This window comes from Somniosus microcephalus, chromosome 3, assembly GCF_052327205.1.
Source record: "Somniosus microcephalus isolate GS21.2 chromosome 3, FLI_Smic_1.0, whole genome shotgun sequence".
Classification (NCBI taxonomy): Eukaryota; Metazoa; Chordata; class Chondrichthyes; order Squaliformes; family Somniosidae; genus Somniosus; species Somniosus microcephalus.
This window is the reverse complement of record NC_140989.1, coordinates 27256978-27329066: the sequence shown is the minus strand read 5'-3', so window position 1 is coordinate 27329066 and position 72089 is coordinate 27256978. Positions and strand designations below refer to the sequence as shown.

The window sequence follows — 72089 nt, the reverse complement described above, 5'->3', positions numbered from 1 at the left end:
CACTCAACATGCCTTCGTAGCGAGAGGGTTTGAGTACAGGAACAAGGATGTCTTGCTGCAGTTGTACAGGGCCTTGGTGAGACCACATCTTGAGTATTGTGTGCAGTTTTGGTCACCTTATCTGAGGAAGGATGTTCTTGCCATGGAAGGAGTTCAGCGAAGATTCACCAGGCTGATACCTGGGATGGCAGGAATGACGTATGAGGAGAGATTGGGTCGATTGGGCTTATACTCACTGGAGTTTAGAAGAATGAGAGGGGATCTCATTGAAACTTATAAAATTCTAACAGGACTGGACAGACTAGATGCAGGAAGGATGTTCCCGATGGCCGGGGAGTCCAGAACCAGGGATCACAGTCTAAGGATAAGGGGTAAGCCATTTAGGACAGAAATGAGGAGGAATTTCTTCACCCAGAGAGTGGTGAACCTGTGGAATTCTCTACCAAAGGCTGTAGAGGCCAATTCATTAAATATATTCAAGGAGTTAGATATATTTCTTAAGGCTAAAGGGATCAAGGGATATGGGGAGAAGGCAGGGACAGAGTACTGAATTTTGATGATCAGCCATGGTCTCATTGAATGGCGGAGCAGGCTCGAGGGGCCGAATGGCCTACTCCTGCTCCTATCTTCTATGTTTCTATGCCCAACCAATGTAGAGCAGCAATCAGCAAAGCCAAGAAAATGTTGAACTATACAGCGACCAGAGCAGAGCAGAAGTCAGAGCAGGTAGAAAGGTGGATCTGGAATATCACTTTGCAGGAGTAGGACTGGGGAAACAAGTTCAAAATAGGAAAAAAAAAAGAATTTAGGACTGGTATCAGGTTGTTCTTCGCACAAAGAGTGACCGACACATGGAACGGGCTTCCAGATAAAGAAGTAGAGGAACTGACTGAAGGCCTGGTTGAACAGGTAGGTTCTGAGGAGGCTGTTAAAGATGGGAGAGATGAAGCAAGGCAGAGGGGTTTAGCAAATGAGTTCCAGAGTGCAGACATGATACTGAAAGCTCTGCCACGGATAGTGGAGTGCAGATGTAGAAAAATCTAGACCGAGAAGACTAGCGGGTGAGACCTACAATTTAGGGCTGGAGGAGATGGTAGCGGTATGGTGGGGTGTGAAGTCAAGGAGGGATCTGTTAATGAGGATGCACTGGGGAAGCCATTGGAGATTGGTGACTACACAGGAACAGGAGTAGGCCATTCAGCCCCTCGAGCCTGTTCCGCCATTCAATTAGATTATGGCTGATCTGTATCGTAACTTCATCTAACCACCTTGGTTTCATAACCCTTAATACCCTTGCCTAACTAAAACCTATCACTCTCCGTTTTGAAATTTTCAATTGACCGATGATAAATGTTAGTCCTCTACACAGGAAAAGTACATAAATGCTAATTGTTACAGTTTTTCACAGTCCTTAAGCAGCAAATGCACTTTTTTTTCCAACTGAGAATATACTTAGCTTCCTTAATCTCTTTCTATACCTCAGTGATTTAAAACCTGGATCGTCCCTTTCACTCCCTCGCTCTTTCTATGCATACTGACCTTAGCTGGAAACAGTACTCCTCGTGTGGTTTCACTAATGTTTCACACAGGTGAAGTATCCCATCCCTGAGTTTGTAATATACGGAGCTACCTACACAACCCCAATGTGGTCACTGGCATTTGAGTAATGGGAGTGTAAGCGAAACTGTCATACTATGTCCCCCTTACTGACTTGAACTGTGCAATTATTGGCTTTGTCCCACCAATCTTTTGTTGTGTCTGGGAAGAGCATTTTGAGCTGGATAACACCAAGATGAAGTACTGATTGTTGTCGGTCTCTCACTGGCAATGATAGCAGTAGTGGGAATAATTTGAGGTGATGAATTAAGAACTTCACACAAAAAGCCTCAGTGTGATTGGCCCCATTACAGGAAACTCACTTAACCGGCACCTAAATAACCGGAAATCTCTGTTAACCGGCAAAATTCAGGAATAGGTTCAGGTAAGTTTTACTTCATATTAGTGGCAGTTCCTGGATCTGTGGCTGTGTAACTGGGGTTCGTGCACTTGTTGCTAAGCAACAGGGACGCTTGGTCTGTGCCTGGGGTTCCTGCACATGTTGCTAAGCAACAGGGAAGCCTGGATTTGTTGCTGTGTACGGAGCTCTCGTACCTTTTGAACTATACCTCTCTGTAATCCGGACTTTTTGATAAACTGACACCACGCCGGTCCCGGATAATAAAGAGTTTCCTGTACTTATTAGCACCAATGTACCAACCAAGCCCGACAGTGGCAGTGTACCAACATCTCATGTGCCTTTAACAACTGTTGTCTTACACTGCGACGATGCTTGAATGTTTCAGCAATTATGACACGTGGGACAGAAAAAAAAAATCTATTAAAATTTAAACGGTTGGGGTGGCGCATTGCATTAGTTCAAGAGATGCAACCAAATGAGGAGTCAGCCAAGGTCCCCGGGGATGGTGGGCTGGACTTGATGTTCAAAACAGCAGCCCTGTTTCAGAAAAAGTTACATCGCTGCAGATAAAAACCTTTGACCCCGAGGAAGATTTTTAAATTGTCCCAGCGAACATGAGCAAAAACAATTATGTAAATTCTATCATATATATGCACCCAGTGTAGACTGCCCTTCAGCGTTTCTTTTTTCAAAAAACAAGATGCCTTCCATGGTACAGGAAACTCTCTGCTATCCGGCACCGACGGGACCGGGATGGTGCCGGTTGATTAAAAATTCCGGATGACGGAGAGGGTTATCTACCGAGGCTATTTTTAACAAACAAAGAGTCAGACTCCTGTTGTTGAGGTGTTCGGACTTCCGACAGCGCCAAGAAGCCGAGTAGTGGCAGTTTGGAGAACTACCCCCACTGAGTAACTCGGCCACCGCGGGAGACTCGGACTCGGCAACATTTCCGGTTATTGAGGTGTTTTCGAAGTATGAATTTTGCCAGTTAATAGAGAATTCCGGATATTTAGGTGACAGTAACTACCTATTTTAACTATGTCCAGGATTACATTTTATTGTCCAAAAATCAAACTCTTGTGACCTACACTGAGAGTCCACACGCGAGATTGGTCTGCTGGATATATGGCATCTTCTCCATCTTATGGACAAGGGATACTATTGCAGGTCATACAGCTACTATTGTGACTCCAACAGCCATACACTACAGCTACTATTGTGACTCCAACAGCCATATACTACAGCTACTATTGCGACTCCAACAGCCATATACTACAGCTACTATTGCGACTCCAACAGCCACACACTACAGCTACTATTGTGACTCCAACAGCCACACACTACAGCTACTATTGCGACTCCAACAGCCATACACTACAGCTACTATTGTGACTCCAACAGCCATACACTACAGCTACTATTGCGACTCCAACAGCCACACACTACAGCTACTATTGCGACTCCAACAGCCATACACTACAGCTACTATTGTGACTCCAACAGCCATACACTACAGCTACTATTGCGACTCCAACAGCCACACACTACAGCTACTATTGTGACTCCAACAGCCACACACTACAGCTACTATTGCGACTCCAACAGCCACACACTACAGCTACTATTGCGACTCCAACAGCCACACACTACAGCTACTATTGCGACTCCAACAGCCACACACTACAGCTACTATTGCGACTCCAACAGCCACACACTACAGCTACTATTGCGACTCCAACAGCCACACACTACAGCTACTATTGTGACTCCAACAGCCACACACTACAGCTACTATTGCGACTCCAACAGCCACACACTACAGCTAGCCTTGATCAGGATCCTCAGTACAGGTGCTGTTTGGAGGGGGAGTTGTCCTTTTCTCCCCTCCTTCTTTGCTGAAGGAGTTGCCATCCTTGATGAGCTACAATTCTGCGAGCGCAAGTCACCCAAGTGGCCATTCGTGTGAATACTTATTCAGGGAGTGTTGACAGGCTGCTCATCCAAGGAGAAGCATGTCCTGTCTTCACTTGACGACTCTCAGCAGGAGTGGGAACCGAGTTGACGAAACCTGATCATGTAGGTTCAGTGTGGGCGTGCATGCTTGTTCGTAACTAACTACATTAAGCTTGGCTTGAAGAAGGGAGGCTATTTTGAATTGGGTGAAACTAGGAATGCAGCCTAGTGTTGAAACCTGGCTTGACCCTGTTTAGAGTACTGCACCGTTCAGTTCTGCATACCGCATCTTTAGACACAGAGAAGATGTTTCCACTTGTGGGGGAGACCAGAACCAGGGGCCACAAATATAAGACAGTCACTAATAAATCCAATAGGGAATTCAGGCGAAACTTCTCCACCCAGAGAGCGGTTAGAATGTGGAACTCGCTACCACAGGGAGTAGTTGAGACGAATCGCATCGATGCATTTAAGGGGAAGCTCGATAAACACACGAGGGAGAAAGGAATAGCAGGATATGCTGAATAGAGTTAGATGAATATGAGTGGGAGGAGGCTCGTGTGGAGCATAAATGCTGGCATAGACCAGCTGGGCCGAATGGCCAGTTACTGTGCTGTAAATTCTATGTAATTTTCCCTGCCTCAGTCCAGGGACACTGAAGCAAACTGTGGGTTCCCCTCCCCCATGCCATACTGGCCGAGCTCAGACCAGGAACTAAATCCAGTTACACTCTGTGTTTACCAAGTGAGCCATTGAGAGTGCTGTACAAGTGATTTAAAGCATTTCCTTAGCTTCTAATCTACTTTCAGATCATTAAGTGGCGGCCCTGGAATTTGTCTTAGCTGAAATAAATAAACCCAAACCTAAATTTTAGTTAAACTGTGGCACGAGTCCAAGTTTAGGCCATTGAGTCCTGTGCCAATCACCTGGATTGTGTCTCCAGCAATTTCTTGTCAGAAGATGTGCATAAACCAATTATCAGGGACTGAATACACTCTTGCCTCTTCAAGCAAGCAGCAATGCAAGATCATGAAACAAGAATCAATGATTTGTAAATTTGACTTGAAGCTTCCTGCCACTAATGCTCGAAACCGGCGGACTCCCCTCAAATATCAGAGCAGTGGCTCTAATAACAGATAAAACTGAGTGTGCAATGTTCAAATTATGTCGACAAAAGGGAGGGCAAGACGAATGAGCCGATGGCTAAACTGGAGGAAATAATGAGATGAATGCAGTAACTGCTATAATTTAAAAAAAGCGCTGATGTCACGTTCAGCGGTGATCTGCTGCAAATTAATCCCGAGTTTATTAAATTGTATTCCACTTACTATTCCTCAGAGTGCAATCCATCCGTTGTGGAAATTGACACTTTCCTGCACAGACTAAATCTTCCCTCCTGTAACAAGGCATTAGAAGGACTGAAAAAACGGTATTAGAGAGGGAGAAACTGATCCGATCTAGACCAAAGCGAATGGGTTAAGTTTGCAAGTTAGGACTGCACTGCGAGCAGAGGTTATTTTTGCTTACAAAATGTGGAGAGTCTGCAGTTCGATAACTTAACGTAAATATGCTCTCGGTGGATGATATATCCTGAGAGTTCTGGTTAGCCCAGAGTCTCAGCTCAGTGCTCCCTGCTCTTTAACTGGACAGATGGAGGGTGTGTAAAATACCTGGGGTTTATTGCCAATAAATCAGTTAAAAACAGTTGTCTTTAGAATGGATAGGATTATTTGGGGGGGGGGGGGGGGTCAGGGATAGCTTGGAGGGGACTCCTGTTCTCCCGCTAAAAAGGAGAAATGGTCACTAACTTAACAGTTTCACAAGGTTCCATCATATAGTCACGGATTGCACCTGGAGAGCAAATCCCCCGAGAAACAGCTGTAACAAGTGTCATAGAGTCATAACGGCACAGGAGGAGACCATTCGGCCCATCGAGTCCGTGCCGGCTCTCTGTAGAGCAATCCAGTCAGTCCCATTCCCCGCTCTATCCCCGTAGCCCTACAAGTTTATTTCCCTCAAGTGCCTATCCAGTCTCCCCTTGAAAACATTGAGTGTCTCCGCTTCCACCACTTCCGTCGGCAGCGAGTTCCAGGTCCTCACCACTCGCTGCGTAAAAAAGTTTTTCCTCACATCCCCCCTGTATCTCTTGCCCAAAACCTTAAATCTGTGTCCCCGAGTCCTTGTACCATCAACTAGTGGGAACAGCCTTTCCCCGTCTAGCCTATCCAAACCCGTCATAATCTTGTACCCCTCTATCAAATCACCCCTCAAACTCCTTTGCTCTAATGAAAACAAATCCAGCTTTTCCAACCTGTCCTTGTAGCTAAGATCCCCCATCCCCGGAACCATTCTGGTAAATCTCCTCTGCACCCTCTCAAGTGCCTTCACATCCTTCCTAAAGTGTGGTGACCAGAACTGGACGCAATACTCCAGTTGTGGCCTAACCAGCACTTTATAAAGGTTCAGCATAACTTCTCTACTATTGTACTCAATACCTCTATTTATGAAGCCCAATTCCCATCTGCTTTGTTAACCACTCTCTCAATATAAGTGGCGTAAACTACGGATGAGAGAAGCCTTGGGTCTCCAGAATTTGTTCCTGAGCTATTAGAAATTTCTGGGTAGGCAAACAGAGAAACTGCTATCTCCCGGCCAACCCCTTCAAATTTCTGTTGAGCACGCTTACTTTCACAACACAGGGTTTGGGTAAAGGAGCTGTCTAGGTGCTGAAGTTCCTTTAGTTCCATCTTCGCAGCCAGGACTTTATTCTGCAATCTGTGTCACTGGCAAGAGGAAAAAACGGGTTAATCGCAGGAAAATGAGAGATATATTCACTGGAGATATGTTTAGGTCCTTGGGACCTTGGCTGACTCCTCATTTACAGGCCTCTCAAAATAAAGCCGCTTTCACACAGCTGTGCTGCCTGTGAATTCCAACTTTGATTCCAATGCCTACATATTAAAAGTTACATTTCTGGGTCAGTGGGTCAATGCATTGTCCAGTGTGTGACAAACATAACAGACCTGATCATGTTCTGTGAAGTTGCATTTCCTTCAAACTTCCAACTTTTAACTATCGCAGGGAAAATACATAAGGGTGGAATTTTGAAATCAGATAGCATTCAAAGTTTTGGAATCCAACTGAATGCCACATTTGTAGATGAACATAGTACAGAATGCGCCTGAAGTTTCAAAATTCACTTTGCAAAATTATTTACGGTGACATTTCACCTTGCCCGATTTTAACTGAGCTTAATTTACTCACTAATTCCACCAATCAGGTGGCCGGCGACTGCCACTTATAAATTCACAAACTGGTCATATTTCCATAAATTAGCATATCGATATTCTTACCACTACTTTCAATAGATTTTCAGCTGTAATGTCTCAATTTTTTTTTAAAAGCCATTATTACTTCTTGTCCTCTTGCATATTTGTCCACATGACAGGATGCGTAGGATCGCCAGGCAAAGACTCTCCATCTGCTTGCCCATGGTTTGAGCTTTGGTGCAGGTAACACAGTGCCTGCTGGCTCGCTCAAAGCTTTCTACAAGGGGTGGGGGCTGCACGAGATCCATTACTTCTTTCAACCACTTGCTATTTTAGTCATTTTTATTATTTTAGGACATAACAGCGTTGGCAGACCACCTGTCATTGTTAGTGGTGTTCTCGTTGGTACTGAGGGAGGGGAGGGTGGCCATTTTAGATGGTCAAAGCCCAAACCCACCAGTTACTGGTCTGTACAGGAACAGTACAGCTCCCCATACCGTGCGCCATTCCCCCCCGACTCTGCAAGTATCAGTCTGTACCCAGATACCGGGGAAGCACACAAGCCATGGCTGGAATGGTTTATGCTTCTATTTTCCTTTAGTTTTGGGGAAGTGCCTGGCATCTGCTCTGCAGGTGATTGGCAGCTGGAGCTGTAAATGTACATCCCATCACTCAGTGGTATACGACTGAAACATAGAAGATAGGAGCAGGAGTAGGCCATTCGGCCCCTTGAGCCTGCTCCGCCATTCAATGCGATCATGGCTGATCATCCAAATTCAGTACCCTGTCCCTGCTTTCTCCCCATATCCCTTGATCCCTTTAGCCTTAAGAAATATATCCAACTCCTTCTTGAATATGTTTAATGAATTGGCCTCAACTGCCTTGTGTGGTAGAGAATTCCACAGGTTCACCACTCTCTGGGTGAAGAAATTCTTCCTCATCTCTGTCCTAAATGGCTTACCCCTTATCCTTAGACTGTGACCCCTAGTTCTGGACTCCCCGGCCATCAGGAACATCCTTCCTGCATCTAGTCTGTCTAGTCCTGTCAGAATTTTAAGTTTCAATGAGATCCCCTCTTCTAAACTCCAGCAAGTATAAGCCCAATCGACCCAATCTCGCCTCATACGTCATTCCTGCCATCCCAGGTATCAGCCTGGTAAATCTTCACTGAACTCCTTCCATAGCAAGAACATCCTTCCTCAGATAAGGTGACCAAAACTGCACACAATACTCAAGGTGTGGTCTCACCAAGGCCCTGTACAACTGCAGCAAGACATCCTTGCTCCTGTACTCGAACCCTCTCGCTACGAAGGCCAACATACCATTTGCCTTCTTAACCGCCTGCTGCACCTGCATGCTTACCTTCTGTGTCACACCCCTCTACACTTAGAGATGGGGAATGCTCACATGAACCTGCACATCAACAGTGATCCAATATTCTTTTTTACCCTGCACTTTCCAGTGATCAAACTCATCCACCCTATATCCTTACAAAATGGCATAGTGATGATCACCGTTATTTGCAGTGTTGTCACCAGAATTTCAGGAAAGTCTAATGATGGTAGCTTGACATTTTTTGCACAACGATCATCTGAAGTATGAAAAATACTCAGCAGTGCAATTAAATAGATTTTCTTTTTCGATCCGTGTCTGGGAACAACATTTTGAACTACACGAGTTTCACTTCTGCCGTGTTCATTATGTAGAAGGTGTCACCTCACAGCTTTACAGAAAGAACTTGCATTTATATGGCACCTTTCACAACCTCAGAATGTTTCACAGCACTTTACAGCCAATGAAGTCATTTAGAAGCGTAGTCACTGTTGTAATGTAGGAAACGCAGCAGCCAATTTACAAACAGCAATGTGCTAATGATCAGATAATTTGTTTTAGTAATGTTGGTTGAGGATGGTGAATAGCAAGGGGATACAGATCAGAGGGCCGGAGGGAAAAAAGGCTCAGGAGCGAGAAAAAGTATGGTCAGGCGAGGGACTGGGGGGAGAATTTTGAAGGGAGGGAAATACAAGATGGAGATGCAAAGGAGGGAGGATAGGTGGCTGAAGGAGTTCCCTCCACTGGCTGATGAAATACCAGTGCTAACAGATCTATCACTGGCGAGGAGGGCAATCTGACACGACAAATTAAAAATATCACACACACACATAAAAGATCTGCATTTCTATAGCACCTTTCACACCCACCGGACATCCCAAAGCGCATTACAGCCAATGAGGTACTTTTTGAAGTGTAGTCACTGTTGTAATGTAGGAAACACGGCAGCCGATTTGCGCACAGCAAGCTCCCACAAACAGCAATGTGATAATGACTAGATAATCTGTTTTAGTGATGTTGATTGAGGGATAAATATCATATAGCATATATTTTTCCCCCCCGCAATAGCATATTGGCACCAACACTACATAGACCCGAGGTCAGCAGCGTTTTTTTTTGCAAGTTAAATGCACCAGGAAGAAATTCAATTCCAATCACAGCCAAAGAGGGGTTTTGATTTGAAACAGAAAATACTGCAGCTTTAAAAAAAAAATAGTTGCTCTCCTGACAGACATGGTCAGACTCCCAAATGTAAGCACCAAGCAGTGGCTGGTGTCTCCCCCTGCACTGCTGAAGGATGCTTTGAATCTGAGTGCCTGCTCCACTTCAAATGGGGGATTGACCTCACCAGCACCCCAGGGCCAGGTGCGTGCAGGCAGCTCCAGTTAAAACTCCAGGCCGGGGATGAGTGCGAGTAGCCGGCGCGGCCTGCTGCCAATTCCCTTCTGTCCCGTTCCCGAGCTTAAAGCGCCCGCCCGGACGGGATCGGAGTAGAGAGAGATTCAAAGCCCCCGAGTTCTGGCCTTCGGATGGTGGAGGGCGAACAACCAACAAACAATTGCGTCTAAACAGTGACTTACCTGGACTCGCCAACGTCCCCCGCCGTGCGCGCTCCCGGGCCGCCGTGCGCGCCCCCATTGCATTGCAGCGCCCCCTGGTGGCGGTATACACACACACGTGGTCCTCCCACCCCGGACAATTCACTATCCACCCCGGACAATTCACTATCCTCCACCTCCTACCAGCCTTGGCTCAGTGGCAGCTCCAGCACCTGAGCACCCAAGCTGGACTGACACTTCAGTGCTGCACCGAAGAGAGTGCTGCATGGTAGCCTTAAAAGGCGAGAGGGTTTGAGTACAGAAACAAGGTTGTCTTGCTGCAGTTGTACAGGGCCTTGGTGAGACCACACCTTGAGTATTGTGTGCAGTTTTGGTCGCCTTATCTGAGGAAGGATGTTCTTGCAGGGAGTGCAGCGAAGATTCACCAGACTGATACCTGGGATGGCAGGAATGATGTATGAGGAGAGATTGGGTCGATTAGGCTTATATTCGCTAGAGTTTAGAAGAATGAGAGGGGATCTCATTGAAACTTATAAAATTCTAACAGGACTAGACAGACTAGATGCAGGAAGGATGTTCCCGATGGCGGGGGAGTCCAGAACCAGGGGTCACAGTCTAAGGATAAGGGGTAAGCCATTTAGGACTGAAATGAGGAGGAATTTCTTCACCCAGAGAGTGGTGAACCTGTGGAATTCTCTACCACAGAAGGCAGTTGAGGCCAATTCATTAAATATATTCAAGAAGGAGTTAGATATATTTCTTAAGGCTAAAGGGATCAAGGGATATGGGGAGAAGGCAGGGACAGGGTACTGAATTTGGATGATCAGCCATGATCTCATTGAATGGCGGAGCAGGCTCGAGGGGCCGAATGGCCTACTTCTGCTCCTATCTTCTATGTTTCTATTTAAAGAATTACACGGAATTAAATCCTGAGGTAATGCATTTGGGGAGTGCTAACAAGGCAAGGGAATACACATTAAACGGTAGGACACTGAAGTGTAGAGGAACAGAGGGACCTTGGAGTGCAGGTCCACAGATCCCTGAAGGTAGCAGGCCAAGTAGATAAGATGGTTAAGAAGGCATACGGAATACTGGCCTTTATTAGCCGAGGCATAGAATACAAGAGCAGGGAGGTTATGCTTGAATTGTCTAAAACACTATTTAGGCCACAGCCAGAATACTAGTTAGGCCTCAGCTAGAGTACTGCGTGCAGTTCTGGTCACCACATTACAGGAAAGATGTGATTGCACTAGAGAGGGTACAGAGGGGATTTACAAGGATGTTGCCTGGACTGGGGAATTTTAACTACGAGGAAAGATTGGATAGGCTGGGTTTGTTTTCTTTGGAACAGAGGAGGCTGAGGGGAGACCTTATTGAGGTGTATAAAATTATGAGGGGCATAGATAGAGTGGATAGGAAGGACCTATTTCCCTTAGCAGATGGGTCAACAACCAGGGGGCATAGATTTAAAGTAATTGGTAGGAGGTTTTGAGTGGATTTGAGGGAAATTTCTTCACCCAGAGGGCGGTGGGGGTCTGGAACTCACTGCCTGAAAGGGTGGTAGAGGCAGAAACCCTCACCACATTTAAAAAGTACTTGGATATGCACTTGAAGTGCCGTAACCTACAGGGCTACGGACCAAAAGCTGGGAAGTGGGATTAGGCTGGATAGCTCTTTGTCGGCCGGCGCGGACACGATGGGCCAAAATAGCCTCCTTCCGTGCTGTAACTTTCTATGATTCTATGATTCTATGAATACATAATTTACAACAAATATACATTCCTTTAAGGCACAAAAAAACCCCACAGGAAAAGTGGTCCAACCGTGGCTAGCAAGAGAAGTTAAAGATAGTATTAGATCAAAGGAAGATGCTTAAAATGTTGCCAAAAGGAGTAGTAAGCCTGAGGATTGGGAGGAGTTTAGAATTCAGTAAAGCAGGACCAAGAAATTGATAAAGAAAGGGAAACTAGAATATGAGAGTAAACTAGTGAGAGACATAAAAACAGACTGTAAAAGCTTCTATAGGTATGTAAAAAGGAAAAGATTAGCGAAGGTAAATGTGGGTCCCTTACAGGCTGAGACAGGAGAAATTATAATGGGGAATAAGGAAATGGCAGAGAAATTAAACAAATACTTTGTCTTCACGGAAGACGACGCAAAAAACTTCCGGGAAATAGTGGAGAACCAAGGGTCTAGCAAGAACGAGGAATTGAAAGAAATTAGTATTAGTAAAAAAAAGTACTGGAGAAATTAATGGGACTGAAAGCCAATAAATCCCCTGGACCTGATGGCCTACATCCTAGGGTTTTGAAAGAGGGGGCGATAGAGATAGTGGTTGTCATTTTCGAAAGTTCCATAGATTCTAGAATGGTTCCTGCGATTGGAAGGTAGTAAATGTAACCCCACTATTTAAGAAAGGAGGGAGAGAGAAAATGGGGAACTACAGACCAGGTAGCCTGACATCAGTAATAGGGAAAATGCTAGAATCTATTATTAAGGATGTGGTAACAGGGCACTTAGAAAATAATAATAGGATTGGGCAGAGTCAACATGGATTATGAAAGGGAAATCGTGTTTGATGAATCTGTTAGAGTTTTTCGAGGTTGTAACTAGTAGAATGGATAAGGGGGAACCAGTAGAATTCAATTCAATTCAATTTTATTTGCCATATGTAACTAGTACTAGTACAAGTACAATGGAATGTTTACTCCCCGTGGGGACACGTCAGCTATTCTTACAGCGCCGTGTTCAGAAAGTCAATACAATGGCATCCAGTGGCAGTGGGAGCACGATGTCCCTCAGCCGCTCCGTCCTCCTCGTCACCCCGGCCTCCTCCTCACTGTTGCCAGCTCCACGTGTGGTGGCCTGCTTCTCCTGCTCAAAGTGGTGTATTTGGATTTTCAGAAGGCATTCGATAAGATGCCACACAGGTTATTAAACAAAATTAGGGCTCATGGGATTGGGGGTAATATACTAGCATGGATTGAGGATTGGATAACGGACAGAAAACAGAGTAGGAATAAACGGGTCATTTTCGGGTTAGCAGGCTGTAACTAGTGGGGTACCGCAAGGATCAGTGCTTGGGCCTCAGTTATTCACAATCTATATCAATGATTTGGATGAGGGGACCAAATGTAATATATCCAAGTTTGCTGATGATACAAAGCTGGGCAGGAATGTCAGTTGTGAGGAGGATGCAAAGAGGCTTCAAGCGGATATAGACAAGCTAAGTGAGTGGGCAAGAACATGGCAAATGGAATATAATGTGGAGAAATGTGAAGTTGTCCACTTTGGTAGGAAAAATAGAAAAGCAGAGTATTTTTTAAATGGTGAGAGATTGGAAAATGTTGGTGTTCAGAGGGACCTGGGTGTCCTTGTACACGAATCACTGAAAGTTAACTTGCAGGTACAGCAAGCAATTAGGAAAGCAAATAGTGTGTTGGCCTTTATTACAAGAGGATTTGAGTATAAGAGTAAAGACATCTTACTGCAATTATATAGGGTCCTGGTGAGGCCACACCTGGAGTATTGTGTACAGTTTTGGTCTCCTTACCTAAGGAAGAATATACTTGCCATAGAGGGAGTGCAACAAAGGTTCACCAGACTGGTTCCTGGGATGGAGGAATTGTCCTATGAGGAGAGACTAGGCCCATATTCTCTAGAGTTTAGAAGAATGAGAGGTGATCTCATTGAAACATACAAAATTCTTACAGGGCTTGACAGAGTAGATGCAGGGAGGATGTTTCCCCTGGCTGGGGAGTCTAGAACCAGGGGTCACAGTCTCAGAATAAGGGGTCGGCCATTTAGGACTGAGATGAGGAGAAATTTCTTCACTCAGAGGGTGGTGAATCTTTGGCATTCTCTACCCTAGAGGGCTGTGGAGGCTCTGTCGTTGAGTATATTTAAGACAGAGAGCGATAGACTTTTGAATATTAAGGGATTGAAGGGATATGGGGATAGTGCAGAAAAGTGGAGTTGAGGTAGAAGATCACCCATGATCTTATTGAATGGCGGAGCAGGCTCGATGGGCCGAATGGCCTACTCCTGCTCCTATTTCTTATGTTCTTATGTAGGAAGTCTTCCAGATGAGATGTTAAACCTTTCTGCCTGTCTAGGTGAAAATTTTAGTTACATAGGAACCGGAGGAGGCCATTCAGCCCCTCGGGCCCATTCCGCCATTCAATGAGATCATAGAAACATAGAAGATAGGAGCAGGAGTAGGCCATTCGGCCCCTCGAGCCTGCTCTGCCATTCAATGAGATCATGGCTGATCATCCAAACTCAGTACCCTGTCCCTGCCTTCTCCCCATATCCCTTGATCCCTTTAGCCTTAAGAAATATATCCAACTCCTTCTTGAATATATTTAATGAATTGGCCTCCACTGCCTTCTGTGGTAGAGAATTCCACAGGTTCACCACTCTCTGGGTGAAGAAATTCCTCCTCATCTCTGTCCTAAATGGCTTACCCCTTATCCTTAGACTGTGACCCCTGGTTCTGGACTCCCCCGCCATCGGGAACATCCTTCCTGCATCTAGTCTGTCTCGTCCTGTTAGAATTTTATAAGTTTCAATGAGATCCCCTCTCATTCTTCTAAACTCCAGCGAGTATAAGCCCAATCGACTCAATCTCTCCTCATACGTCATTACTGCCATCCCAGGTATCAATCTGGTGAATCTTCGCTGCACTCCCTCCATGGCAAGAACACCCTTCCTCAGATAAGGTGACCAAAACTGCACACAATACTCAAGGTGTGGTCTCACCAAGGCTCTGTACAACTGCAGCAAGATATTCTTGCTCCTGTACTCGAATCCTCTCGCTACGAAGGCCAACATACCATTTGCCTTCTTAACCGCCTGCTGCACCTGCATGTTTACCTTCAGCGACTGGTGCACAAGGACACCCAGGTCTCATTGCACTTCTCCTTCTCCCAATCTATTGCCGTTCAGATAATAATCTGCCTTCCTGTTTTTGCCACCGAAGTGGATAACCTTGCATTTATCCACATTATACTGCGTCTGCCATGCATCTGCCCAATCACCCAACCTGTCCAAATCATACTGGAATTTCTCGGCATCCTCCTCACAGCACACACGCCCACCCAGCTTTGTGTCATCTGCAAACTTGGAGATATTACATCTAGTTCCTTCGTCTAGATCATTAATATATATTGTGAATAGCTGGGGTCCTATGGCTGATCTGTGATCTAACTCCATATACCTGTCTTTGCTCCATATCCCTTATTACCTTTGGTTAACAAAAAGCTATCAATCTCAGATTTAAAATTAACAATTGATCCAGCATCACTTTCCATTTGCGGAAGAGAGTTCCAAACTTCTACCACTCTTTGTGTGGAAGTGTTTCCTAACTTCACTCCTGAAAGGTCTGGCTCTAATTTTTAGACTCTGCCCCCTAGTCCTAGAATCCCAACCAGCGGAAATAGTTTCTCTCTATCTACCCTATCTGTTCCCCCTTAATATCCTGAAAACTTCGATCAGATCACCCCTTAACCTTCTAAATTCTAGGGAATACAACCCTAGTTTGTGTAATCTCTCCTCATAACTTAACCCTTGAAGTCCGGGTACCATTCTGGAAATTTTAAAGTAATTTTGGCCATTTCCCCCCACCCCCCCCCCACCCCCACTGCTGTTTCTCTGCCGAGCTGGGTGACTCCTCCTGCTGGTTTTACAGCCTTGTTGGTTGCTGGTTTTATATTTCTCCGCTGCTTCTGATCTATGGTGACCTCCAGCTTTGCATCAACTTCGCCATCACCTTTCTGCACCGCAACCGATTCTGCACATCCCCTGAATTCTCATTCCCATGGAAATAACCTCCATCCTCCAGTTCGCTACCCTTCAAATAACTTCTGGATTTTACTCATCCGCTACACTTACCTCCGAACTTGGACAACAGTTTGTCGATGCTCCATGCCGACTCCACCCTACCTACGTCAACTTTATCTCTTCACGGGACCTCTGACTTCAACTCTGGACTCCCGCCTATTGTCTCCTACCTATTCCATGTTACTATCAAGAAATATGTATCCCAATGAAAGATCCCATAGTAATTGACATGAATCAGTCATTCATGAAAGAAAGACTTATGAAATAATACTGAGCGGCCTACGGGTGGCGCTGTCCAGGGAGAGTATAAATACTCGGGCACGGGCCCAGCTTGCGCAGGACATTCTTAGCAGGAACTAGTGAAGGACACAACTAGACCTCCATGTTGTAAAACAGTTGATTAAAGCTTTGTTTAACGCTTAGACCCAGTGCCTAGTAGTTTTCTTATGTCAGTAATATTCATCTCATTGCTGTTTTGTGGAACAAATGTCTACATGATAACAGTCTCCCAACCTTGCCATTAGGAAAGGGACAAGCCACATTGCCCATTCTTACTGCCGCAAATGCCATTCCCTATTCACCGACTCCATTCCTCTCCCTGGCCACTGTCTCAGGCTGAACCAAACCCTTCGCAACCATGCCGTCTTATTTGACTCTGAGATGAGTTTCCGACCCCATAGCCGCTCCATCACCAAGACCGCCTATTTCCATCTCCGTAACATTGCCTGTCAGCGGCCCTACGTCAGCTCATCTGCTGCTGAAACTCTCATCCAGGCCTTTGTTATCTCTAGACCTGACTATTCCAATGCTCTCTTGGCCGGCCTTCCATCTTCCACCCTCGATAAACCTGAGCTCATCCAAAACTCTGCTGCCCGTGTCCTAACTTGCACCAAGTCCCGTTCACCCATTACCCCTGTGCTCGCTGACCTACATTGGCTCCCGGTCTGCAATGCCGCAATTTTAAAATACACATCCCTGTTTTCAATTCCCTCCATGGCCTCACCCCTCCCTATCTCAGGAACCTCATCCAGCCAGACAACCCTCCGAGAACTTTGCGCTCTTCCAATTCTAACCTCTTGCGTAGCCTTGATTTTAATCGCTCCACCATTGGCGGCCGTGCCTTCAGCTGCCCAGGCCCTAAATTCTGGAATTCCCTCCCTAAGCCTCTCCACCTCTCCTCCTTTAAGGCGCTCCTTAAAACCAACCTCTTTGACCAAGCTTTTGACGACCTGTCCTAATATCTCCTTATGTGGCTCGTTGCCAAATTTTGTTTGATAATCGCTCCTGTGAAGCATTTTACTACATTAAAGGCGCTATATAAATGCAAGCTGTTGTTGTTGTTGTTACCAACTCTCTTTATTCTGGGTATTAGATCTTTCACCAAATCATATGAAATTGACAATTTTGTGTGTGTGTGGGGAGGGAAATTGCAAAAGTTGTGACTTTACACAGATGATGATGTTACTGCTAGATAGGAACCAGCAAAATCTTAGCTAATTTTACTGCAATGCCAGGTTCTCCCTCCCAGTGGTATGTGCACCTTCATGTGGAAAAGAGATAAAAGGTCAGGCCTGGAACTCCTCTTGTCAGGCAGAGCAGGGGAAATTTGAAATATCAGGTATTTCACCAATGATATAGAAAACTAAACTGTATTTGAGTTGAAGGCATATTGTTGGGCCAGACAAGGGGTGGGGGCGGTGTTCTGCTCTGCATCTAGCCTGTCATATACCTAATATAATATAAATAAAATCAGAAAATGCTGGTAATACTCAGCAGGTCAGGCAGCACCTGTGGAGAGAGAAACAGAGTTAATATTTCACGTCGCTGACCTTTCATCAGAACTGTTCTGTTTTCAAACTAGATTGAAAAGTTGGTACAATCACAGGACTTCAAAACCTCTATAGTGTTTATAATGGGATAAAAAAATCAATTTCCACGTGGCATCTTGTCAGGAAACTTCAATCAGCAACTCCTCATGCTGATTTATTTAGTAGAGCAGTGGTAATCCCGCCCATGTCATTATAAATATGGGACAAGAACGATTGACATCAAGGTGAATGTGATTTCAAAGAATAATTCTTTTTGTGGGGATTCAAGCCTCCAAAGGAAGTTCTCAGATAATTCAATAAACATAAACCTGAGGGAATCCTTGGGCAGTCTAGTCTGTGGACATTTTACTTATTATTCCAATTCAAACAGGTACTGGAGTGATTGTTAAACCCCAAGATAAACCCTGGTTAAATACAAATGGAGGTAAGGCAGATCAACCCAATCAACCTTAAAGCGCCAATTTATACCAAACTGCCCCAAAGGGACTGCAAAACCCAGTGATTAGGTGCTCCTGGGGTGAATACACAACAGGTAGCTAAATTTACTAAGGAGACAATTAAAACAGACAATGAGGCTCCACTGTGGGACAACCCACAAACGATAACTGAAGGGATGGTAATGAGGAATAATATCTGTGAATAAGCAGGGACGAAGGTGACTGCTGACCTATTTATTAAGGAAAATCTCCCAATATTTAAACAGTTGGCCAATAAATGTAGGCACCCAAACACTTCAATTAGATTGGTCTTGAAGTCCCCCCTTGAAGTGTTGATTTACTAACACTGGACCAGAATAAATGTCGTAACATTGTGACCAAGAAATATAATATAACAGAACCTGTTCTGAAGTGGTGAAACATAATGGAACTGATTTAGGGGTAAAGGGCTACTGGGAGGAAGATGGGCGGAGGGCAAACACAACACATATGGAGGAGCATAGCATCAATTTGAAACAATCCCAGTTTAAAATCCATCCTGGTGTATACTTAACAGCAGTTTCTGCAAAACTAATTGATTGTGTAAAGTGACTGTGAGACACTCCAATGTGATCAGGTGCTATATGAATACTAGTATTATTATCTTACCTTATCCAATGCTGTCTCTGATCTGGAGTTTGCTGGCCTCAGTTCTGAAGATTTCTTTTGATAGTATTCTGCCATTAAAATTGACTAGGGAATAAAATCTACAGTGGGTCCCCTAAGTCCTTCCATAGTGGATGCTGGTGGCCTTTATCTAGACTACAGAAGACTAACGTGCCACCACAGAATGACAGTAGGTAGTGTGACTTGGAAGGTGCAGGCTTGATCTGTGTGCTGTGGGAGAGCTCAGTTATTCCGGTTTTGGGCAGGTTGGGAAAAGATCTGAATCTGCAATTGTTAGGCATCTCAGAGAACATTGGAACAGGCATAGGCCATTCAGTCCCTTAAGCCTATTCCACCACTCAGTTACATCATAGCTGATCTATACCTCAACCTCATTTACCTGCCTTTGACCCATGTTTCTTAATACTCTTACCGAACAAGAATCTGTTGATCAGTCTTGAAAGCTTCACTTGACCCAACATCCACAAGGTTTTGCGGGAGAGAATTCCAGATTTCTACTGCCCTTTGTGAGAAGTGCTTCCTGATTTCACTCCTAAATTACTGGGCTCTAATTTTAAGATAGTGCCCTCTTGTTCTGGATTCCTCCACCAAAGGAAATAGATACTCTTCATCTACCCTATTGAATCCTTTGATCATTTTAAACCCCTCAATCAGATCATCCCTCAATCTTCTATACTCAAGGGAAAAGATGGATTTCCCGCTCCCCCAGTCTTCACCCATCGCCTCTTGATGGCAGTGACGTAGTGGCGCTCCCTGCCCTTGGTACTTCAAATAAGGGGTCATTCCTCAAGTGTGAGCCTAATCAACCATGGGGGTGGTGACGTAATAAAACTCACTACGCACTTGGTTCGAGTATAAAGCAAGGCTTTAATCAACTTGTTTCAAAACATGGAGGTCTAGTTGTACTTCACTAGTTCCTGTCTTACAAAATGTCCCTGGGCAAGCTGGGCCCACGCCCGAGTATTTATACTCCTTGGACGGCGCCACCAGATGGCCGTCCAGTGTTATTGCATGAGTCATTTCTTCATGATGATGAGATTTATAACAGGTGGCATTCAAATTTGTTCTGCCCTCAACAGACCTCGAAGATGCAGTAGGAATCATTAGTAATGACCAGGAGTAGGAACCTTGGCTGATTTTCCCTATCCTGTCTCAGGGGCATTGAGATTAATCACAATGGATCCTGATTGCTATCTAAGGTGAGACCAGGGATCAAACGTGGCACCTTGCTGGTTTCTATGGCTTCCTGGGATTGCTTTTCCCCTATTGAGCCATTGAGGGAGCATTATCAGAGGGTATCCTTGGTATTTTCAGCCCAAAAGGATCATCCCTTTGCACTGGAAGAATGAGAATTGCCAATGAATGATACTTAGGGAATAGATTATCTTCCTTGTGTGTAGTTGGAAGTTAGCTTGAAGTGTAAAGAAAGGTGAATGGGTCGATAACAAAGAGCAAAAAGGTGAACACTAATGGAAATAGGTCCTTTATTGACTTCTGGTAGATTGGCAGAGACTTGATAGCATGTTTATCACAGCAAATGGAAACTGAATTTGGCCTTAACTTGACCAAATACCAACCCCAGTTTGCAGGGGCACCAGTATAAAGGAGACCCGCCTCAGGAGTGCCACCCAGTCAGATGGCCATTTTGGACACCTTATCTGAGGAAGGATGTTCTTGCCATGGAAGGAGTTCAGCGAAGATTCACCAGGCTGATACCTGGGATGGCAGGAATGACGTATGAGGAGAGATTGGGTCGATTGGGCTTATACTCGCTGGAGTTTAGAAGAATGAGAGGGGATCTCATTGAAACTTATAAAATTCTGACAGGACTGGACAGACTAGATGCAGGAAGGATGTTCCCGATGGTCAGGGAGTCCAGAACCAGGGGTCACAGTCTAAGGATAAGGGGTAAGCCATTTAGGACAGAAATGAGGAGGAATTTCTTCACCCAGAGAGTGGTGAACCTGTGGAATTCTCTACCACAGAAGGCAGTAGAGGCCAATTCATTAAATATATTCAAGAAGGAGTTGGATATATTTCTTAAGGCTAAAGGGATCAAGGGATATGGGGAGAAAGCAGGGACAGGGTACTGAATTTGGATGATCAGCCATGATCGCATTGAATGGTGGAGCAGGCTCGAGGGGCCGAATGGCCTACTCCTGCTCCTATCTTCTATGTTTCTATGTTTCTATGACATCTGGGCCGCAGTACCCATCCACAATTCCCCCATCACATTCCTGCTACCACTGCCACCGTCCCCTCTACTCCCACCCCAACTCTCATACCTAACGGTGAGAGTGTTGTTAGTTCAAATGAATAGATGGACAGGGGCACTTTTTAACAGGTCGCTTTCTCAGGCAGTGCCTAGCTTTTTATGAATCCAGAACTGATGGGTGACGCGCTTTCACTTCATGAATGAGAATTGTAAAGTGTTATGCAAATCGGAATTACACGCTTAAATATTGATATTCAGACATGCCTTGACATACATGCCTACAGTTACAGGGCTATCTAGAGATAGAGTTACTCATATACCGACTCAAAACACGCACAGCTATGCAGGCACACACCTGTAGCATCATGATAAATGCGCTCGAAAAGACACCTAAACAGCAGTGTTACGCATGGAGTCACAAAATATACATAGCGTATCATAGAATCATACGGCACAGAAAGAGACCATTCAGCCCATCGTGGCTGTGGCGGTATCGAGGGGAATAGCAGGTGCCCAGATACACTGGCAAACACAGAGGGGGACCCTCACAAAGAGACACTGACAGAAACACAGGCAGAAAACGGTTTAGACATTTTTGATCGAATAGTGTGTTAAGATTTTGAAAGTTATTTTCTCAACGTGATGCCAGGAGAGAAAAAAAACTATGGATGATTTTTATTTTTTTTAGAAAAAAATAAAGGCGTGATTACGCGTGTCTTGTTTCAGTCCAAACTTGACTATGCCATTCGTGCACGCTCAACTTGTACCTGCATCTCTCCATCACATCAGTCCCGCTCCTCTCCAATGCTGTGCTGTTGTATTCACTGCTGAAGCCCAGGGTTTACCTCCACTGGTTTGCAGGAAAGACACAACGCAACACATCTCAAAGCATCAATCCGATTTTTTGTGGGTCGTAATTTTCTCTCTCTCTCTTTCGCCTCCCCCTTCATATTTTCCTGCACTTTTCATTATTATAGCCCCTTGTATTGATTACACATAGACACACCGCGGCCAGCGATTCCCCCGTCCCCAGCAGAACGGGGTGCCCTCTCTATTCAGGGACAGAAAGAGCTCCCGTTTAACTAGGCGCCGTGTGTGGGAGTAGGGAGGACACACGGACCGTGTCACAAAAAAAACCCTCTCGGGTGCTGAAGGAAGTCATTGTAGGTGACCGGAGGGGAAAAGGGAATAAAAACAAGTGTGGGCCGTGTGACATTCATTCCATGCGACATGTTACATTTAGTGTACATAATAATGTAAAGATGAGCTTTTAACGAATTAAATGCTAGCTGCAGTAATTTTGACTATTTATATGTGCGGGTGTGTATGTAACTATTTGCGTATCTGTGTGTGTGAGTGTGTGTGTAACTGTGTATGTGAGTGTGTGTAAATGTGTATGTGTGTGTGTATGTGTGTATCTGTGTGTTTGTATGTGTGTGTGTGTATGTGTGTGCATATCTGTGTATATATGTGTGTGTATCTGTGTGTGTGTATGTGTGTGTGTATCTGCGTTTGTATGTGGGTATGTGTAACAGTGTGTGTGTGTGTATGTGAGTGTGTGTAACTGTGTATGTGAGTGTGTGTGTTTATGTGTGTGTGTGTATGTGTGTGTGTGTCTGTGTGTACGTGAGTGTGTGTAACTCTGTGTGTCTATGTTTGTGTGTATCTGTGTGTGTGTATGTTTGTGTGTGTGTATCTGTTTGAGTATGTGTGTGTGTATGTGAGTGTGTGTGTATGTGAGTGTGTGTAACTGTGTGTGTGTTTGTGTGTGCGTGTAATTGTGTGTGTATGTGTGTGTATGTGTGTGTAACTGTGTATGTGAGTGTGTGTATCTGTGCGTGTGTTTGTGTGCGCATGTAATTGTGTGTGTGACTGTGTGTATGTCAGTGTGTGTAACTGTGTATGTGAGTGTGTGTATCTATGCATGTGTATGTGTGTGTATGTGAGCGTGTGTACCTGTGTGTCTCTATCTTTGTGTGTGTATGTTAACGTGTGTAACTGTGTGTGTATGTGAGTGTGTGTATCTCTATGTGTGTGTGTAACTGTGTTTGTGTGTGTGTATGTGAGTGTGTGTAACTGTGTATGTGAGTGTGTGTATCTATATGTGTGTATCTGTGTGTGTGTGTGCATGTGTGTGTGAATCTGTGTGTGTATGTGTGTGTTTCTGTGTGTGTGCATGTGAGTGTGTGTAACTGTGTGTGTATATGTTAGAAACATAGAAGATAGGAGCAGGAGTAGGCCATTCGGCCCCTCAAGCCCGCTCCGCCATTTAATGAGATCATGGCTGATCATCCAAATTCAGTACCCTGTCCTTGCTTTCTCCCCATATCCCTTGATCCCTTTAGCCTCAAGAAATATATCCAACTCCTTCTTGAATATATTTAATCAATTGACCTCAACTGCCCTGTGTGGCAGAGAATTCCACAGGTTCACCACTCTCTGGGTGAAGAAATTCCTCCTCATCTCTGTCCTAAATGGCTTACCCCTTATCCTTAGACTGTGACCCCTGGTTCTGGACTCCCCCGCCATCAGGAACATCCTTCCTGCATCTAGTCTGTCTACTCCTGTTAGAATTTTGTAAGTTTCAATGAGATCCCCTCTCATTCTTCTAAACTCTAGCGAATATAAGCCCAATCGACCCAATCTCTCCTCATACGTCATTCCTGCCATCCCAGGTATCAGTCTGGTGAATCTTCACTGCACTCTCTCCATGGCAAGAACATCCTTCCACAGATAAGGCGACTAAAACTGCACACAATACTCAAGGTGTGGTCTCACCAAGGCCCTGTACAACTATAGCAAGACATCCTTGCTCCTGTACTCAAATCCTCTCGCTACAAAGGCCAACCTACCATTTGCCTTCTTAACCGCCTGCCTCACCTGCATGCTTACCTTCAGCGACTGGTGCACAAGGACACCCAGGTCTCGTTGCACTTCCCCTTTTCCCAATCTATTGCCGTTCAGATAGTAATCTGTCTTCCTGTTTTTGCCACGGAAGTGGATAACCTTGCATTTATCCACATTATACTGCATTTGCCATGTGTGTGTATGTGAGTGTGTGTATCTGTGTGTGTGTGTGTGTGTGTGTGTGTGTATGTATATATCTGTGTGTGTGTATGTGTGTGTATGTGTGTGTGTTTATGTGTTTGTGTGTATCTGTGTGTATGTATGTGTGTATCTGTATGAGTGTATGTGAGTGTGTGTAACTGTGTCTAACTGTGTGTGTGTGTGTGTATGTGTGTGTGTATGCGAGTGTGTGTAACTGTGTGTGTAACTGTGTTTGTGTATGAGTGTGTTTATGTGTGTGTGTTTCTGTGTGTCTGTATATGTGTGTGTATGTGTGTGTATATGTGTGTGTGTATATGAGTGTGTGTGTATGTGAGTGTGTGTATCTGTGTGTGTGTATCTGTGTGTGTATGTGAGTGTGTATTGTTATAAATCTCATCATCATGAAGAAACTACTCATGAAATAACACTGGACGGCCAGCTGGTGGTGCCGTCCAAGGAGTATAAATACTCAGGCGTGGGCCCAGCTTGTCCAGGGACATTTTGTAAGACAGGAACTAGTGAAGTACAACTAGACCTCCATGTTTTGAAACAAGTTGATTAACGCCTTGCTTTATACTCGAACCAAGTGCGCAGTGAGTTTTATTACGTCAATTTAATCAACTTGATATCGACTCCACGCTTTGGGTGATTTCGGGAACAGCCAGCTACGACTCGAACCGTAGAAGGGAACTCAGACAAGTAATCAATCCATCATGGAGAAACTACCCAGACCCACCCGTCTCGACCTGGACCCGAATTCACTTACAGCTGCTAAGGTATGGAAACACTGGTATCGTACCTTTAGCAACTTCCTTGAGGAGTGTGGTGAGAATGTTCCTAATAAGTTACGAATGCTTGCTAATTATGTATCCCCTCATGTGTTTGACTGTATTGAAAACTGTGTAGACTATGATGCCGCAATCCAAATACTACAGCAACTATATGTCAAGTCCCCAAACGAAATTTTTGCTCGGCATCTACTGGCCACAACTCGACAACAACCCGGGGAATCACTTGACGAATTCCTTCAGAAACTTCGCAGGCTCAGCAAGGATTGTAATCTTAAAGCTGTTACAGCTGAGCAGTACCAGGAGGAGTTAATTCATGATTCCTTTATTAACGGGATTGCGTCACCCTTCATACGTCAGCATCTGTTGGAGAATAAAACCCTCAAGTTACAGGCTGCCTATGACCAGGCATATTCTCTGGACTTAGCAAAGAGGAATGCAGACACCTATCTTTCACCACGTGCACGGGCTGCTGCTATCACTTTTAGTGACTCCTTCGATAGGCCTCGGGCGGAAGCCCTCATGGATGATGACTCCAACCTGGCTGATGACAACCCTACCCGAGAAGCCTTCACTGATGATAACCCTGCCCTAGCGGCATCTTGGCAATCTGGAAGGAAGTGTTTCTTCTGTGGAGGTGCATTCCATTATAGGAAATTTTGTCCTGCTCGTAACGCAACCTGCAATCATTGCAGCAAGAAAGGTCACTTTTCTAAGGTATGCCAGTCACGAGCCTCTGTTAGTAAGAAAGGCCACTTTTCTAAGGTATACTGGTCGAGAGCTCCTGTTAGTTTTGCAGCTACTACTGTATCTATAAAACTGCTCCTCCCCCAAGAGCCACTATTAAGGTTACAGCTGCTATCTATGAAACTGCTCCTCCCCCAAGAACCACTACTAAGGTTACAGCTGTCATGGGTAAAACTGCCCCTCCTCCCATCACAGCTGTTTTTCCCCAAAGTCTGTCCCATGCAGCCACGAAGGTTTCAGTAAATGGACACATTTTGAGCGCACTAATCGACTCATGCAGCTCTGACAGCTTCATTAGTGAGCGGGCTGTCAGTAAGTTAAAACTGCGTACTTACCCCTCGGACAGGGAAATTGCAATGGCTCTGATGACACTGACCACCAATTCTTCCGGCTTTTGTCTTGTCGACCTTATTCTCAATGGCCGCACTTATTTCTCCACCTGGCTCAGGGTGCTGAAAAATCTATGCAGCGATGTGCTCCTGGGACAGGATTTCGAGAAACAACACAAAAGACTCACTTTCGAGTTTGGAGGATCAAAGCCGGAGCTTACTATTTCCAAAGTACCGTTTTGTGTGCTTTCGGTGGCTTCGCTCGACGAGCCCTCCTTGTTTGCCAATCTTTCCCCCCAATGTAAGCCCATAGTCACTAAATCACGATGTTTCAGCCAAGATGATCGATCCTTTATCGAGGCAGAAATCTCTCGCCTTCTAGCTGACGGTATCATTGAGCCATGTTCAACTTCCTGGCGGGCTCAAGTCATCGTTGTTAAAAATCCTCTGAAGCAACACAAGAAATGTCTTTGCATCGATTACTCGCAAACTATTAACCAGTATACCGACCTGGATGCCTACCCACTACCATGAATCGATGACACGGTCAATAACCTTGCCAACTACAAGGTATTTTCAACTTTTGATTTAAAGAGCGCATATCATCAAGTACCGTTAAAGGACTCTGACAAAAAGTATACGGCCTTTGAGGCCAATGGTCAGCTTCATCAGTTTTGTCGCCTTCCATTTGGGGTCACCAATGAGGTGGCTGTCTTTTAACGGGCAATGGATAGCCTAGTCAAACAGGAGAACTTAATGGACACTTTTCCATATCTAGATAATATCACCTGGTCATGACCAGAAGGAGCATGATGCCAATCTCCAGAAATTTTTTGACGTTCTCCGTCATCGCAACTTAACCTTAAATGAGTCCAAATCTGTGAAATCAGTACCATCAGTCAACATCCTTGGCTACTGGGTGGGCAATGGTGTCATCAAACCGGATCCGGAGTGACTTCATCCGCTTCAGGAGCTCCCTCCCCCTACGAATCTCGGCTCGCTTCGTCGGGCACTCGGCATGTTCGCCTATTATGTGAAATGGATACCCCACTTCTCCGACAAGATCCAGCCCCTGCTTCACGCAAAGTCATTTCCATTCGAGGCAACGGCTATTTCAGCTTTCAACCTCTTCAAGCGACAACTGGAAAAAGCCACGCTTCGTTCCATTGATGAAAATCTTCCTTTCGTGGTCGAGTGCGATGCATCGGATGTGGTGAACTCTGCTACCTTGAATCAAGGTGGTCGACCCATTGCTTTTCTGTCCAGAACTTTGCAGGGTAGCGAGCTCCATTATCCTCCTGTCGAGAAGGAGGCTACGGCCATCATCGCAGCTGTATGTAAATGGAGACATTTTCTCGCTCGTCGCCATTTCACACTTTTTACCGATCAGCGCTCCGTGGCCTTTATGCTGGATAACCGGAAATGCACTAAGATCAAGAATAACAAAATACAACTCTGGAGGATGGAATTGGCTGCCTTTGGATACACCATACATTATCGACCCGGCAAAGAGAATGTGGCCCCGGATACCCTCACGTGGGCATTCTGCTCTTCTATTTCAACTTCGACTCTTGCGGATCTTCATACTGACTTATGCCATCCTGGCGTTACCCGTATGTTGCACTTTGTGTGATCTAAAAATCTCCCATTTTCTACGGAAGATGTGAAAAGAACATGCTCCTCCTGTAGAATTTGTGCGGAATTAAAACCGCAATTCTTCCGTCCATCGGATGGCTTGCTCATACATGCTATGCAGCCTATGCAGCGACTCAGCATTGACTTTAAAGGGCCATTGCCTTCCTCAACACGAAACACCTACTTACTTACTATGGTGGACGAATATTCATGCTTTCCCTTTGCTTTCCCCTGTCCCAATATGCTTACTTCCACAGTGATCAAATGCCTTGATCAAGTCTTTTCCCTTTGCGGTATGGCCAATTTCATCCACTCTGATCGGGGTCCCTCCTTCATGTCAAGTGAACTCAAAAGTTATCTTTCCCAATGGGGAATCGCAACAAGTAAAACGACACTGTACCATCCCATCGGTAACGGACAGGTTGAGAGATACAATGCTATCATTTGGAACGCTGTTCGTCTTGCACTAAGGTCACGCAACCTACAGACCAGCAGTGGGAAACTATGCTCCCTGACGTGTTGCATTCCATCAGGTCTTTCTATGTCCACCAATGTCACGCCTCACGAGCGATTCTTCAGGTTCCAGCGTCGCTCCACTCATGGGACGTCCCTACCATCATGGTTGGCAGCTCCCGGCCCCGTGCTGCTCCGAAGATTCATCCGATCTTCTAAAAACAATCCCCTCATCGATGAGGTGGAACTCACGGACTTTAATCCCACATACGCGCACGTGCGGTACCCTGATGGCTGGGAGTCCACCGTTTCGCTCCAAGATCTGGCTCCCTGTCCAGCCGGTCCCACCGACCCAACTGATAGAGGGACCCATGGTAATGATGCCGACACTCTGCGCTCCTTTGAAGATGATGCCCTACCTGGGACATCAAGAGATCTGCCGGCTACCCCACCAGATCCACTCAGGGAGCCGAGCGCTCCTCGTGGGATGGCCACCCGAAGCCAGGACGCCGGTCAAACCCCTGCTATCAAACAAGATGAAGCCAGCTCTGCGTCTGTGGGGACCTGCACCCGGAGTCACGATCTCCCCAGTCTCCCTCAGGTAGATCCAGGCGACACGGGCCCTGTCGATCTACTGGTACGGATCAAGCAGCCCAGGGACCAAGACATGGTCTGGGGAGACGTGCCTTCCAGCCATAAACAAAGATCTAAAAGACTGCGGCTATTCATGGTCTGCCTATTCCGTTAGGAGGAAGTCGTTAGACTTCCAAATCTTTTAGGCAGGAAGAATGTTATAAATCTCATCATCATGAAGAAACTACACATGAAATAACACTGGACGGCCAGCTGGTGGCGCCGTCCAAGGAGTATAAATACTCGGGCGCGGGCCCAGCTTGCCCAGGGACATTTTGTAAGACAGGAACTAGTGAAGTACAACTAGACCTCCATGTTTTGAAACAAGTTGATTAAAATCTTGCTTTATACTCAAACCAAGTGCGTAGTGAGTTTTATTACATCATGTATCTGTTTGTGTGTATATGAGTGGTGTGTGTATGTGAGTGTATGTATGTGTGTGTGTATGTGTGTGTGTATGTGTGTGTGTATGTGAGTGTATGTGAGTGGTGTGTGTATGTGAGTGTATGTATCTGTGTGTGTGTATGTGAGTGTGTATGTGTGCGTGTATGTGTGTGTGTATCTGTGTGTGTAACTGTGTTTCTGTATGTGAGTGTGTGTGTATCTGTGTGTGTGTATCTGTATGTGTGTGTATGTGAGTGTGTGTAACTGTGTGTGTACATATGTGTCTATGTGTGTGTGCATCTGTGTGTGTGTATGTGTAACTGTGTTTCTGTATGTGAGTGTGTGTGAGTGTATGTGAGTGTGTGTGTGTGTATGTGAGTGTGTGTGAGTAACTGTTTGTGTGTTTCTGTGTGTAACTGTATGTATGTGTGTTTATGTGTGTATGTATGTGTGTGCATCTGTGTGTGTGTATGTGTGTGTGTGTGTGTATCTGTGAGTGTGCACGAGTGTGTGTATGTATGTGTGTATGAGTGTGTGTAACTGTGTTTGTGTATGTGAGTGTGTGTATCTGTGTGTGTGTATGAGTGTGTGTATGTATGTGTGCGTATGAGTGTATCTGTGTGTCTGTATGTGTGTGTGTTTATGTGAGGATGTACCATTGCATACGCATTGCAATATGGCAGCCCCCCAAATTAAAAAAGTGTAATACTTTCCCCATTCTGCATTTTGAAATCAAAAGGAAGGAGCCCTTTCTCACTGGAATCTCAATGTCACGAGGCTCTCCGCTGATGCAGATTCTGTTTTCAGTTTCAGTGTCCGTTTAAAACAGCCACGGGACCGTGTGGCATGGACTGGCACCAGCCTGTGTGGTAACTTCGATCTCCCCCACCACCACCCCACCTCCTTATTTCATTTACAATATATCTTTAATTAGGCGGAACTAGGCAATGCTATTCCCTAAAGAGAATGTAAAGAGAGGAACAACCGAATTACCTATCAGAACTTTAGCACTGTGTTTAACTGAAAGGGCAACAGGTGAAAGTTAAATAACTTTACAGGTTGGGTAAAGGACCTTTTAAGAGCAGATTTAGGGATTAGTCAGATGTTATTGCTGGTATAAAATTAAACAGTGCAGAGCTCTGGGGAGTGTAGCTATCTGAGAGATTAATATATTGTGGAATTGTGCGCACAAAGCCTATCCATTGTGGTGATGTATGAGGGAGCAGTGAATGGGATGGAACATATGCAGCCTGTCACCGCAGGTGCCGACATCTGTTCATCTTGAGGCAGATGCTTATAGAAAGCGAGAGAGTCTCTCTCACCCTGCTCCGTCCCATTCAGACCCCATTGCTCAATACCTCCTGTAATAAATCAGATCGCATTGCACAGCAATGTTAAATCATTGGTGCAAAAAAAAAGAACGGGAAACTATCGGAATTCACTGCAGATATTTTAAAAAAGAATGTGTCGCGGTTGCCAATATTTTGGTGGTATTATTGGGAGTAAGGAGGTGGGGATATGTGCAGGCGGCGAGTACAATGCTCGGGCGGTGGGGAGGGTGGGGAGGTGGGGGGGAGCTGAACTTGTTGCAAGCACTTTTCGAGAAAGTTGATAAATACGCGCGTGTTTACTGATGAAAAGTAGAGTCAGCACACGCGCGCATTAAGCAGAGCCACACAAAGGCAACACCTGCAACCTGCTGCATTAAACTCCAGTCAGCCAGATTCTGGGATTAAACAGACCACTTTCTCCGCAGCGAAACGCAACATTGCATAATTAGCGGGCGACTTTCAATAACACAGTTGAGCAATAAAGAGGAAATATTGAATTAAGTGTGTTGATATATCGATCTAGATTTTTCTTGCGATGCAGAGAGAATCCGGCTACTGGAAGTTTAGTTTTACGCCCCTGCCTTTTCATGCCGAATTTTTTTTTAAAAAATGTACAAATCCAAGATTATGAGAATAATCACAGAATTGATGTAAATCGATGTCTGGCTGAGTGGCTATCTTGCAAAGTTGCATGATTTACCTGTGTCAAGCGAGGGAATTGAAAAGAGCGCCTCTATTTTGTCACAATCTTTATTATGAATTAACAGGAATCGCATTAACGAAAGCTTGTTTTTTTTTAGCAGTAAGGATAGAGGGGAAAGAGCCTTTTCACCCTTAAAAAAAAAGTCAATGTGCAATTTTGGAGAGAGATAAGAGACACACACACACACATTTTCAAACAATGTGAAAATGGAGTAGCCTTCGGTGGCGCTGGCAATCTGTTGGTTCGGAGCTGTGCAATAGCCATTGTAGAAACCGTAGCCTGAAGTTATGTGTAATCCTCTGTCACAAGTCGAAGGCTCTTACAATCAGGTTGATAATTAGTCCCGGAGCCGGCAGATGTTCCCCAGCAGACATCGGCACGCGACCGGCCTCAGCCTCACCAGAATATTCAACAAATAATCTTTCCCCTTTTTGTTAAGGATTGCATTGCAAGAGAGAGAGTAGAAGAAAAAAAATCCCCCCCCCCTCTCCTCCACCCCCCCAACCTCCTTCCCCTACCCTTTAAACCCAGCAACAAGGGCGGAAAGGAAAAGAGAGAGAGAGAGAGAGAGCTGGGGGTGGGGGAGATGAGGCGCACTCTGAGATTGGGCAGACTGGAGTATAAAGACACGCACAGAGCAGCTGGCCCTAGTAATCTGATCTGGAAACAAAAGGAATGCCCCCTCGGTTCTAAGATCACAGGTAAACATACCAGTTTTGTTATGAAAATGAGGTCTGGGACTAGCTGCAGCAGATGATTTTCGATGGATGGCAGTGTTTGAAAAGGGAGACAAGAGCGCTTTTTATCCATCATGTGCTTTCCTCTGGGCTGGGTGGGACACGCGACTGGCCCTTTCTTATTCTAAGCAGTACATGCCTCCGCACCAGTCTCGGCGACTTTCTGCTAACACTCTTCAAAACTTTTTTTTAGCATATTTTTTTTGGTTGGGGGGGAGGGGGAATCAAATCTTTAAAAAAAATCCAAGCTTTTCAGATATACCCCCCCAAACACACAATATTTTGAATTGTTCCTGTTTTATTTCAAATGCGCCTCCAGTGAACTCATAACATCCTGGAGACAAAACTTTCAGACTACAATATAATCGGTTCATTTGTAGTGAATCTCCTAAGTGCACCCCAAGCTGTGAGATGTTCTCATTTTTAAAATCTTCGATTGGGGTTTCTATCATTTGAAACCTCTTGATTCCAGTATTATTTAAATCTTAGATTACATGTAATTGTCACGTTAAAGCCTCGGTTCGTCTCATATCATGTAGATCTTCGATTGCAGTAGCGTGTTGTAATATTAAATAGACAATCCCAGTTTCACATTGTCATTTGAAACCTTTGATCGCATTATATATACCGTGGTGTTAACATTTTGAGTTCACAAACACATCAATAAATTGTAAACAGACCAGCCCCCCCTCTATATATAACATGTATAACACAACAGATGCAAGGGGTGCATGTTATAGCTGCTCTTTTCAGAGTTATGGCAGCCCGTTTATGGTCTATTGATAAGATATGCCCGTGAACTTTTCTCCCTCACCTCATTCTTTTTAAAACTGAAATGTATTTAGGTCTGTTACAGGGTTACACACACACTGCACCTGCTAGCGACAGATTACATCTTATTTATTGCAAGGACAGAATCTTTGAGATCCAGTTTGATGGCGAGGTTTTAAATAAAACAAGTGAACCGATTTGGCAAATGACATGACATTAAAAGGTGGGTCTTACAACCATCTCCCCCAATAAATGAATCATACGACTTGGATGTTCTGGTTAAAAAAAAACCCCACGTGCTGTAACCAATAGATGGACTTTTGGGTTTATAGATGTGTTCTCCGAATTCATCAATGGGGAGAGAGGGGGAAAAAACAATCCCTTAGTAATGGACTATCTAAGCCAGCTCTCATTCGTCATACCGTTACAGGTTCTTTTAACATGCTTTTGTCTGCTCCGGATCGGAGGATCGCATTTGTAAGTGAAGTCATACAGAGACATGCAATTTTCAGTGGAATAACGCCATTTGTTGGGAGCAGATGGCCGGCTAGCGGCTGACCGCGTCTCAGGCGTGTCGTACCCCTTGAGATCGAATCCCCCAAGGATCCGCTTGTCTTCATAATCAATGAAAATTAAACCGGGAAAAAAAAAAGCTGAATAGTTGGACCTCGAGTCCCCAGCGATGTCCCCTCTTTGTTCCCTTAGTTACTGGTGGGCAGGAGTTAAACTACAACAGGCCCCAACAGAACCACTTAAGTTAAACAGTCTCTCTGTCTCATCCCCCCCCCCCCCTTTCTCCTCCTCCTCCTCCCCTCCCCTCCTCAAACCCTGGCTTAGCTAGCTAGGAGGAGGAGGAGGAGGAGAGAAAAAAAGAGAGCTTTCTGCCTGATTTCACGAAAACAGAATCGCGTGGCATAAATTAAGTATGAAAAGAATAAGTGCACAAGGAAGGTTGCCATGTTTTAGTATGCCTTTCAGTTACGCTTTGCTGCAGCAATCGAGAAATCTGTGCCACGTCAATTCAACAAACGCATGCTGGGGGGTTTGAGAAAGGCACAACTTTTTTTGTAGATTTAAACCCCTGCGCGTGGAACTTTTTTACACTCGGTATTAAACAAAAATTGCAACGCATTAAGTTTTTCTCTCTCTCTCTCGCAATGACATTAACTTGCAAGCCATTATATATTGACGTGTGTGCATTTTTTCCCCCAAAAACCAGAAGAAAAATCTCTTTGCAAGTCATTGTTTAGAAGGTGGGGAGGGGGGAGAAAGAAAGTCATTGCAATCACTTGTTGCGTCCTTTCACAAGAGTGCACATTAACAGGAAGGTTCCATCACAGTCCCGCTGCAGGTTTTTTTTTTAACTTTCTCGCTCTCTCTCCCAAAGATCTGCGTCTGGCTCTTCATAAATGGAGTTGAGGGGGTTCTCAAAGTCATCGCACTCCTCATGTGGAAGAAATCCGGCCAGACGAGGCATCAATGCGGCATCAAACCGTGCAACTCGAGAATGCTTCTTTTTAAAATAAAATAAAAACGCGCTTACTAGAATGCCCATGGTAAGGTAACCTTCATGCCATGTAAAAAAAAATATCGATATATCTTGCGAGGAGCGCGGTAAATATTCCCGGGGATAATTGGTAAATAAACACACAGAGAGATTACGGCAGACCTGACCGTTAAATGCTGTCAGGACACTCCGAAAAACCCGATTTCAGCACTGTCCAGCACCGTCTGCTTCCAACCGGCGGTGCTGGCGGCAGCTCCGGTTATAATAAAGGAATTTTTGCCCTAAGTTTGAGTGACAGTTTCCAGTAAAAGTTTCTGTTGAAATATATTAATATACAAACGGTAGTGTGTGTGTGTGTGGTGTTTCTGATGGTCTTGTTTTAATATATATATGTGTGTGTAATGAGCTGGCGGTTGGTCAGTTGGTATGTATGTGTGTGTGTGTGTGTGTGTTTGTGTTTGTTGGCTGGATTCAGTGCGAGGGCTAGGGTGCAGACATTGTTACAGAGACAAGACTGCGTGCGCCAAGGGGAGCTGCTCTATTGTAGGGAGCAGGTGCTTGCTAGCATTACCATACAGCTGAGAGCACAATGAGCCGCCTTGAGCTCAACAATAACAACTGCCATAATGACAGCCACGCGAACGACACACACCCACCAACTTTTTTTTAACACAGCTTTAGAGAAACACGCACACACACACACACACAAATCCACAAAATGCACTAACTTTCATAGGATGACTTAAAGTCCCCCCCACCACCCCCTACTACCACCACCGTCCTCTCCCCCACACCCCCCCCATAACATTTCTGTTTTGCCAAAAAAAATAAAGTATATAACTCGCGCAAAAAAAAGTGTGCAAGACAGGAGGGGGATGTACTTTCTAACACGCCTCCTCGTATTATGTGTGTTGCAATTTGATGTTAACTAGTTAATGGTAAAACAGGGGAGATGTTGGTGCGTGGGTTTTTATACATATCTATATATATCTATATATATAGCTGGAATTTAAATGAGTTTTTTTGTGTATACCAGGAGAATTGCCCATTTTACAGCTCAGTGACCATTTGGAGATCTATTGAGGAGGGTGAAAACTGGCCCCTTTTGTGACAGCTCGCCAGATTGGGGGTCAAGCAATTCTGCATGTCATTAGGAATGCAGAGCCGCAGCTGTATATAAAGGGAAGGCAAGGCGCCGGCTGCATCAGTCGTGGAGTGCTGCGGATCCGAGTCGAGGTGAACTAGAGAACGTGTGTGTTTGTATGAGAGAGAAAGAGAGAGAGAGAGAGAGAGCGAGAGGCAAAGCAACAAAATATAACAACGTGAGAGGACAAACAAAAAGAGGAGGTAACGAACAGGATCCGACTTTCCACAACAAACAGTCAGGGTTCCCTCTCTCCCTTCTCCATCTGGCACCTACCAGCTAAAAAAAAATCTGCCACTGGAATTATCGTTAGGACCAGGACCAAGATCGTCCCAAAATTTCCTGGGATCGTCTCGTTTTACTAGATTTTTTTTTTAAAAATTGGGAATTAAACACCCCGATCATCTGCAAGACAGGAGGCACAAAAACAACCACAGAAGAGAGAGAGAGAGAGAGAGAGAGAAAGGTGTTAGGACGGCGTAAAGATCCCCCCCCCCGCCGCCAACGTGTGTATCGCTCTTTTCGTGTGCTGGTTTCAACCTCTTCCAGCAGCGGACCCTCATTGAGAAGAGCTGTCAGTCATCGAGGGAAGGGCGGTTCTGCGAAGAATAAGAGCAGCCAAAAGACTTGAGAGAGCAAAACAGAAACATTCTCAGTGGAGCTGGGAGCGGTGAGGTTCAGCCGGGGCTCTCCATTCAGTATCTCGGCTTGAAGCGATGGCACACAGCAGTCTCTGCCTCCTCATCACACTCATTGCTGCTGTACACCAGGTAAGCAGAGCTGTGATTTACTTGTGTCGTTTTCTATACATTCAAAACAATCATTCAAGTTCTTAATCTGGCTGCAATTATACTGCAAAAAGTCGTTTTCTTACTCTCTTCCCCCCCCCCTCTCTCTCTCTTTCCCCCCCCCCCTATTTATTTTTAACAGGCTTTTTCCTCTGGCGTGTTTGAGCTGAAGTTACAGGAATTTAATAATCGCAAAGGTCTGACGGGGAATGTGAATTGCTGCAAAGGCGGCTCTGCCTCCGACTACGGGCTGCCCTGTGAATGTAAGACTTTCTTCCGCGTGTGTCTGAAGCACTACCAGGCAAACATCTCCCCCGAGCCGCCGTGCACCTACGGCAGCGCCCTCACCCCTGTACTCGGCTCCAACTCCTTCTCCATCCCGGACGCGGAAGCCTTCAGCAACCCCATCCGATTCCCCTTCACATTCACCTGGCCGGTAAGTTGTGTCTATTACTATTATTAATAAAGAGTTGTGGGGTGGTGGGTGAGAAAGGAGCCACACACACAAAAAAAAGTTAATGATGTGGGAAACTTCACAGACCCTAACTGGCAATTTTCAGCCCAGCGTGAGATTCCAAACGACTTCATCTTCCAATGTTGTCTGTGAAAGCAGTGAAATTAAGCGTGAAGATGGATGGCAACTGCAGACTCTGCCAATATCCTGTACCGAGATTAGAAGCACACTCTCTTGATAAAGGGCCCCCTCTTAACGCATGCAACACAGAGGCTGCAGGGATCGTGTGTGTGTGATTTAACTTGAACTGATTAAAAGAAAACTTATTTGACTGGGTTTGAATGACTTTAACCTTTTTTTTTAAACAGGGAACTTTCTCTCTGATCATTGAAGCCTTGCATGCAGAGCCCACGGATGATCTCAGTACAGGTAACTTTCTTCCCCCTCCTCGGAACCCCCAAATCCATTTGCACCCTCTCCCTCTTATTAAAGCCTCTCTCTTGAGATGTTATAACTTCTAAATGTGTGTGTGTGTGTTTTTTTTCCCTCTCTCTCTCTCTCCTGGCTTCCAGATAACCCCGATCGGCTCATCAGCCGCCTGGCCACCCAGAGACACCTTACCGTGGGCGACGAATGGTCCCAGGATGTCCACGTTAGCAGCAGGACCGAACTCAAGTACTCGTACCGTTTCGTCTGCGACGAGCATTACTACGGCGAAGGTTGCTCGGTCTTCTGCCGGCCCAGGGACGACGCCTTTGGCCACTTCAGCTGTGGCGAGAAGGGCGAGAAGATATGCAACCCCGGCTGGAAGGGGCCTTACTGTACTGAATGTGAGTATGCCCTTCCCAATTAGCCCAAAAAAAGGACAGCCTACATAATCCAAGACTCTCAACTGTGCAGTGAACTGGGCTTTAATTGCGAATGCAATGAACAGCATTCTAAGTAGTGTTGACACTCTTTGTATGAGTTTAAAAAATGCATTTTCATTATTGATTTGAAGTAAAACGAGAGTTTTAGGGTTAGTAGTTAATTGACTAGTCAATTCCACCCCTCTGGTTGTTAAAACTATTTAATATTTAAAAAATAGCCCAGTCCCTATTTGTGGATATATATATATATATATATGTGGACCGCATATATATTTATATATTGCATTGACTATTATGTATATATCCCCTGCCCTTATTTGTGAACTGCAAACATTTATATATGACTATTATGCATATATCCCCTGCCCCTATTTGTGAACTGTATATATTGCATTGACTATTATACATATATACCCTGCCCCTATTTGTGAACTGCATATATTTATATATGACTATTATGCATATATCCCCTGTCCCTATTTGTGAACTGCACATATTTATATATGACTATTATGCATATATCCCCTGCCCCTATTTGTAAACTGCATAGATTTATATTTTGCATTGACTATAAGCTGTGGGCAGTGCAAATGGCAGTGGGGCAGCAGCTCGGGGCCCCTTCCTGGCGCTCATTGGGCCATCTCAGCTCGTGCCGTGACAATTGGGCGGGCGGGCGGTGGGTGGGTGGCGGCGCGGATTGGCGGGCGGGCGGCAGGGCGGCAGGCCGGCTGGCTGGCTGTGGCGTGCATTGTTGTCGAGCGCGCACAAGTCCACGGGGCAGCTGCGCTTGTGGAGCTGAGAGCCAGACCAGCAAACAATAGAGCAGCTGTCCTGCCACAGCCAGCCTGCAAACCAGCTGTCCACTCTTATCTGTGCGCGCACACACACACACAGCTAGATATGAAGGGGTGGAGTTGGGCAAAAAAAAAGGGACTTCTGACCGACACTGAAAGAGAGAGAGGGAAAAAAAGGGGGCGGGTGTGGGGGAAGCATAAAAAAAAGAGGCTTTGTGTATCCCCTTTTGTGTATGTGTTAAGCAGAATCCCCGTCCCTTAGTGATCAGCAAAACACTCAGTTACCAGGCAGACTTATCACTTTATCCACCTTAAGAAAATCACATTCTTCAATTATTCCCTTGTAAAACTTTTTATCTCCCCTTCTCGTGATTTAAAAAAAAAGTTATGATTTTAGGATTTGTGACTGTGCTGATGTGAGTTTTTGGTTTGTAAATGTAACTTTTTTTCCCCTCTCTCTCTCCAGCAATCTGTCTGCCTGGTTGTGATGAACAACACGGATACTGCGACAGACCTGGGGAATGCAAGTAAGTAATGAGAGCTTCCCCCCCCCTCCCCTCTCTCTGGTGTCGGTTAATAGTAGATAAAAGAGCCGGTAAATGATCTGTATCAGAAGGTGCGTGGGAAGGGAAGGCATTTCTCGAGTTCAAAGGGACTCATCTCCTAGTAGCTGTTAGGTACATTTTGGAAGCCTGGGAAACTTCAAGTCTTCGGGGATCAAGTAGCAAAAGGAAAACACTGCTGTTAACTTAAGTTTACAGTGCCCTACTGGGAGTACATTTACTATAATTACCAAGTTAAATGAGTAGCTCGACCAATTACAGCAGCTCACCGTCTTCCTGTCGCCGAGCAGCTGGTGGGAGCGCCCTCCATTGGCCAATGATGCTTCCGTTTTATTGCTTACAGAAACTTTTTGTCAAGTAGCCCTTGGGTCAGCTGGGCATCACTGCATCGTGTCCGGAGGGGACAGAGCAATTCCACATTTCTTGCATTGACCGTCCTCTAGTGAACGATCACCAACCTTTTCCATTTGCGATCAAAATGTGTTGCAAATTACTTCATCGCATTCCACCCCCCCCCCCGCAAAAAAAAAAAAGTTCACTCAATTGCTTTCATTTTAAATGTTCTCTAAACTGGCATTATATAATGACACCACAAACAATACTTTAATTCCTGGACACCACAAACAATACTTTAATTCCTGGACACCACAAACAATACTTTAATTCCTGGACACCACAAACAATACTTTAATTCCTGGACACCACAAACAATACTTTAATTCCTCGACACCACAAACAATACTTTAATTCCTCGACACCACAAACAATACTTTAATTCCTCGACACCACAAACAATACTTTAATTCCTCGACACCACAAACAATACTTTAATTCCTCGACACCACAAACAATACTTTAATTCCTCCACACCACAAACAATGCTTTGATTCCTCAACCCCTAGCAATCAGGCTAAAGCATTAGATCCTGTATAGTCAAATCAGACCTCCCAGTCCAATATTTTGATTTGGTACCTGCTATGTTTTCATTATTGCATCTTTACAAGCAAACTGTCGAATAAGCCCAACTATTTCTATTGGCCTTTTTTAAGTGGCCCACCAGACAGTCAGGCTGGATGACTATATATATTTTAAATCTCTAATTTAGGTTTTTAAGTGGCACATCTTATTCCCTGCCACAGTCCTTTGTGTGCATAATTATCATCATAGATTTATCATCATTACAATGAGATGGCGTTTCTGTGGTGGTGCCAGCAATGTGGGAGGGGCGGGAATGGAAATTCTATCGTTTTGGTCCCTTGGGAAGATTTTTGGATACTTTAAATTCTCTTAAAGTTTTAAACCTATTGATCAAAGATATTAAACGACTCTCTTCTTTGTTTTATTTCTAGGTGTAGAGTGGGGTGGCAAGGACGTTACTGCGATGAATGCATTCGTTACCCAGGTTGTCTTCATGGGACATGTCAGCAGCCCTGGCAATGCAACTGCCAGGAAGGGTGGGGTGGTCTCTTTTGCAACCAGGGTAAGTTGTTGCTTTCCTTCCTCCCTCCTCCTTTCGTCTAAAGGCCATCTATTTTGTTTGACATTTTGCCTTCACTCTGCTATTCCCGTGGCTGACTGAATTTCTTTTTTCTCCTCTTCTTCCCAGACTTGAATTATTGTACTCACCACAAGCCTTGCAAGAACGGAGCTACGTGCACCAACACTGGTCAAGGGAGTTACACCTGTACCTGCCGTCCTGGCTACACTGGCTCCAACTGTGAAGTCGAGATTAACGAGTGTGATGCCAATCCGTGCAAAAATGGTGCAAGCTGCACGGTAAGTGGGACTGAACCTCTCTACCTCTCTTTCCTCCTTTAAGACGCTCCCTAAAACCTACCTCTTTGACCAAGCTTTTGGTCACCTGCCCTAATTTATCCTTGTGGCTCGGTGTCAATTTTTTTGTCTTAAAATACTCCTGTGCAGCGCCATGGGACGTTTTACTATGTTAAAGGCGCTATATAAATACAAGTGGTTGTTGTTGTTGTTGCATATAAAAAACCAACATAATTCTTTGTGATTACAGCCGGTAAGCCTGGATAGCTAACCAATGTATTGAAATCTCGCTTTAGGATCTGGAGAACAACTACTCTTGTAGCTGCCCACCTGGTTTCCATGGTAGAAACTGTGACCTGAGTGCCATGACGTGCGCAGATGGGCCCTGCTTTCACGGAGGAAGATGCGCGGATAAACCTACCGGGGGCTACAGCTGCCATTGCCCTGCCAGTTACTCTGGCTTCAACTGTGAGAAGAAAATTGATCACTGCAGTTCCAACCCGTGCACCAATGGTGAGCAGTAATGCAAACATTCAAACTAACGTTAGGGTTGTGTTCAAATCCCTCCATGGCCTCGCCCCCTCCCTATCTCTGTAACCTCCTCCTGCCCAACAACCCTCCGAGATCTCTGCGCTCCTCCAATTCTGGCCTCTTATGCATCCCCGATTTGCTTCACTGCACAATTGGCGGCCGTGCCTTTAGCTATCTAGGTCCTAAGCTCTGGGATTCCCTCCCTAAATCTCTTTACCTCGCACTCCTCCTTTAAGACGCTCCTTAAAACCTACCTCTTTCACCAAGCTTTTGATCACCTGTCCTAATACCTCCTTATGTGGCTCGGTGTCTGATTTTGTTTGCTAATGCTCCCGTGAAGCGCCTTAGGATGTTTTACTACGTTAAAGGGGCTATATAAGAAAGAAAGACTTGCATTTATATAGTGCCTTTCATGACCACCAGATGTCTCAAAGCGCTTTACAGCCAATGAAGTACTTTTGAAGTGGAGTCACTGTTGTAATGTGGGAAATGCGGCAGTCAGTTTTTAAATTTTTTTAAAATTTATTCGTTTATGGGATGTGGACGTCGCTGGCAAGACCAGCATTTATTGCCCATCCCTAATTGCCCTTGAGAAGATGGTGGTGAGCTGCCTTCTTGAACCACTGCAGTCCATATGGTGAAGGTACTCCCACAGTGCTGTTAGGTAGGGAGTTCCAGGAATTTGACCCAGCGGCGATATACATCTAAGTCAGGATGGTGTGTGACTTGGAGGTGATGGTGTTCCCATGTGCCTGCTGCCCTTGTCCTTCTAGGTGGAAGAGGTTGCGGGTTAGGGAGGTGCTGCCGAAGAAGCCTTGGCGAGTTGCTGCAGTGTATCTTGTAGGTGGTACACACTGCAGCCACGGTGCGCTGGTGGTGGAGGGAGTGAATGTTTAAGGTGGTAGAATTTGTGCACAGCAAGGTCCCACAAACAGCAATGTGATAATGACCAGATAATCTGTTTTTGCCATGTTGGTTGGCCAGGACACCAGGGATAACTCCCTTGCTCTTCTTCGGAAGAGTGCCATGGGATCTTTTATGTCCACCTGAGAGAGCAGACAGGGCCTCGGTTTAACGTCTCATCCAAAAGACGGCACCTCCGACAGTGCAGCACTCCCTCAGCACTGCACTGCACTGGAGTGTCAGCCTAGCTTTATGTGCTCAAGTCCCTGGAGTGGGACTTGAACCCACAACCTTCTGACTCAGAGGCGAGTGTGCTACCCACTGAGCCACAGCTGACGCTCTATAAATGCCAGTTGCTGTTGTTGTAAAAGTCGTACCATCATAGAACTGACGCTTACCCTTTATAACATTTTTATTTTCCTCTTTTTTTTGTTCAGATGCTCAGTGTGTAGATATCGGGAATTCCTACATATGCCAGTGTCGCGCTGGCTTCACGGGAAGAAACTGCGACATCGATGCGGACAACTGTGCAAGCCTGCCCTGTCTTAATGGCGGAACATGTCAAGATGGAGTTAATGATCACACCTGCACCTGCCTGCCTGGATTTAGTGGGAAGAATTGCAGCCTCTCTGTCAGTAAATGTATAAACAACCCTTGCCACAACGGTGCGACCTGCCACGAGAGAAACGATCACTACGTCTGCCAGTGTGCGCGGGGATACGGTGGACTTAACTGCCAGTTTCTGTTGCCGGAACAGCCTCAGGGTCAAACTGTTATCATAGACATTAAGGATAAATACACGGAAGCTGAGAACAAGGGGCAGTTCCCGTGGGTCGCCGTGTGCGCTGGGATTATTCTGGTCCTAATGCTGCTCCTGGGATGTGCGGCAGTCGTCGTCTGTGTGCGAGTAAAGCTGCAGAAGGGGCGGCAGCAGCCCGACATCTCCAAGAGCGAGGTGGAGACGATGAACAACCTTACCGACTGCCATCGCGAGAAAGACATCTCCATTAGTATCATCGCTGCCACGCAAATCAAAAACACCAACAAGAAAGTAGACTTGCAAAGTGACAGCTCTGCTGAGAGAAATGGCTACAAGGTCAAATACCCTTCAGTGGATTATAATCTGGTACATGAGTTAAAGAACGAAGACCTCCTTAAAGAGGAAAATGAGCGGGGAGATGCCAGTAATCCAGAGGCAGGACAGAAAAATGCTCTGCAGCATAATGGGTAATTCAGTAAATCAATTTGCTATTTATTTGGTATTGTGAATGCTGAATGTTGCTGTTATCTGGGTTATCCAGTCAACTGCCCAGCAACCTAACTCTTGTTTTTATTTCAAACCAATAGGGAACCATCAGAAAGAAAGCGGCCGGAGTCTACATACTCTGCCTCAAAAGACACCAAGTACCAGTCGGTGTATGTCATATCTGAAGAGAAGGATGAATGTATAATAGCAACTGAGGTTTGTACTTCTGTCTTTTCCCTTTCCCCATTTCACAAGCAAAGACGTTCATAGTTGTCAACTTAGTGGCAGAAACACTTTTTTGTTTGTAGAGATTCCTTGCTATTCAGCTAAGACCTTGCTTAAAAGTCGTGATCAAAGTTCCAATGCCCAAATCCACCAGCTGATGATATCTCTTACTTGGTTTCTTCACAGGTGTAAAATGGAAGTGCCATGATCGAAATATAGTTGCCTTGCCAAGAAGAGATTTGCTCCAGTAAACTGCTGCTCAGCTTGAACTGGTTCTCTGCTGAAAGTGGCAAGAAGACTCAAAGGACAGACAGTAAGCCAGGACCTGTACTCACGGATGCCTGTTGCACTGCCTTTTAATGGCTTTTTAAAAGAAGAAAAAAAATCCATTGCACTACGGACAAACAGTTGCTTCCTGTACTCTCTAACATGGGCTTAATGCCTGAATAGAAAGCCTGCACTGCCTTGAGTGTAAATTCAGGAGTAGTACGAGAAAAGGTCCTCGTACTGGAGATGCAAATGCTGCCTCTGATGCCTTTTTTTGGACATGAAATATTTTCTAATGGGTCAGGAGAGGAGACGGAAAAAAAGTATTGTTTCAAGCGCTGAAATATTTTTCAAACTTGTGCAGTCGGTGGTTCTTGAAGTTCATTTCACATAATTTAAAATTCTGGTAAATATGTAAAAAATAAAAGGCACTTCGGTTCTGTATGTCTATATTTTGTACATAATCGTATTTATAGAAACAGGTGCAAAAAATTATTGGAGTTGTTTGTATTGTTTTTTGTTACTGAAGAAAAGTGTTTTATAAATATTTTTTCTAAATAAATGAAATTGATTATAATTTTCTGAAGCTCTGCTCCTGTTCTATTTTACCCATTCCATTGGTATCGAGAACAAAGTTGACTGCCTCGCTCCAACTTTCTGTTCAAACCTATTTTCTCATTAACCTGAATAATCCAGAATCAACTTTTTTTTAAAAACCGTAGTATTGTATTAAATCTTAAAGCAAGTGACTGTTGGCCATTGCTTTCATTTAAGGTTATTGAATCTCTTCGATCTGCACAATTCTAGTAGAATTTCCAACTCCCTAAACTCGTATGTTGTCCAGTAACATCTGTGGATTGGCTCCTTAATTATTTTAAATAAAAACAAATGGTGTAATCTAACCTGTTGGCTTTCCCCTCTGCAGCTTGTTAACTAATCAATCTGGACTTTTTTTTAAGCTGCTTAGCTTGGCTGCTGTTTTTCTTTCTCCCCATCTCCCACACCCAAAATCAAAACATACACGTTTATGTATATTTTTGTAATCATTCTAAAAGCAACTTCAGTGCAACATCAAGGGGTAGCTTTGACTTTGGGTGATAGCCATTCAGACGACCATTATACATCTCTTCCCATTTTCATTTTCATTTCCCTCCATTGAAGTCTATGGAAGTGAAAATCAGGAGCGTTGTATAACAGGCAGCTGAATCGATTAGCGTCCAAAGTCAAAATGGCCTCCATTGTGTTTTGAGTATCTAAGACGAGAAATTTTACACAACCACAAAAAAATACAACTCAAAAGTTCTTCCGGAGTGATTTTTCTCCGCGTTCACTTCCCAGTGAAGTATCGGATTGTCTTATTTGTTTCATTATAGTTTATAGGTCAGAGAGTTCTACCAGAAATTAAGACGCAAAGTTTACAAGTGAGGAAGCTGGGAGTAGGAAGTGTAGGCAAGTGGAACTTCTTCATTTGGAGGGTAATATAGCTGCAGGATAAATGACCAGCGAAGGGCATTCAAAGTGGACAGTATATGACATGAATCTTGTCATTCACGTGGAAATGACTTATGAAATGATACTGGGCGGCCTGCTGGCGGCGCTGTCCAGGGAGAGTATAAATACTCGGGCATGGGCCCAGCTTGCTCAGGACATTCTTTAACAGGAACTAGTGAAGGACACAACTAGATCTCCATGTTGAAAAACAGTTGATTAAAGCTTTGTTTAACACTTAGGACAAGTGCCTAGTAGTTTTCTTACGTCAGTATGAATGGAGACAATTGTTTGTGTTTCTGGATAAACCTTGATCTCTGATAGTGGTACTTTTTTTTTCTGTTTAACTTTATTTACACTGGGGATAGTTGACCTGAACTCTCACTAGCTTGATGTTTTATTTCACTCTATGAGGTTTTCCTGTTTAAAGGGACTGTATTGTGCACTTGTAATTAGTGGCTTGACTCATAATGTTTTTTTTTTAGCTGAATGTATACCAGCTGTACTTTTACTTTCTCGTGTAAACAGGATTTGAGCTTTGGCTAGAAGGTGGAATCTGAACACGATCACTTATTGTCATGCTGAAAACAGGGTGTCTGTCCTCCTCCTCTTTTGCTCTCTCCTACATTTTCTTCCCTCCCACCCCCCCCCCCCCTCCAGAATTATGTCCCTGCATCTGTGCTATTCTTAGGCAAGTGGTATGGGAGTGTTTGCAGATAATTCCACAAATGTTGCTGAATGATGCTTGGTCAAACAGGAAAGTACAGAGCTTCTGCCAGTCTTTAGATTCCTTCCTCTCCATCCCACCCTATCCTATCACACAAGCTCCGTAAACGGAGGACTAAATCAAAACCAACAAACATTTTCCTTATGGGAAGTTTAAGTGCAATTGGTGATTGTTTGACCGCGGTTTGAACCTCAGCTTTCTAGTCTTAAAAAATGCAAGGGATTTATATTGTGACTAAGCTATCCTGGGAGAGGGGATTTATAAACTCTTCAATGTGATCAAGCCTAAATTTCAACCAGCATATTCAAAGCATCAACTAAAGTAACATTTGAGGATCATTAGTTTCACTTTCAGATTATTTAGGAATTGGGACGTAGCCAGTTTGAGTCTTAAAGTTTGATTATAAATGAAAGTTATACTGATTTTGTCATTATATTGATTTTAACAGCTGTGACTTTATATTTTACCCTGGATTAATGACCATTCATTATTATTTAAGATCAATGAGTTATATTTTGCTTAAAGATCCAATACTTCAGATTTATTTTAGAATTGGATACCAGGTTACTTGTTAACCATTTGGAGTTGTGGGGAAGAAGTATGTCGGCTGTAATTGAGACTGTTGATGAGCAACAACTACTTCATCCAGCTGAATGTCAGCAAGACCCTAACCGTCCTCATTAGATCCTGGCAACACCTCCGTGCTTCTGAGCCCTATTCCATTACTACCCTTTGCCCTCCCACCCCAGATACTATCTCAAGCTGTCTCAGCAAATGCAGAATGTTGCTGGCCTGCTTGACCCCCTAGCTTAGCATCCTCCACAACCTTCGCTGTTGCCAAAACTACTTCCTTTACCCCTTCTCTTAATGTCTGCCTCCACCCCTTGCTGCCATCTCTCCTGAAATCGTCATCCATACCTTCACTTGCCTTGTGACTTGACTTCTTCAGCACCCTCCTGTTTGGCTTCATCAGCTTCAACTCATTCAAAATACTGCAGCCCATTCCCCCCCCCCACCCCAGCACTAAGCACCACACTCCCAATACCCTGTTCTCTCCAAGCTCCAATGATTCCCAATGCTGCAGTATGTCAAATTCAAATTCTCATTCTTGTTTTCATATCTTCACCCTCCTACCTTAGTGATCTCCTTCCTTGTACTTTTACACACACTCTGCTCTTCTGACTTCATGTCCCTCACTCCACCATTGGCTGCTCTTTCACCCACTCTGCTCTCTGGAATATCTACCCAGTTCCCTCGACCTTGCCACCTCCCTCCCTCTCTGCTTTCAAAACCTGCCCCTTTGGCCACACCTTCAGTTGCCCAACCTAGCATCTTCAATTATCTCCCCCATTTCCTACCCTCGGTGTCTGCCATGTCCCTTCCTTCAGAGTAAAGTGCCTGAGGTTTATTCCTGCGCTGGAGCACTACATAAGAAACAAAGAAAGAACATACTTGCATTTACATAGTACCTTTCAAACCTCAGGATGCCCCAATGCACTTCACAGCCAATTACGTACCTTTGAAGGGTAGTCACTGTTGTAATGTAGGGAAACACAGCAGCCAATTTGCACAAAGTAGGGTGCCACAAACAACTGGCATTAATAACCAGATAATATGTTTTATTAGTGATGTTGGTAACAGCAGTTAAGGTTTTAAAAACAGTTTGAAGATAGTTTTATTTGATGCCATTAGGGCAGTAACAAATTGAATCTGAATAGTCAAAAATTTTCATTGTAATAGAATTCTGCAATAGGCCATTTCTCAGGATGGACATCAATTTATTTCAAAGTTGCATGTTGTTGGAATCATTATAGTGGTTATTATTCAAATATTGGGATTTGCTGAAAATTTGCAAACATATGAACACTACACACAAGTGTATACTGTTGAGCACTCTTTTCTTAACTCCAAACCTCCTCCATTCATTTTTACAGATGCCCAATCTGTTGGGTGCACAATAAAGGCAAACTTTCATTGACGTGTTGTTTTCTAGCCCATATTCACAGGCAGAAACTGCACTTCCGAAAGACTATAAATAAAAGGTTTATTCCGAATCAGGAAAGGCTGGGGCTCTTTTCTCTAGAAAAGAGCAGACTGAGGGGTGACCTGATCGAGGTCTTTAAGTTTATGAAAGTGTTCGATAGGGTAGACGTAGAGAAGATGTTTCCACGTGTGGGGAGACCAGAACCAGGGGCCACAAATATAAGACAGTCACTAATAAATCCAATAGGGAATTCAGGAGAAACTTCTTTACCCACAGAGCGGTTAGAATGTGGAACTCGGAGTAGTTGAGGCGAATAGCACAGATGCATTTAAGAGGAAGCTAGATAAACACACGAGGGAGAAAGGAATCGAAGGATATGTTGATAGGGTGAGATGAAGAGGGGTGGGAGGAGGCTCGTGTGGAGAATAAACACCGGCATGGACTTGTTGGGCTGAATGGCCTGTTTCTGTGCTGTAAATAGTTTGTAATTCTATATAATACTATGTAATCAACATAGGAGGAAGAGTTAGCATCAGCTTGCCTGTGTAGTTCCGCTCGCGTGCAGGAAAACATCTCGAGAGCACTTTACAATAAGGAGGACTGTCACGTTCTCAGCTCTACAAGCACCTGTTCATTGTACATATCTTTAAGTATAGTTATGCAGCTGCCTGATGCTCATTACAAAATAGCTCACTATGTTGTTTTTTTTTTAACATTTAAGCAGTAATTGAGAAGTGGCACACTCCTAATTGAGGGTTGTGACTACAGACCAATTCCTTCGATCCAGCTGTCTATTCTTAATTGCAACCTATTGTACTCCCAAGTTGTTCACTATTACTGCTCAGTTAGATCTCAATGCTGTTAACATTTTTAGTCCAGATTTTAAGCTTTTTTTTTTGCCAAATGCTGTGGGCTTTTTATGCAGCTTCTGTGATATCACAATGTGGATCTCAAATAAGAATAACTCTTTTATCCAAAATGGGAGCACAGCAATCAAACAATCCGAGTTTAGTACTTAAATCAGGTATGATCGAATCAATAGCGGTGCAGCATTTATGTGAACATAGAAACATAGAAGATAGGAGCAGGAGTAGGCCATTCGGCCCCTCGAGCCTGCTCCGCCATTCAATGAGATCATGGCTGACCATCCAAATTCAGTACCCTGTCCCTGCTTTCTCCCCATATCCCTTGATCCCTTTAGCCTTAAGAAATATATCCAACTCCTTCTTGAATATATTTAATGAATTGGCCTCAACATCCTTCTGTGGTAGAGAATTCCACAGGTTCACCACTCTCTGGGTGAAGAAATTCCTCCTCATTTCTGTCCTAAATGGCTTACCCCTTATCCTTAGACTATGACCCCTGGTTCTGGACTCCCCGGCCATCGGGAACATCCTTCCTGCATCTAGTCTGTCTAGTCCTGAAACTGAGATTGTACACTACTTGATAAATGAGATGATCATCTTGTTACTAAAATTGAGTGCGGTATACATTGTTACCTAGACTTCACATCTCTGTATTTTGAGGATTTTTGCAAATGGTTTATTCAAATTATGATGTTGTGCTTGTATTAACTGCAACTAAGCAATTGTAATTTAATAGGTTCTATTTTTAGGCTGTCATTAACTTTCCTTATGTACAAGATTGCAACTCACCTCAGCGAAACAGGTCCCTAAACTTCCAAGGCTCCAAGTCAATCTGTTCAGAAGCTTCTTCATTGGGTTTATAAGAGGGAACTCAAAAGGGAAATTTCAACAACAATGACACCCGCTTACATTTCTATAGCACATTTAATGTAGCAAAATGTCCCAGGGCGCTAAACAAGAGTGATATCAATCAAAACATTTTTGACACTGAGCCACAGAAGGAGATATCAGGACAGATGACCAAAAGCTTGGTCAAAGAGGTAGGTTATAAGGAGCGTCTTAAAGGAGGAGAGAGAGGTAGAGAGGCGGAGAGGTTTAGGGAGGGAATTCCAGAGCTTAGGACTCAGGCAACTGAAGGCACGGCCGCCAATGGTGGGGCGATTAAAATCGGAGATGCTCAAGAGGCCAGAATTGGAGGAGCGCAGAGATCTTGAAGGTTGGAGGAGGTTACAGAGATAACATAGAAACATAGAAACATAGAAGGTAGGAGCAGGAGTAGGCCATTCGGCCCCTCGAGCCTGCCCCGCCATTCAAAGAGATCATGGCTGATCATCCAAATTCAGTACCCTGTCCCTGCTTTCTCCCCATACCCCTTGATCCCTTTAGCCTTAAGAAATACATCCAACTCCTTCTTGAATATATTTTAATGAATTGGCCTCTACTGCCTTCTGTGGTAGAGAATTCCACGCATAAAGAGGAGCGAGGCCATGGAAGGATAAGGATTTTAAAATTTCAAGTGGGGAAAACGCATTTCATTAATGTGCTGCATCTGTCTTGAAATGTAACTATTGAAATTCTGTTGAGAAAGAAACTGCATTGAATTGGAAAGGATAATTGGCATCGCTACCTATAGGAAACCCAGTCTACTGAACATTGGAGTGGAAGGACAAGCAAAGTGTCTCCTCTGACCCCCCTTCCTCTGCTTCCCACATATTCACCTCAAATGCCAAATCTGAGTTGCACATGGATTTCTTTGTTCCAAAGATCAAGGCCACCTACTTGCTGCCTTCTCTCTCATCTACCTCCCCGACCCCAACCCATGCCCTTTCTCTGAAACCAAATTAATCGACAGCTCCTTCCACATTTCTCCTCCAGCCTTCACAAAGCTCATCTCCTCCATAAGACCCTTGACCCCTCCCACATCACACAACTACCTATAATTGATCTTATCTGACATCAGAAATGGCTCCCTCTATTCAGGCTCTGTTTCAGCACCCCCCCCCCATCTTTGAAAGCTGTCATCATAACCCTGCTCCTCCTTCAACTTAAGCTCCTGTATGTGCCCTCCACCCTTCTTACTCTGGACTCCTTTGCAGCCTCCTTCTCTCTGCTCCACTTTCAGCGGCAGAGCCTTTAGCCATTTCGACCTGACACGCTCGAACATTCTCCCTATGCCCTTCCACCTTACTACCAGTTTCCTCTCCTTCAAAAACTTCCTCAAAACCGATCGCTTTCATCTTGCCTTGGGCTACCATCCCAATTTTTGGTCATCCATTTTTCTGTTCTGGTTACTTTCCAACTCCGTGAAGCACTTCGGAACATTTTCTCATATTAATGATGTTACATAAGGGCAAATTGTTGTCCCTGATTTCAGAATCCAACCTCATATTGTAATAAAGTGAAAGAAAATATGCTAAACTTTCTGTGCTCTCTAGCCTGGGAACTAGGTTTAGATATCAGCTGTGGCTCAGTGGGTCGCACTTTCGTCTTTAAGTCAGAATGTTGTGGGTTCAAGTCCCACTCCAGATACTTGAGCAAATAACAGTGACACTCCAGTGCAGTACTGAGGGGTGCTGCCTTGTCAGAGGTACCATAAGAACATAAGGAATAGGAGCAGGAGTAGGCCAATCGGCCCCTCGAGCCTGCTCCACCATTCAATAAGATCATGGCTGATCTGATCCTAACCTCAAATCTTCTATCACTCTGCATCCACCCGAACCCATGTGATCTCCCGGGAGAGGCAAAAAACCAGATAAAGACCCAATGGCCAATTTGGGAGAAAAAAATCTAGGAAATTCCTCTCCGACCCATCTAGGCGATCGAAATTCTTCCAGGAGATCACACTGTCCCTATATTTTCTACAGTACTTACCTTCTGTAAAGGCGATCTCCACCCCAGCCAGGAACAGGAATAAAACCATCTCCTGAAATCTAACACAGAATTAGAACACAGTAGGAGCAGAACCAGGCTACACGGCCCCTGGGCCCACTCCACTACCCACAGGGCCATGACCATTCCGAACCTAGACTCATGTCCAATTTCCTGCCCGCTCCCCGTAACCCTTAATTCCCTTTACTTCTAGGAAACTATCTATTTCTGTTTTAAACTTATTTAATGATGTAGCTTCCACAGCTTTCTGGGGCAGCAAATTCCACAAGCCTACCACCCTCTGAGTGAAGAAGTTTCTCCTCATCTCAGTTTTGAAAGAGCAGCCCCTTATTTTAAGATTATGCCCCCTAGTTCTAGTTTCACCCATCATTGGGAACATCCTTGCCACATCCACCCGATCAAGCCCCTTCACAATCTTATATGTTACAATAAGATCGCCTCTCATTCTTCTGAACTCCAATGAGTAGAGTCCCAATCTACTCAACCTCTCCTCATATGACCACCCCCCTCATCCCCGGGATTAACTGAGTGAACCTTCTTTGTACTGACCCGAGAGCAAGTATGTCTTTTCTTAAGTATGGACACCAAAACTGTATGCAGTATTCCAGGTGCGGTCTCACCAATACCTTGTACAACTGCAGCAATACCTCCCTGTTTTTATATTCCATCCCCCTAGCAATAAAAGCCAACATTCCATTGGCCTTCTTGATCACTTGCTGCAACTGCATACTAACTTTTTGAGTTTCGTGCACCAGGACCCCCAGATCCCTTTGTACTACAGTACTTTCCAGTTTCTTGCCATTAAGATAATAACTTGCTCTATGATTTTTCCTGCCAAAGTGCATAACCTCACACTTTCCAGTATTGTATTCCATCTGCCAAATCTCTGCCCACTTACTTAGCCTGTCTATGTCCCTTTGCAGGTTTTTTATGTCCTCCTCACTCACTACTTTCCGTCCCATCTTTGTATCATCTGCAAACTTTGATATGTTACGCTCGGTCCCCTCCTCCAAATCGTTAATATAGATTGTAAAGAGTTGGGGACCCAGCACTGACCCCTGCGGAACACCACTAGTTACTGGTTGCCAATCTGAGAACGAACCATTTATCCCAACTCTCTGCTTTCTGTTAGAGAGCCAATCCTCCACCCACGCCAGAATATTACCCCCAATCCTGTGATTTTTTATCTTGAGCAATAATCTTTTGTGTGGCACCTTGTCAAATGTCTTTTGGAAGTCTAAATACACTACGTCCACTGGTTCCCCTTTATCCACCCTGTATGTTACTTCCTCAAAAAACTCCAGCAAATTTGTCAAACATGACTTCCCCTTCATGAAACCATGCTGAGTTTGTCCTATTAAATTATGTTTATCCAAATGTCCCGTTACTGTCTCCTTAATAATGGACTCTAACATTTTACCAACCACAGATGTTAGGCTAACAGGTCTATAGTTTCCAGCCTTCTGCCTACTACCCTTTTTAAATAAGGGTGTTACATTAGCAGTTTTCCAATCTGCCGGGACCTTTGCTGAGTCCAGTGAGTTTTGGAAAATTATTACCAACGCATCCACAATCCCTACCGCTACTTCCCTCAAGACCCTAGGATGCAAGCCATCAGGTCCAGGGGATTTATCCGCCTTGAGTCCCATTATTTTACCAAGTACCACTTCCTTAGTGATTTTAATCGTATTTAGTTCCTCCCCCCCCTAGAGCCCCCTGTTTGTCCAGTGTTGGGATATTCTTAGTGTCCTCTACCGTAAAGACTGATACAAAATAATTGTTCAGCGTTTTTGCCATCTCCATGTTTCCCACCATTAATTTCCCGGTCTCATCCTCTAAGGGACCAACATTTACTTTAGCCACCCTTTTTCTTTATATATAACTATAGAAAATTTTACTGTCTGTTTTTATATTTTTTGCTAATTTACTTTCATAATCTATCTTCCCTTTCTTAATCAATCTTTTAGTTATTTTTTACTGTCTTTTAAAGACTTCCCAATCTTCCATCCTCCCACTAGATTTGGCTACCTTATATGCCCTCGTTTTTAGTCGGATACTATCCTTAATTACTTTACTTAGCCACGGATGGCTATCTTTTCTTTTACACCCTTTTTTCCTCAGTGGAATATATTTTTTTTGGAAGTTGTAAAATAACTCCTTAAATGTACACCACTGATCCAGATACTTGAGCACATAACAGTGACACTCCAGTGCAGTACTGAGGGGTGCTGCCTTGTCAGAGGTACCATCTTTTGGATGAGACGTTAAACCGAGGCCCCGTCTGCCCTCTCAGGTGGACGTAAAAGGTTCCATGGCACTATTTCAAAGAAAAGCAGGGGAGTTCTCTCCAGTGTCCTGGCCAACATTTATCCCTTAACCAACACCTAAAAAAGATGATCTGGTCATTATCTCATTGGGAGCTTGCTGTGCGCTCATTGGCTGTCGCCTTTCCTACATTACAACAGTGACTACACTTCAAATAATACCTCATTGGCTGTAAAGCACTTTCAGACGTCCTGAGGTCGTGAAATGTGCTCTATAAATGCAAATCTTTCTTTCTTTAGATATGGATAGATTATGTCTGTGGAAAGCTTGTAGCTGTTGGGGCGAATGAATTATATATTTACCAAATATTAAATAAATGCTTGTAACATTTGGTCCAACCTATCATCTTTTGCTGATGTCTGCCAAACTTAAAATAATGATTATTTGTGAATCACTCTTAATTGGCTGGGTATTGAACGAGGTTGTATCCATCCCTGGCTGTCATCTGTTTTGCCAGGAGCATGGTATAAATGCTGCCAAAGTTCTCCTATTTTCTAAGCGTGGGTTAGCAGCCTCCCATAGTTAAGTTTTGGAATCAAGCATGTCTGCAGTCATTTAGACTTGTATTCAATTGCTGCACCATTCTTCTGATAGGCAACTTCAATTGCTTTTACAAGGACTGGTGAAGGGGCAGCAAAAAAGATGCTGGACTCTGTTTCACAGCTGCTAATGGCCTAACCCAGTTGCTACTCTCCCTATTCAGAGGTAGCACCTAATCGCATTTAACACTGACATACTACCCTGGATTACCTGGGTGGGGGGGGGGGGGCAGGGGGAAACATTTGATCTGCACCCAGCAGCATGTTGATGGTGTCTTGAATATCAAATACATGATTTAGTTCTGGGATTAGACTCCATCAGAAGAAGTAGCTGCCTCAGACCAGCATCCTATCTATTGGCTGAAAGTTCATCTGGGCTGCAAACGAGCAAACCATATCTTATACTGCAGAGTGCTACATCCCAGCCAAAGACTCACATGTTGATATAGATTGTGCCCTAAACTAATAAATGATGTGCTGCAACTTTGGCCAGAACATTGGCCTACTTTGGTAAATACGTAAATAGGAAAAGATCCCTGACATGAATCTTGTCATTCATGTGAAAATGACTTATGTAACAATACTGGGTGGCCTGCTGGTGGCGCTGTCCAGGGAGAGTATAAATACTCGGGCATGGGCCCAGCTTGTGCAGGACATTCTTTAACAGGAACTAGTGAAGGACACAACTAGATCCCCATGTTGAAAAACAGTTGATTAAAGCCTTGTTTAATACTCAGACCAAGTGCCTAGTAGTTTTCTTACGTCAACCCCGTCGGATGTAAAAGTCTGATAACCTCTCCAAATTGCATGATTCTTTAAGAGTCCAAAGGCTAGTGGAAGATCATAATTTTTTCTTCCCCTTGGACGGTGGCATAGTGGTTAGCACTGTTGCCTCACAGCGCCAGGGACCCGGGTTCAAATCCGGCCTCGGGTGACTGTCTGTGTGGAGTTTGCACATTCTCCCCGTGTTTGCGTGGGTTTTCTCCGGGTGCTCCGGTTTCCTCCCACAGTCCAAAGATGTGCGGGTTAGGTTGATTGGCTATGATAAATTGACCCTTAGTGTTAGGGGGATTAAATACGTGGGGTTACGGGGATAGGGTGGGATATGTGTTGATGTAGGGGTTACGGGGATCGGGTGGGATATGTGTCGGTGCAGGCTCGATGGGCCGAAATGGCCTCTATCTGCACTGTGATTTCTGTGATTCTGTGATTCTGTGATTGACCTAAGCATCATTGTTTGAGGGATAGGAATCACATGCCACACCTCCACAGGTCGCTATAGTTGCTGAAGGGTCTTCTGAAATCCACAGTAGTAAAAGTTTCATGAAAGTGCAGAGACACAATTTACTAAAACAAGATCAGCACAAGAAAGTTAAACATCTCAGAGGTTTAATCCCAGAATAGCTGTAGGTTCTGATGGTTTAGAAGCTCAATTTCTTGAAGCATGATCTAATGAGTTAGCTATTCTTCTGGTTCATCCAGTTCATCAAAAACAACTTGCATTTACATAGCACTTTGAATGTAGTGAAACATCCCAAGTCACTTCTCAGAGCGTTATCAAACAAAATTTGACACCGAGCCACATAAGGAAATATTAGGACAGGTGACCAAAAGCTTGCCCAAAGAGGAATGTTTTAACGAGCACCTTAAAGGAGGAGAGATAGGTAGCAATGCAGAGCAGTTTAGAGAGGAAATTCCCGACCTTAGGGCCTCGGCAGCGCAGCGATCTCAGGGTTCTAGGGCTGGAGGAGGTTGCAGAGACAGGAAGGGGGGCGGCCATGGAGGGACTTGAAAACAAAGATGAGAATTTCAACTATCTCTGTTAACTGCAATTCTAGTGGAAAGTAACATATATAATACTTATCTACAAGAAGGGATCACAATTAGAATGCTGATTGTATCAAAGCACAGGGTCAATGAAAGGGTGTTGCCGCTTTCAATCACAGCCTACCAGCTGGTGCTTGATTAGGTTTCGGAACACATGCCCAATTTATGATGGAGCAGAAATGAAAGAATCAGTGCATCTTAATAGTGCCTTATCACATCTCACACAAATGTCTCAAAGTTCTTCACACACAATGAATTAATTTTCATAACTGTTGTGCAGGCAATTGTGACAGCCATTTTGCATACAACAGTGATGAATGAGCAGTTAATCTGTGTTAATAGGTCTGAAGTTTTTGAACAAGCCCATTTAATAGTTATTTTATCATTCCTGGGATGTGGGTATCGCAGAAGTCAGGAGTGTGATGGAATACTCTCCACTTGCCTGGATGAGTGCAGCTCCAACAACACTCAAGAAGCTCGACACCATCCAGGACAAAGCAGCCCGCTTGATTGGTACCCCATCCACCACCTTAAGCATTCACTCCCTCCATTACTGGCGTACCGTGGCTGCAGTGTGTACCATCTACAAGATGCACTGCAGCAACTCGCCAAGGCTTCTTTGGCAGCACCTCCCAAACTCGCGACCTCTTCCACCTAGAAGGACAAGAGCAGCAGGCGCATGGGAACACCACCACCTCCAAGTTCCCCTCCAAGTCACACACCATCCTGACTTGGAAGTATATTGGCCGATCCTTCATCGTCGCTGGGTCAAAATCGTGGAACTCCCTCCCTAACAGCACTGTGGGAGTACCTTCGCCACACGGACTGCAGCGGTTCAAGAAGTCGGCTCACCACCACCTTCTCAAGGACAATTAGGGATGGGCAATAAATGCTGGCCTTGCCAGCGACGCCCACATCCCGAATAAAAAAAAAGTTGTCCTTGAGCAGGTGGTGGTGGGACTTCTGTTTCCTACTACTGATAGGCTTGCTAGGCCATTTCAGAGGGCAGTTAAGAGTAGGTGTGAGACTGGAGTCACATATGGGCCAGACCATGTATGTATGGCAGGTTTCCTTCCCTAAAGGACATTAGTGAACATTCCGATAGTTTAATGCCACTTTTACTGATACCATGGGCTCGATTTTGCCATTGGGGGCGGGCTGGGGCGTGTCAGGTGGTTTTCGTGTCAGGACCCCGACTCCGATGTGAAGTGGGAAAACAGTGCAATTTTGCCCTAATTGGGCACTTGATTTCCAGCGTGTGGGAACCACTGGCCCAATGAGTCTTTTCATACAGAAAGTCGCCTCCGATGACATCATCAATGCTGCTGGATTTAAGGCCTGCAAGCAGCCTTGCTTTTTCTGGAGACTTTAAACTTTATGCCCATTGTTGTGATCACTTCATTCAGCAACTATGTCCAGCAGTAGGCCAAAGTGTGCTCCAAGGTTCGATGAGGCCTCCCTCCAAGCTCTGGTGGAGGGAGCAAGATCAAATAAGGAGGTGCTCTTCCCTTTCTCAGGGTGGAAAAAGCCTTCCCAGCAGACTAAAGCTGTGTGGATGCAAGTGGCCCAGGAGGTCAACTCAATCTCTATGTGCCGCAGAAACTGGCTGCGATGCAGGAAGAGGTTTCATGACCTTCTCCGCACAGGAAAAGTGAATATGACTTTCCCATCACTCTCAATCTGATCCCCATCACCTCTCCTCACCAGCACTCTGCTTTGCCAACCTCTTCCTCCACATCCCACTTGACACTGACATCCCTGCACCCTTACCCATTCCCTCTCTCTCTCTCTATGGTCACATTCACTTAACTATTCGACCATGCAGCCCTCACACTCCCTATCACTGTGATGCAATGACAACAACTTACAACACACGGAGGGCCATTTGTCTCCTTCTAAGCATCCATGCTATGGATTCTCTACACTCACTCCTTCATTCTCACTCAAACTTCACTTGTGTCTCTCATTGCAGGAAAAGAGAGCCCACAATAAGAGGGAAAGAGCGAGGACAGGAGGAGGGCCACCCTCAGTAGCTCAGCTCACCACCTCGGAGGAGGCGGTCCTGGAAATCGTCGGTGTCAAGGGCGATTCGCAAGTGGGGGACAGACAGACGGGCGCATCACAGCAAGCTGGTGACAGAATAGTTTGGCATCTCTCTCATTGACATTGCATGAGTGGCTGATAATGATTCTGATGCTCTAACAGATTGACTTATGATCATCTGCACAATTCAATGTGCATACAACCTTTACCTCACATCTCTGACTCTGTCCTTTACTCCCCCACAGAACCATCGAAAGCCCCTGTCCCCACTGTCCAGGAGGAAGAGCCTGAGCTTCCAAACTGCTCAGAGGAAGCTGCAACCTCTGAGGGCGCAGCGTCAGCAGAATTCACCGCACCCAGCACCAGCGCAGACACTCACACCTCGGTGGGACCTTCGCGAGATAGAGTAGTGTTGTCACCTGGTGTATCACAGCTCACAAGTGAGCATCGGCAGATGGTGGAGACAGGGACAGCAGTGGATAGTCCTCGTCAGAGGGCGCAGGACTCTGCCAGCTCGGCTCAGCTGCATGTCGACCCTGTGCCTCTGGGTCCATCCAGAAGGAGAGCGGTGCTGGAACTCCAGGAACAGGTGCAGGAGTCTCTGGCAGGTTTTGTCTCCAGGGTTGCTGTGAGTGTGGAGCGAATGGAGGAGTCCATCATGAACATGAGCAGAGCCTTTGTGGAGGCATTGGCGCATGAACGCATCACCACGGAAAGGATGGCAACCTCCGTGGAAAGGATGGCTACGGTAGAGGAGAGGATGGCTATGGCCATGGAGGAGCTAAGTCGCTAGAGTGTTGAAAACATGGTCATGGTTCAGAATAGACTTGTATCTCTTGAGGAGCGATGGTCAGCTATTGAACATAGAAACCAGACCTTCCAGTAGGACTTCCAGTGCAGAAACAGGTCCTCATAGCACCTTGCTGCATTTCAGGGGGGCTGTCAAGCCACTTGCTAGCTCTGAAGTGGGGCTGACCCATGAGAGGGATGTTGGTGGCAGACAACAAGGAAGTGGGGGCTCTTCTCCAAGCGCTCACACGACCATGCCACTGCAAAGCCCTTGGTCAGAGCCCCACCAGTGTCCTCACCCAACTGAGATGGGCGTCTCATCCCCTGCACAGCCGCAGGAGCAGCAGACTGTTGCCGAGCCCTCACAGGCTCGCAACCCCAGAGGACGCCCATCAAAGGCGTCGAGACAGGGGCAGCAAGAAAGTGAGCAAGGGGCCTCCACATCTGCTGAAGCCACAGGGGAAACACCATGTAGGCGCACACGTAAGAGGAAGATAATGCACAAGTAGTCACAAGGGTAGTCACTTGGGTGTAATGTTGTGTTTATTTTTGAAATGCCATCAGCTACTTGTTGTGATAAAAAATTCCGATGGCAAACTGTTGAAGTTGTGGCCTGTGTCATTTCGCAAATGGGACTTCCACATTGAGGGCTTAGAACGACTTGCAATTGTCAGTATGGTGGTCAGAGTGATAGAAATCCGCAGGTTCTTGCCCATTGTCGATGCTCTGGTAAGAAGGTGCGAGGCAAAAGTGTTTGATTGTGCAGGCTAAGCAAACCTGGCCATCATGAGTGCGTCCCTTGCATCCCAGGCAGCAATGTGGTCGCGCGCTGGCGCTTTCTGGCCTGTGCAGCTTCAGGTGGGTGAGCAGCAGCTTGGCGCTCCTGTTGATGCTCCTGCTGTTGGCGCTGCTGTTGTTCATGGTTCTGCTGCTGCCGCGGCTGGTCTTCGTTCGAATCTGATGTCCAGGAGGAAAGGAAATAAATGGTTCCCATGCTTCTGGTATATATCTCAGTTGAGGAAGCGCTCAGTCAAGGTGGGGAGAGGGGTTTCCCAGGAGTTCACACTGGAGATGGGTGTCAGGCTCCAAACTTCCACAACAATGAGTAGGCCTGCTAAAAGATCCCCCAGGCCTGAGACAACAACGTTCTGCCACCTGCAAATGATCATTGGTGAAAACTCCTTTTTAATGGTGGAGCTGCAGCTGTTAGTAAGCAATCCACTTGTGAGGCCGCCAGGATTCACTGGCGTGTTCCAGAAGAGACGTGCAGGACGGGGGAAAAGTGTTAAAGTCAGAAAGGCCTCTCAAAATGGGATTATAGAGGCAATTAAGTGGTTGTTAAGGGCCTTAAGGGCCCATCCCACCTCTTGGAGGCGGGATGGAAATGGGGTCTGAAACCCTGATTCTGGGAAAATTGCTCGGAGGCGGGCTGGAGGCGGGATTGGAGCTGCCCGCCATTTTTTTGCGATTTTAACACCTCACACGCCTCCAATCCCGCCTCCTCGGGCCTGGCAAAATCGAGTTTTTATTCCAGCTCTTGTAAACTGAATTCAAATTCTCAAACTGCCATGGTGGGATTTGAACTCTCGTTCTCTGGGTTATTCGTGCATTAACATAACTGCTACACTACTGTAGAGTGTTAGGCAGTTGCAGAAAAGTATATTTATATATAAAAATCTTGCATCGAGCATGAGTCTGAAGTCACTGGCTTGGACTGAGACAGAGCGTCACGGGTGCCTAGCACCCTCCGAAGCCTCTCCCATCTAGTTAAAGCAGTAGGCTTAAAATTCCTCCTTTAACAAAAAACCGGAGCAAGCTCTGCTAGTCATTCACTGAGGAGGAAAAACTGGTAAGTTCCCATTTTTCGCTCAAGGGTGACTTTCACCCACCGTAAATATTCAGCATCAGATTGTTGTAGCTTAATGGTAGGGTGGAACCGGATTGGTTACTGCTGAGCCACAGTTAAACGGAGAGACAACTCAAGCAAGTTGGGACACAATAAAGAACTGGCAGAGGGTCGTGGTGAGTGAGAGAGAGCCCTTCCAGTACAGCGACAGATGAGCCCTGTGGGATGCTAAGGATGCTAGGGAGTCCAACACTCAACCAAGCAGGCGATTGGGCTATTGTACAGAGGTCAGTGGTGCAACAAGTCATGAGCCAGTGCAAAGGTGAGGCCTTTATCTCAAAAGCCTTAAAGAGTAGCGACCATGTAAGGAGTAACGTATTTTCTCCATTACTGGAACCTCCCACAGGAAACCTATCCCATCTATTAGTCATTAACCACACTCTGTCACTGTCTTCATTCATTCTGGCCGGCCTGCACATATGTGTCTGAATGTAAGTAAAGCATGAAACGACACCTACTATTTACAACCACTTCCGAACGAAAGCTAGCGTGCTTTAGGTGAAGATGTTTAAGCCTGGAAACAGGAGAAGAGAAACTGTGACAGAGTTGGATTCCACATTTCCCATGATTATAAAAGTTATCAGAGTTTGTGACTGGTGTGAAAATAACATTTCCGTCAAAAACATATACTTCAAGATAATCAGTTCAATGCTGTGTAAGGTTTCAAAAATTATTTTCGCCCCTTCTCTTCTGAAGTCGCTGACCAATGCTGGGATAGAGTCCCACTCCAGAGAATTGAGCACAAAAACGAGGCTGGCACTGCAGTGCAGTGCTGAGGGAATGCTGCACTGTCTGAGGTGCCATCTTTTGGATTAGACCTTAAACCGTCTGTCCTCTCAGGTGGATGCAAAAGATTCCAGGGCACAATTTTGAAGAAAGCAGGGGAGTTCTCCCCAGTGTCCTGGCCAATATTTATCCCTCAACCACCATCACTAAAACAGAATATCTGGTCATTATCACATTGCTGTTTGTGGGAGCTTGCTGTGCACAAATTGGCTATAGTGTTTCCTCCATTACAACAGTGACCACACTTCAAAAATACTTCATTGGATGTAAAGTGCTTTGGGACGGCCTGAGGTCATGAAACTTTCTTTCTTTCTTCCTCTGATACTCTCCCAAGTGACCATTCTTTATGTGACAAAGAGTTTTTGCTGGCATCACAACTGAGCCTTGATTCTATCAACAACAACAACTTGTATTTATATAGTGCCATTAACATAGTAAAACATCCCACGGTGCTTCACAGGAGTGTTATCAAAAAAAATTGACACCGAGCCACATAATGAGATATTAGGACAGGCGACCAAAAGCTTGATCAAAGTGGTAGGTTTTAAGGAACATCTTAAAGAAGGAGAGAGAGGTAGCGAGGTGGAGAGGTTAGGGAGGGAATTCCAGAGCTCTGGGCCTAGGCAGCTGAAGGCACGGCTGGTGGAACGATTAAAATCAGCGATGCTCAAGAGGCCAGAATTGGAGGAGTGCAGATATCTCGGGGGGGTTGTGGGGCTGAAGGAGATTACAGAGATAGGGAGGGGCGAGGCCATGGAGAGATTTGAAAACAAGGATGAGAATTTTGAAATTGAGGCGTTGCTTGACCGGGAGCCAATGTAGGTCAGCGAGCACAGGGGGTGATGGGTGAACGGGACTTGGTGCGAGTTAGGATACGAGCAGCGAGCACAGTGGGTGATGGGTGAACGGGACTTGGTGCGAGTTAGGACACGGGGCAGCGAGCACAGGGGTGAAGGGTGAACGGGACTTGGTGCGAGTTAGGACACGGGGCAGCGAGCACAGGGGGTGATGGGTGAACGGGACTTGGTGCGAGTTAGGACACGGGGCAGCGAGCACAGGGGGTGATGGGTGAACGGGACTTGGTGCGAATTTTGGACGAGCTCAAGTTTACGTAGGGTGGAATGTGGGAGGCCGGCCAGGAGTGTGTTGGAATAGCCGAGTCTAGAGGTAACAAAAGCATGGATGAGGGTTTCAGGAGAAGATGAGCAGAGACGGGCGATGTTACGGAGGTGGAAACAGGCAGTCTTAGTGATGACGCGGATATGGGGTCGGAAGCTCATCTCAAGGTTAAATATGACACCAAGGTTGCAAACAGCCTGGTTCAGCCTCAGACAGTTGCCAGGAGGAGGGATGGAGTCAGTGGCTAGGGAACGGAGTTTGTGGCGGGGACTGAAGACAATGGCTTCAGTCTTCCCAATATTTAGTTGCAGAAAATTTCTGCTCATCTAGTTCTGGATGTCGGACAAGCAGTCTGACAATTTAGAGACAGTTGAGGGGTCGAGAGAGGTGACGTAGAGCTGGGTGTCGTCAGCGTACATGTGGAGCCTGAGATTGTGTTTTTGGAAGATGTCGCCGAGGGGCAGCATGTAGATGAAAAGTATGAGGGAGGCCAAGGATAGATCCTTGGGTAATGGTGCGGGAGCGGGAAGAGAAGCTGTTGCAGGTGCTTCTCTGGCTATGACTGGATAGATAAGAATGGAACCAGGTGAGTGCAGTCCCACCCAGTTGGACGACAGAGGAGAGGCATTGGAGAAGGATGGAGTGGGCAACAGTGTCAAAAGCTGCAGACAGGTCGAGAAGGACGAGGAGGAATAGTTTACATTTGTCACAGTCACAAAGGATGTCATTTGTAACTTTGATAAGAGCTGTTTCGGCACTGTGGCAGGGGCGGAAACCTGATTGGAGGGATTCAAACATGGAGGTCCGGGAAAGATTTGGGAGACGACCGCAAGTTCAAGGACTTTGGAGAGGAAAGGGAAGTTGGAGATGGTGTGGGGTTATTTTTTAAGGACGGAGGGGTCAAAGTGTTGGTTTTTGGAGGTGCGGGGTGTTGACGGCAGTTTTGAAGGAGAGGGGGGACAGTACCGGAGAGAGAACCATTAACAATGTCAGCTAACATGGGAGCTTTCCATCGAGTTCCCTGGATGGGTTTCAGCTGCAGGAATCCTGGCTGACTCTTCCTGTCCCTCGTCCAGTAGCACTAAGGCCAACTGTAAGGTGCCTACTTCCACCCCAGCTGAGATTTTGCTAAGCACAGACCAGGGTTCAAACGACTGCATGCTTCATTGCCTCGCTGGGCAAACCATAGCCCTCACTGAACCACTGAGTATTATACACATTAAACTGGAATACTGTTGTTATGCTGCATGAGTTATAGAATATTAGGAGGCAGGTCAAAAAAATCGGTTTGTGTCTTTTGTTTCTCTGTCCTCCTCCTGACCAATTTCCTTGCATGACCACTGTACAGTTAACTTCTGATCTGAGCATAAATCTGCACTAAGCCCAGTATTGCAAACCCCTGTCTCATTATTTACTATTGTGCGGAGTTGCTGATCCAAGCATAATGTTCAAACACAAAATCTTTAACCAAGCAGAAAATGTTCACCAATTAGCCTTTTAAAAAAAAAAAATGTTCAGCATGTTAAATATAGCCAGCACGCTGCCAACTTTCACCTAACGGAGTCCTTCCTTTAAGGAACCTGGTCACTTTTGTCTAAAATATATATCGTTTTTGCCCATTGTTTCTTGTGTTTTAGTTTAGACTGAATTGCTGCAGGAATGATTTATTTCGCCGTGGCGCATCGATTTACAAATTAGCTACTTTTATGGAAAATTCACTCAGCTTCTTATCCAGGACCAGCCTATGCTTTTTTTATTTGGCAAACTGCCTATGTGTTTACCAGGATTCAGAAAAATGACCAGAACAAGTACCAGAAACGTTACCAGTTTATCCTTTTCTTGTTTGTTTTGTGGAACCAACTGGGCGACGGAGAGCGAGAAATGTTTCCGTTCACGTACAGCTTCCCACGATATACCTTCACAACAACAACAACAACGTGCATTTATACAGCGCCTTTAACGCAGTAAAACATCCCAAGGCTCTTCACAGGAGTGATTATCAAACAAAATTTGACACCGAGCCACATAAGGAGATATTAGGGCGGATGACCAAAAGCTTAGTCAAAGAGGTCGGTTTTAAGGAGCGTCTTAAAAGAGGAGAGGTAGAGAGGGGGAGAGGTTTAAGGAGGGAATTCCAGAGTTTAGGGCCTAGGCAGCTGAAGGCACGGCCACCAATGGTGGAGGGATTAAAATCAGGGATGCTCAAGAGGCCAGAAGTAGAGGCGCGCAGATATCTCACAGGGTTGTGGCACTGGTGGAGATTACAAGAGATCAGACAAAAAAAAATTGACACTGAGCCAAAAGCAGGAGTCACTGGGACAGGTGACCAAATGCTTGGATAACAATTGCAATGTTTTTGGAAAGAACAAATTGGTATTGTTTTATTTCAATAAAACAGTAACGTGTGTGTACAAGAAGCCAAACAAACAGAAACTCGGAAATGGTATGGCGATGAAAGCCGGGCTGGCGCTGAAGAATGGAATGACCCTGCTAGATTGCAGCACACAGCTCCGCTTGAAAAGGGAACTGCGCTAATGGAGCCATTGAGCCAGGAGCACTGACCAAACAACATTCTGATAGACATATAGTGGGAATGACACCCCATTCCTCTCTGTGTGGTTATTGTTTTCCCAGTAGAAAATCAAACAGGCACCAAAAACAGATGAGAAAAGCGAACAGATTGTTGTCACTTTGCATTCACCGCAGACTTTTTTTTCTCTCCCTGTGGTTTCTGTGCTCCCCACAATTGAAATGTGTCGGAGCGTTAGAAAAGGTACTGTAATACAATTTCCCCATGCAATGTATGCACTGCTCCCACTGTCTCTGAGGTAATGCCTAGCATATGTAGATTGTTTTGAATTAATTGGCCTGTTCAGTGGAGAAGGAACGAGTTTTGCACTAATCTGCATTAGCATAACAAGAGAACTCTTGGAGCAGTTGTTAACACAGCAAAGAGGTTGTTTAAGTCAAGCATGTGTTTCAGCTCCACAGGCTGATTAATCTTGTCACTGATTTTCTGAAGACTTTTCACTGGAGGCAGAGAGAAAGAGAATGGTAGTGTCCCGCCTTCGAACCTGTCTCTGTGTGTACCCTTACTTCTGCCTGGATTAGTCAATATAAAGCTGTTTTCTGCAGCTAAGATCCTCAATGGCGAGTTAAATTTGGACAGATTGCGAGGAGTGGAGAACATGGAGCTGAGAAAAGAGAGCTGGCTCCAGCTATGACCCACTCTTTGTCCCGGTATACTGGTCACCTGTCAGAAAGCACAATGCCGGACCCCACCCCTTCGAGCGCCGCTGCAGCCTGACCCCCTCGGCCCCTCCTGATTGGGCGAGGGATCTGGTTAAGGTTGTTGCTGGGGGAGTCTTGGGAAAAACAATTAGAATTCAGCACAATTAAAATGCACCGATTTTTTTTTTTTGACAAAGAAGGCTGATAGTAGGGGAGCTTCGGCCAGATCGTGAGAAGACCACATGCTGCAGCCTCCACAATGAACACAAGGCAAACAAAGCTGCCAAAACGCAGACACTATTAAGTGTATTCTTTTCCAGAGAAAACCCTCTGGCTTTAAATGCAATATGGTTTCTCGAGAAACCGGGGCCCTGGTCCCTTTAATTTTGATTGTAGTTTAGATTTTTTTTTAAAACAGTGAAGCACTAGAGATATCTGGGTTGACTTGTCGGTAGTTGAAGTGAAATTCTTATCCTTAACTGCCATATTTTACTAAGCTGGAACTCCCATCTATATGTGCAATATTTGCAGTAATTTCAAGCACCAATTTTACCGAGGAACACTTCTGCCTCCACTTGACTGAGAATTCCATAACTGCTCCATAAAGGTGCACGAAACAGCAACGTGTTAGAATGTAAACAGGGTTTATCACCAACATCTGCTGTGTATTCCCTATCCTACCCCATGGGGTGGGCTATTCTGTGCTGACACTGAGGATATTGCCCTGATTTAGAGGTAGCTCTCTGGAGACCCGGCGCTTTCTGCTTGGAAACTCTTATGCTGAAAGTTCCCAGGAGAAGCTCTGTACGAACTCACAACATTGACATAAGGACAAGGCAGGATGACAGCTGAAGACGCCCATGTCCATCAGGAGCCTGTGGTGAAGGTATTTAAAAATCAGTCAAATAAATCATGGCTTGCAATGGTTAACCGCAGCCCCTAATAATCACTTAGAGAAACCCAGATATAACAATGCTCATCCTTAGATTGTTTTGCCTTTGAATTCTGAGCAGCCAGTAGTGACTTAAAAGTTCAAAATGCGCTTCAATTGTGAAGAGCTTTTTTATGTTGTAATGATATCGATAATGCCTTTGTCACAATTTTTCAAATCAAGTGAGTGATAGAGTTTATAGGAATGCCAAGCTGATAGCAAGTCAACAGGAGGAATCGTAGAAACAAGGTCTACAGTGCTTTGGGAGTCCTGTATAATCAATGTTTAGTTGAGATTTATTCGTCAGGGTGTATTAGTAACACTATTGTGTAATAGGGAACAGCCTGCAGCCCACAATGATGGAATTAACAATTGCAGCTACAAAGGCACCTTTGGATGAAGCCATATCTTATGGTACGCTGGGAGAGGAGAGCAATAGCAGCAGATGCTTTCATGTCCTGCCTGCAACAGATGCTTCCTGGCCAGTGAGACCCGAGCACATCATTCATACACAGCACTGAAAGGAGCATAATTTTGGCATGGATGGGGGGGGGGGGGGGGCGGTGGGGTGGGGGGAAACAAGTACATCGATAGAGAGAAGTTAAGGACAGCAGATGGTGGTGGCTCCAGGATTTGATCAGATCAGGGTCAGTTATGAGTGTTCATTCGGTAGCTGCACTGTTTAGGCTTCCTTTGGGTTCGAGTATTTGAGGCACGTGATATCAAATTCATTTTCAAAAATACATTGAAATATTTGTTATACTGCAATACACAACTTCTTAAAAATCCTTCCTTTGTCTCCAGTTGTTTTTAAGAAAACTCTTTTCAGCTTCTTATTACAATAATAATACTTACACTCAGAGCATCTTCTCACATTGAAATGTCCCAAAGCTCTTCCCACAATGACATGCAGTGACTGTTCTTCAGTAGGCAAGGAGTGGCAGCCATTTGGTGTGGGGACCTTCTCAAATAGAGCCATAACGGCACAGAAGGAGGCCATTCAATTGATCGAGTCCATGCCGGCTCTCTGTAGAGCAAGCCAGTCAGTCCCATTCCCCCGCTCTATCCCCATAGCCCTGCAAGTGTATTTCCCTCAAGTGCGTATCCAGTCTCCCCTTGAAAACATTGAGTGTCTCCGCTTCCACCACTTCCGTCGGCAGCGAATTCCAGGTCCTCACCACTCGCTGCGTAAAAAAGATTTTCCTCACATCCCCCCTGTATCTCTTGCCCAAAACCTTAAATCTGTGTCCCCTAGCCCTTGTACCATCAACTAGTGGGAAGAGCCTTTCCCCGTCTAGCCTGTCCAAACCCGTCATAATCTTGTACACCTCCATCAAATCACCCCTCAACCTCCTTTGCTCTAATGAAAACAAATCCAGCTTCTCCAACCTGTCCTTGTAGCTAAGATCTCCCATCCCCGGAACCATTCTGGTAAATCTCCTCTGCACCCTCTCAAGGGCCTTCACATCCTTCCTAAAGTGTGGTGACCAGAACTGGACGCAATACTCCAGTTGTGGCCTAACCAGCGCTTTATAAAGATTCAGCATAACTTCTCTACTTTTGTACTCAATACCTCTATTTATGAAACCCAAGATCCCATATGCTTTGCTAACCACTCTCTCAATATGTCCTGCCACCTTCAGGGACCTATGCACATTAACTCCCAGGTCCCTTTGTCTCTGCAGACTCTTTAAAACTGTGCTATTAAGTGCCCTTAATATCAATGCGATGAATTAATATGTTTTTGCTGGCATTAGTTGAGGGAGGAATGTGGGCCAGGATGCTGGGAGGACTCACCGCACCTCTTTGGAAAACTGCCACGGATTCTTTAACAACCACCTGAATTTCAGGCACAGGCAGACGGGACCTCGGTGTAACATCTCATCCAAAAAATGGCACTTCAGGCAACGTGGCACTCCCTCAGCACTGCATTGAAGTGTCAGCGAAGAATATGCGTTTGATCCCACAAGCTTCTGACCTAGAACCCTTCTGTCCTGCATTATTCCTGAATGATACCCATATTCAAAAAGGGTGAGAAAATAGACACAGCTAGCTACAAGCCCATTAGCCAGCCCTCTCTACCACCTCTGGGTCCTGTTCCACATACCGATCACCCTCCGAGAACAATGAAACTTCTGAACATCCCAACTCACTTAGGAGTTAGATATATTTCTTAAGGCTAAAGGGATCAAGGGATATGGGGAGAAGGCAGGAACAGGGTGTTATAAATCTCATCATTCATCAAGAAGCTACTCATGAAATAACGCTGGCCGGCCAGCTGGTGGCGCCGTCCAAGGAGTATAAATACTCAGGCGCCGGCCCCAGCTTTGCAGGGACATTTTGTAAGACAAGGAACTAGTGAAGTACAACTAGACCTCCATGTTCCGAAACAAGTTGATTAAAGCCTTGCTTTCTGCTCAAACCAAGTGCGTAGTGAGTTTTATTATGTCACAGGGTACTGAATTTGGATGATCAGCCATGATCTCATTGAATGGTGGAGCAGGCTCGAGGGGCCGAATGGCCTACTCCTGCTCCTATCTTCTATGTTTCTATGTTTCTCCCTGCTTTCTCAATTTTAAATGGATGGCCCCTAGTTCTACCTGGCCCCATCACCTCAAATAATCTATTTACTTACATGCTATCGATACCCTTAACAACTTTATATATCTGAGTTTGATCCCCGCTCAGTCTTCAACAAATCAAAATCCAAGACATGAAGTCTCAATATAGCTCAGTATGTTTAGCTTGGTGATCATAATTGTTGCCCATCTCAGTACCTTCTCTACAGCCACAATGTCCTTCCTGAGGTGTGAGGGCCACAATTATGATCATTACTCCAAATGAGGATTCACCACACTCTTATATAACCCTCTTATCATGTCTATCATTTTGGATTGTGATGTACCTAGACTCCCAAAAGACTTTTGATAAAATTTCACACGATAAGCTATTTGTTACATTCAAAGCTGTGGGGGTTCAGGGGAATTCTTGGGAATGGATAAGAAATTGGCTGAAAATTGGTAGAAAGTAACAGGTACTTGTTAGATTAGTTGCACTGAGATGGGGAAAAATACCAAGTGAGGTTCCCAAGGGCTCAGTGTTGGGATCTCTACTGTTTCTCATTTATATCTTCAGAAACTCAATGCAAACTGGTCAAACTTGCAAAAAGATAGCAAACGAGGAGGAGGCAGCTCAGAAATTACAAAATGACCTGGACAAAATATGTAAGAGGGAAGAACAACAGCAGATGAAATGTAATGCTTCAAGTATAAGGTACTGTACGCAGGAAACTCGTACTCTATGAATGGTGTTGAAATAGCTATGGACCAAGTCGGAAGAGACCTAGAAACCTGAGTAGACTCAATGGGGGAGACTTTCAACGGCTGGTTGCCCATTTCTTGCCTGAATAATGGGAGGCAGGCAAACGCAACAGACAAAAATGCCTCTTGTAGGACTCTGAGAGCAACTTTCAAGGAGAAATGGGTGAAGCAAGCGCGGCACATATCAGACCCACTTTCTCCAGGCACCGAGAGGCCTAACCAGCGATCATTAAAGGGACCACTGGAAGCCTCTCTCAAAGAGGTACGTTTCTTGTTCTTTAAAAAAATATTTGTGTGGGGCCAGGAGGAGCAGGAATGCTGAGACAAAGAGAAAATGTGGGAAACCACTCAGCATTTCAGTCACCATCTGTGGAGAGCTTAGGCAAGTTAACATCATGGACACAGACCCCGGTGCCAAATTGAAAAAATAAGTGGTTGACATGCATGTTTATACAATCACAAAAAGGGGAGGGGGAAAATATATATTTATTCAATAAGACCCAGAGAGGAATCATGAGTGGCATGATGTAACAGATCATCTCAGTCAAGTAATGGACAGAAACATTAAAACATTAGCTTTGCTGCAGAGGGCCCAGTTATTGATATCAAGGGCCCAGCCTACAGAAGAAGACTGATCACGAACTGCTCAATGCATTGGACTGTCTGCCAAGGAGCCGGCGCACAATGTCTGAGAGTCTGGAGGAGTCCAACTCCAACTTGCACAGGTCATGGAAACAATGCAGTCAACTGTGGAGCATGTGCGATGGTGGGAGGGGCTGTTGGCGCAGGACAGGGAAGGGTGATTCAACCAAAGCATTTCCTCGATGGTCTGCTGTGGTAGAGCTTTGGCAGCTGGCAGGATCGGTGGCCCTTGCTCTTCCTCAGCGTCCCGATGTTCTTCCTGCTCCTCCCTCCACTCCTTACTCTCGGGGTTGACCCCACCCCCCTTTATGGGGCAAAGTTATGGAGCATGCAGCAAACGACAATGAATTTTGAAGACTCTATCAGGGCTATGTTACTGAACGCTTCCAGACCTATCCAGGCTGTGGAACCTTTGTTTCAATATGCAAAATGTTTGCTTTATCAGAGCACTGGTAGAGGCAAGGCTATGTGGGTCCAATCAATTATCTCCTCCAACTGGGTTAAGCTTGCTATCCTAAAGAAGCACAGAGATTGGCCTTTCTGCTTTGCTGCCTCCATGGGGAAAGTGATGAATTTGCTTCACTTAGCGAAGAGACCATCAGTCTCATGCTTGATGCAGCACTGCCCTGCAAATTGACTGAGGCTGCTAATGTCACCTGGTGCAGCCTGCTACGAGCCAGTGATGTCGAAGTTCAAGGGCTCTGATTGTAGCGCTCCTGTGTGTCTCTGATGATGGTTCCCGAAAGGTGTCACGAGCCACGTGCTCAGGGGATACCCCTTGTCCCTAAGGAGCCAGCCTGACACACTATGGTCTGGGTGGAAGAGAGGCAGGATTGAGGACTGGCCCAGGATAAAGGCATCATGACAATTGCCAGGAAACCGGGCACGGTCCTGCATGATGTGATTCCTGTAGTCGCACACCAGCTGTGTGTTGAGTGAGTGGAAGCCTGTTCATCTATACTCCGTGTTCTTGATATGGAGCATGGAAGGCTA

General features: G+C 45.1%; 2 protein-coding genes across 7 annotated transcripts in view; one reads left to right on the top strand and one right to left on the bottom strand.

Annotated features, from left to right (window-relative positions):
• The window catches only part of fam120b (family with sequence similarity 120 member B), a 107545-nt gene extending 97377 nt beyond the window's left edge, over positions 1-10168 (bottom strand). For 5 of the 6 annotated variants that reach the window (XM_085979639.1, XM_085979666.1, XM_085979676.1 and 2 more), the window contains exon 1: positions 10095-10168. The gene's annotated coding sequence lies outside the window, so the exon portion shown is untranslated. Of the gene's footprint in view, positions 1-6599; positions 6711-10094 lie in introns of those variants that run through there. The other variant, XM_085979648.1, reaches the window with a different exon arrangement.
• Positions 10169-35204: 25036 nt separating this feature from the next.
• dldh (dihydrolipoamide dehydrogenase) lies at positions 35205-44284 on the top strand. Its single transcript, XM_085979631.1, has 11 exons — positions 35205-36041; positions 36202-36495; positions 36882-36942; positions 37086-37343; positions 38643-38703; positions 40089-40219; positions 40346-40515; positions 40809-41025; positions 42384-43173; positions 43294-43408; positions 43604-44284. The coding sequence occupies exons 1-11, from the start codon at positions 35988-35990 to the stop codon at positions 43607-43609; spliced, it is 2157 nt and encodes a 718-aa protein (XP_085835757.1). The 5' UTR covers positions 35205-35987; the 3' UTR covers positions 43610-44284.
• Positions 44285-72089: the final 27805 nt, after the last annotated feature.

Coding starts and splice junctions, on each gene's coding strand:
- dldh (XM_085979631.1), top strand. CDS start 35,988: ATGGCACACAGCAGTCTCTGCCTCCTCATCACACTCATTGCTGCTGTA. Junction 36,496..36,881: donor CCTTCACATTCACCTGGCCG/GTAAGTTGTGTC, acceptor TTTTTTAAACAG/GGAACTTTCTCTCTGATCAT. Junction 37,344..38,642: donor GGGGCCTTACTGTACTGAAT/GTGAGTATGCCC, acceptor CTCTCTCTCCAG/CAATCTGTCTGCCTGGTTGT.